Source organism: Mesitornis unicolor, unplaced genomic scaffold, assembly GCF_000695765.1.
Source record: "Mesitornis unicolor isolate BGI_N332 unplaced genomic scaffold, ASM69576v1 scaffold29136, whole genome shotgun sequence".
In the NCBI taxonomy this organism is placed as follows: Eukaryota; Metazoa; Chordata; class Aves; order Mesitornithiformes; family Mesitornithidae; genus Mesitornis; species Mesitornis unicolor.
This window is the reverse complement of record NW_010189449.1, coordinates 42,960-104,891: the sequence shown is the minus strand read 5'-3', so window position 1 is coordinate 104,891 and position 61,932 is coordinate 42,960. Positions and strand designations below refer to the sequence as shown.

The window sequence follows — 61,932 nt, the reverse complement described above, 5'->3', positions numbered from 1 at the left end:
GGGCCCGGCCTGCAGCCGCAGAGCGCGCCCCGCTGCCCCAGGCCTCGCCTCGCCTCACCCCAGGCAGCTGTGGGGATGGAGGCGGGACGTTCCCTTCCCGGCGCCCTGTCGAGGCTTTTCCCGCGTGTGCCGGGCAAAGCCGGTCCTTCGGTGTAGGGCGTTGAAGAGTGTTGGCTGAGACTGGCGGGGGCAAAGGAAGAGCATGGTTATGATTACCATCTTGCCTGTATTAATTAATTGTCAGGCTTTCTACTAACCAGCAATTTAAAAAGAACTTACATATATGTTCACATAGCTCCTGTCATGCGTTTTCCCAGGCATAAGAGAAAGATGAGAAGTTAATCCACTGCAAAAGCTTTAAAACAACGAAGTTGTGTGGTTGAGGCATTACCGTTACCAGTCAGTTACATCAGTGGCAGTACAAATATCAGTGTTTGCACTCTGGGAATGGTAGCAGATTTCTGCAATGAGGATGGGACATAGGTGATTCCCAGATGTAGAATGGCAGGTTGAAGCAGTTTCATGCACAGACCATGTTCACAGACCAAAGCAGAGAGCACCTGGAGATTGACAGGGAAGGACTAGCTGCTCTTCTTTTCATCTCTTTTTATAATGTTCTCAAATTTTATGATGGTTTAATAGTATGAAACATCAAGAATTTTTTTAATGCTGTCTCTCTAGTTTTTTAAGACACATGTTCCCTGGCATTGTTTTTTCATCTTATGGCCCCCTTTTTCAGGATTTTCTGAAAGCCAAGATTTAAACAACTGGCTTTCTATTTTAGGTTTCTAAATAAAATACCCTAAAAGACTAATTTTTCTTTGAAGGGCTGATTTTTGTCAAAGGAGTGGAGCCTGGTGTGCATTTTGAGTCGAGGGGCCAAGGGTCAAAATAATGAATTGTTCTGAAAAACTGGTAAGAGTATGTAAAATTGTGAACTTTAGTCCATAAAAATTTAAGATGTTTTCTGTACCTTCATTTGCACCTAGTTGTACAAATTTAAAAAAAAATAGATCTTGCATTTTTGTAAAATACACTTCAACCACAGTATAATTCTGTAAGTCTCTGATGGCAGTAAAATATGGTTCTGTTTTCAGATATTTCACACATTCATTTAAGTGAATGTTTGGGTAGGAAGATGCATTGCTTGTATGTGTCCATTTAGGAGTCAAACTGCAGAATAATGAATTAAAGTGACTGACATCATGACAACCGTAAGACAGAGAAGGGTTGCAAAAGGCACAGAAGCAGCTGAAGATCAGCCTTCAGAGGAGAAGAATGTGAAGCCTGATGGGAAAATTCTGTCTGGTGGGTAATGAAAAGGATTTTAACATTATGGTTTTTTAGCAGCGTTTAGCTTTTCGTATCTATCCTAAGCACAGGTTAGAACTAGGTATGTACCAAATACATTTTCATACTTGAATATCTGTCACCAAAGTTAATTGGATGAGACAGAGGGCATTCAGATTAGTGCAAGTAAATCTCGCTTCTATTTTTAAAATCCTAATTTAAATTGGTGAGAACAATTATTTTCAATTTAGTTGCAGTGGTACACTCTCAGATTTTGTATAGCCATCGTAGGTTCTTAAACAAATCCCAGTTCAGATCATTGGTAGCATAAAAGGATTTGAAGACCTCTGATGAGTTGTATTTGAATATAAGCCGATTGCACATGAAATCTGAATTTAACTGTGAACTCTTGCTTTTTGACTATAGGATGGACCAGCTAGGTAAATTTAAAAGAGAGACATTAAGTGTCTTAATTTGAAGATCTGTTTAAGTAATAAAATACTGACAACATTTTTGTTTGGCATTACAGCTTTGGACTTTGCAAAGTTTGTTGAGTTTGTTTTTTTAATTATTTTAAGGGATGTTTTGGTCTAAATTCCAAATGTTTCTGTATAGGCATTCTCAGTAAATGAAAGGAAAGTTACATTGTTGTTTCCACACAAGTACACTTAGACTAAATACAAAATGGGAAAGTGATCATAGTCCTCATCCAGCCCAGCCCTCGGTTCTGTTGAATTGCATATTTAGTACCTGTTATGTAGATGTCACACACGGTTTGAAACAACCATTTCAAAGCTATAATTCCAGATCATGAAGATCCATACTGAGCCTTATATCACTATTTTTAAAAAAGCAAAGACAACAAAAAACCCCAACCTTAAAAAATACAGGAACGTAAATGTACAATAAACTGACTGAGCTACCTAGAAACGCAGCCTTTCTTTCCTGTTGTTCCACTTACAGTCTTTTCCTGATGTCAACAGGAGGTCTTCTGCGATTCAAAGCACAACACCATTATCAAAGGCTGCTATGGCCACTGTTCTTTGTGGGTGTTTAGGGAGACTTCTGAACCTTGAGTGGTTTGGTTTTCTTACAAAACTCAAGCAAACCCCCCAAAAACAGGCAGCCATTTTAAGATGGTTGAAGAAGATTTTACTTTCTTACTTTGTGATCTAATAGTCATCCTGTATTCCCTTAATTACAAAAGATGGAGGATACTCCAATTTAGATTTACGAATTAGATATGATATTTACCTAGATCCTTATAGGATCATGATGTTCTTAAACTATAACTACATTTACCAGTTAAGGCACACTGTGCCTCACTGCCTATAAATAAAATCCTCTGAGTTTGCTATATGAGAAAATACAAAACACATATCCATAAAGACATCTTAAAACCAAGTGTCCTGTTACCTACAGAATGTAAACTGTACTAGCACAGGCAATGTATAAATGGATTTCCAGAACTCCTTCAAGTTTAATTACATGTTTCACAATTACAGAGTGAAATATTTTCCTTCCAAGATCATACAGGTGGAAAGCTGTGGAGCATACTCTCAGTAACTGTTGGTGGAATTGTTGCCATCTCTCTTGGACTCCTTACTTCTGTTTATGTTGCTACACTGCATGAAAATGACCTGTGGTTTTCCAATATTAAGGTAACAGTAATTCTTGTAGTTTCTTCAGTGCTTTCATAGAGCATTAATATGAGTGTTAGTTGAAATTTCATTTATTTATGTATTTGTCTTGTAGTTTCCTCAAAAACATAGAATATTTCATTTTTTAAAAAATTAACTTAAAAAAGCTGTGCTTTCCATCACTTCTTAAATACTTGGTCATTTCATTAAGTGCCTTTCCTCAGTTTTTCTCCAAAAGTGTTGCTACACAGCAACAGTGTTGCTACACAGTTCTTCCAACCATTGATCATTATCTAGAATTGAATTTCAATAGTTTACTCTGTATTGCTCTATAGTCATCTTTCTTTTATCCAAAGCAATACAAAACCAAACAATAAACAGTTAAAATAAACAATTTGCAAAATCCTGGCATACAGTTCTTTAATTGTATTTATACTGTGATCTTGTAATACAGTTTAGGCACAGTCTCTTACTGTTCAATACTGATTTTGTATGATGTTATCCTAAATATGCAAACCTCAAAACGTGTTTCAGACATTCACCGGTGTAAAACCACCATCTACACCGTAGGAGAATTTTCGTTCCCAAGATCCAAGACTGACTAGTTTTCCCCTAGAATAATTGCATGAAAAAATAATGCAGCTGTACACATATCTAAATTTAACCAAAGAAAAGAAACAGGTGAGTCATTTTCCTTTTAGATACCTAAAATATACTGTTACGTCTATATATTCCATTATTCAAAGAGTACATATATTTAATTTGAATACTTGCATTGCGATATATGTCTTTCCTTTACTACACACTTCTTCTGTACCAGAAGCATTTACATACCCATAATAAAAATAGTTGGCACTTACTTGCTGTTGTATTATACATATAATACTGCTTTGTACCCACTGTCATTTTTCTTTGAACATATAGATAGATTGCATATATATTGAAGGTACACAAATTTTCCCTCCAAAAACAAGTATTAATTCCACAAGTATCGTATATTTTGAAGTACGAACAAGCATGGACTTGTGACAATGTATGAACATAATAGATACAGCATTTCTGTCCTGTTGAACTGATAGTGAGGCACACAAAACTCACTGAGAGAAGCAAGTCTGTAGTTGTAATTAAGTTGCCCCTCGATGGATGAAATGCTCATTTTACTTGGTAACTGTTGCTGTCATTTTAAGTACACTAGGATGTCATTAGATAGCAAAACTGTAATGAAATGCTCTAGATATTTTTGGTCTGGATTCTGTTGTCTCTGTAGCTCTCATTTCGTCCTAAGCAGTTGATAACAATAACTAGTAACACTGGAACATGAGCAATTTCAGCCAATCTGATGGAAAGATTCTAAAAAGCATAAATTCATCTACCAGCAGTTTAAAGGAGAAAGAGATGCCCATGTTTACTGATCTCACATTATACCCTCTTCAGTACCATGTGAACTCCACCAGAGAATGTATGTGGTTACAGTGCTCATTTCAAAATTATAACAGTAGGAAAAGCTTTAATGAGATTTCATGTATTATTCGAGGTAAAATAACCAGTTGTAACACAGAGCCAAAAGTGATCAGGCTTCGTACATACTCCTGCTTTTTAGAGCTATGTGTTTAGTGAGTGTGTGTTTTGCATGTATATACCTTCAACTTACATTGTTTCTAGGAATATCTTCCCAAATAGAAGGCTATAGCTTTACATTTGTCTGATCAATCAAGTTAATTTCTTTTTTAAACACTTATGTCCCAAGTGAGTTTCAAAGGTACTTTAAAAGATTTGCTCTCAAATTATTTATTACAGCTTTAGACCAAACAGGTAGTGTCCCCTGCAGTTTATTTGCAGATACAAAGAGGGTTGGGGATGAGTCAAGACTGATCAAGTGTTCTGCAGTTGTCTGCCAAGTCAGCATCTGACTGTGCTTTCACTTTGATTAACACAAAGCTTTCTAAGGCTTTACTGTTAAGTATTGTCTAGACTTACTTTCTTGCCATGATCCATATCAGAGTGTTTTGTGGCCATAAGTGAGACTAGGAAGATAAGAAATCTAAGTTGTGTGTTTTGATACACTTTCTCTTTGCTCAGCAGAGAAGGAATACATTTGAATATATGTGGATGAGGTAAAGTTTAAACAAAATTCTGGTTTATGAGTAGTATGGGAAGACTACATGAAGAACCTGTGAAATTTCCTGCAATGCTGAGACAGGAAGACTCATCCTGACATCTGTAAAACAGTGTATATACATCTTTGAGCCTATACGTATGAGTGGACAATGTAGTATCTCTAGATATATGTTCATGTTTTCTGGCATTTCTGAATTGCCATACCATATACTAATAAAAGACAATAATAAAATACACTATGGAAAAATCTGAGATCCTCAAAAATTATGTTGAAAATTAATAGAAATTTTGCTTTTTTCCTCTAACATTTTATAGTTTAGCCAAAGCATATATTTTTGCATATATTAACTGAATTTTCTTAAAATGTTGAAAGACAGAGTTTTATTTTAATGCAGACCCTAGCCTGAATTCTCAGAAGGGAGGACTGTAGTCTAATCGTTGGCAGTCAATTATTGCCTGCCTTGCTTAATGAAGTGCAGAGGTTATTTTGTTGGTTTGGTTTGGTTTTGTTTATTACACATTACATATAGAATAAACGGATGCAACACTAATGCATGGTCAGTGTTTCATTAACCCCCATTTTCGTTCTGAAGACCCCATTGGTATATGAACATCATGACTCCATAGTTACAAAATTGTGCAGTTTGCCAGTTGTATTCAACCCTAAAAGCTGAAGGTAAAAAGAGTTCATTATGCGAAGTCATGATTCTTAAATTTTAAGTCATTAAGTCACAACTTGCACGTACACTTGTAGTGATTGCCTTTCTGTAATTTCAATTGCAATTCATAGAAAGCCAGTTCCGTTTTGGGTGTCTTCCAGCAGTGGTTTACCCAGCTAGAAAAACTGTTCTGCAGTTGTAATGCTATTTTGTTCTATTTTGAATATGGCTTGCAAGAGTTCATTGATTTCAGCTGCTGCAGTGTGTGTGAATCTTGTTCTTATTTGCTAATAATTATGCCTGCTATTATAAATTTGCCATGGTCATTGGAGAAAGATGTAATACTGTTTTCATATCAGAAAAACAAAATGCAGATCTCTAAGAGTGGTTTACACTATGAAAGAGGGACATGATTGGTATTCTTTTTGTTTTTAATCCCAAGATTAAAAAAAACAAAAGATCAAAAAACAAAAGAAAAGAAAAAAGAAACTGAATGAGAATGCAGAATACCACGTCACATAGTCAGAAGCTGTGTTTGTATACACTTTCAGCAGGGATCACAGAGGGTTATAATCACTTACTTTGGCCAAACAATTTTGAAGAAAAAAGTTTTAATCTCTTCTTATATACATTTAAACAATAAAGATTTCTGTTTATGATGGTGAAAGCCAAAACAGATTTCTTACCCAAAAGTCCTTTCTCGGTTTCTTGAAAACTTTCTGGCACTGCACATACAAAATGGCTGTTTTCAGTAATTTTCAGTATCAGCTTAGTGACTGCTCCTCAAGTATGGTATCTTTTGGGAACAGGATCTACTATGAAAATAGCAAAATGGGGTGCCATCACCTCTCCTGTCAGCTGTTGTATTGCTTTTTCAAATGCAAACTCTGAAGAAACTTTGAACAGGACTGAGCCAACGACACATAGCAGATTAATACTGTAACACTAACAGGTAAACTTCAGAGCTTTCATTTGTTCTTCATCCCTTCTGAGTGAGCATTTAGACTACCGTTATTGAATTTTCTTCTAATAAAATCGCTGCTCATAAGAAGCCAGGAGTAAAAATACCAAATTTTAAATCTTTCAGATGTGCAGGATAAGAATCCTGTGATTCCTTCTCTGAAGTGCTTATATTTTCCCTTTTTACACTTTGAATACAAAACAAAGATGAAAAAGCATAGTGTAGCCATGATAATTAGAACTCTGCAGAGTGAATGCATAAGCCATAAGGGGAGGCATCCATTACTTTGGTGGTAGTTTTCCAAAGAAGTACTTGTTGAGTCATTATTTTTATCTGGATCAAAAGTCCAATCCAAGTAGGAATCATGCCATTCTGACAGATGGGCATGAGGTTAACCAGCCAAGAGGCCGTGTACAAGGATTAAATACTTTTGCTGAAGGCATGACTCTTAACTGGAAATGTTGATAGCAGCTGTCTGTATTGAGTTTCCACTTGTATGGTTGAGACGATTTCAAATCTTTCTGATCTTAAATTGAACAACTAAAAATAATTTCAATTACAGAAATTGTGTTTTAGCTTTGTCAAAAAAAAAGTGATTGGAGCTTTGCTTATGCTCTTTATTTATAGGAAAGCGCAAATCAGACTTTGGCTGCTTGCTCAGTATCCTGAATGACTTGGTTGAGGAGTCTTAGGGAACCTAAGCAGTAGAATTTTGCACTGTGCTTGACAGAAAAAAATCATTTGTCTTCTGTTTTGAATGCTTAGTACTATTAGGATACAATTGCATAAATGGAAATCATGTGCCACTCTGTATGTATCCTGGAGGACAGTGTTCTTTTTTTCCTTGGAACAGTAAAAACTTCTTTGTTAAACACTCACAAGTTGAATATACAGAAAGATAAACATGTGCTCTTATAATGCTTACCCATAACTCTGTATGTTTTTATTGACATGGAATACTAGAAAAAGTATAAATTGCTGTAGAACTGAAAAAGTATTGTGAGTTAATAAAGCAGATGTTATCTTAGCATGAGACAGATGTAAAACTCACTAGTGTTTGTCTCATAAAGTATAGCATTTGGTTGAATACAGCTGGTGCCAGGATTACAAATTAATCATGTTTGAATGCATTTTTGCTAATTAGATCCCCCTCTGTGACTACGCTCTCCCCCTTAATAAAGTCCAAATGTTAACATTCCTTCTTTTTTCTTTTTTTTTATGAGCACTTAGAATCAGACGTTTTTTGGTATTAGAAAACTTTTCAGTACTGATGGAGTTGAAACTAGAGCTCGTTCAAAATCCAGCATTCCCATTTTGCTAAGTGTGTGGCTTTTAGTATTTAATGCCACAGTCAGTTTCTTCTGCTGGTATTATAATGATTTGTATGTTGTAGAGCAGCTGGAGACCTTAATTGTGAACTTATATTGAATCAGATGTGTTTTTATCTGTTGATTTTTCTCAGACCAGAACTAATACTGGTTTAGTTTGCCAACAGTTGACTTCAATAAAACACGTTTTGAGATAAGATTCTACGCTGGGCAGTAGAGGAGAGGAACATGATTTTTTATCTAGCTTTATGTTAACTCTGAAATAGTATTAATTCTGTTTGAGCAAAAGAGATGGGACTGTGTAAGAAAGATGAAAGACTTGGGATTTTATGCAAGTTTGCATCAGCCAGAATGACATTCATAAAAATCTCAGAAAACAGTAACAATCTGTTATTGTAATAATGTTCTTTTATAACGAAAGCTGAATTTAAAAGATTATCTTTAGAAATCTTACTTAAATTTCTTAATGACTTGCTTACACCACATACAAGAATCTCACTGGATTTTCAAATCTGGATATAAAACTTAAGTTTTATATCCAGAAATTGTAGTTATATCTAAGATATCTAAGTTAGTTATATAGATAACTACCTTAGATATAGTTATATCTAAGACATCTAAGATATAGTTATATCCAAGTTACTGCTTATGAGAGATGTTTGCTGGAGTGTTTTTCTATAAACTACTTACAAGATCACTAATAATAAAATAATTTTGTGTAAGATGCCTATTACTTCTCTTCAGATTGGTTGTTCATGCAGTCTCTTTTTGTTTAAATGTGGTTGTCCAAGGCTCTCAATTTGTTAAATTTCATTAGGTCTTCACAACTAATGAATTACCAAAAGGAGGTGAATTCCAAAGCAAAGATCCTGTACTGAGAGCAGTTTTCTCTAGGAGAGCTTTCATATTTCACTAGACTCCATCTGCTGCAGTATCAGCCAAGAAAGAGGCATGGTTTGAAGTGTACCTAGTTGAAATAATTTGAACATTTAAAAATTAAAAATAATATTTTTACCTACACCTAAAAACATGTAGAGAATTGCTTTTCCTTTGACCTAAAATTTAAGTATGAGATTGATGAACAGCTGGCTTCCAGCAAGAAACAGTATTTAACAAGTGGGCAGCAGCATACCCTGCCAGCTGAAACCTCGGAGTAGCATGATGCTACAGTCCCAAGTATAGCACACTGCCTTAATTGGCCCTTAAGGTGGCAAAGCCACGGAACACTGGGGGATATCTACATCTAGAAGAAAAGCTTGAATGCACGGGGCAAGCGTATGCAGTTTTAAAGTCCAGCTGTTGGCCACTGCACCCTTCTAAACATTGAATATTACAAATATTATAATAGTAAAAGATCAAAAATGTTTACAGACAGCATATCAGAATCACAAAAGACATGTACATTTCCCCAGTTAACAGAGGAATTGACACCTCAGCCATTTGCCTCTCACCTTAATTTGACCATGCATTTTACCATTATTGAACTCAGTTGCATTGAATGCATGAACCCAAAGATTCAAGCAACTCTATAGGTCCAGTTCCCTGGTGCAGCAGGGATCTGAGTTGAAGGAAGTATCATGTGATCATGAAAAGCAAATGAAAAGTGAATTTACTATTGTACTTTCACTTGCAGGAAGTCGAAAGAGAAATTTCCTTCAGAACTGAATGTGGACTTTATTATTCCTACTACAAACAGATGATTCAGGCTGCTTCCATCCAGCAAGGTATTGTAAACTGTAAAGTAAGTTTTAGTTCATGTTGCCAGCTGACTAGTTTTAATATTTTTTCAAGCATAGTTGAGAACTAGGAATACCATGACTGTGAAAGATTGTATAACAATTGTGCTGGAGACAGATATTCTCTTCATACACCACTAAGTTATGGACACAATAAATTTCACAATGATACATTGGGTTCTGTGCCATATCTTCACATTCTGATGAGGGCGGTCACTTTGACAGACAAATTTAATATCTGTTAACGTTTCAGCCTTGGTGGTTTATTCAGTATATTATTTTTATTCTTCTCTTGTTTAATTTGAATTGTGAGCTATCTGTGGGAAGGGGCTATTTTTGTCTGTATGCCTGGACAGTAAGTGACACAGTAAGCAGCTTTGAAGGATATCATATACAATGACAGGGTTTTCTGTGACAGTCTCATGTTTTCTAGATACTTAACTGTTGCTCCCCAGCAATTTTGTTTACACTACACATTTGTAGTGTATAACATCACCTGTGTTCAAGTTAGCAACAAGAATGGTTCTCAAGATCCAGTATGTACCACAGATTCTATGATAGGAATGTAAGTGTACAAATAAATGGTTTATACATTGCTAAATATATGGTACTTCAATTAGTGCTCTGAGTCACATTCAGAGTAGGGAAGCTGAAGACCTCAGAATGTCATGTTGATTCAGAGGTAATGTGATCTGAATCCTTGACTCAAAGTTTGCGGTTTTTTTATGAGATCCTAAAATACCTTTGAAAACATTATTCACTGTTCAAATGAAGGTGGAGGGGAAAAATGACAATCTCCTATTTCAATTTCTCTTTATCATTAAGGTTTACATGGTTTAGTATATGACAATAAAACTGAATCTGTGAGGACAATTAACATACTTGAAAGAATGAATATTTACCAGGAGGTGTTTCTCAGCATTCTGTATAGGATTCTTCCAATTCAGGTAGGCATTTATTTATGGCTTTAGATTGTAAGTGCATTACGAAGATTACACAGTGAATCATAGCTCCCCTTTTTAGTTATTTTCTAATTAGAAATATTCCTGATACCTTTTTAATTTGTAAAAGCAAAACCTAATTCATATTAAGTATAATTCCCCCATGAGTGTTTTATGTCAACATGACTATTCTTGTGTTTTACAGCAATACCTAGAGCCTGTTTATTTTTATATCTACACTTTGTTTGGACTTCAGGCAGTTTATGTCATTGCTCTGTATGTAACAAGCTGGCTTCTTAGTGGAACATGGCTTTCAGGGTTGTTGGCAGCTTGCTGGTATATTACAAACAGGTAAGTGAGATTAAACATTCAATCTTTCTATATTGTACCTCATGTCAAAGGTAAGGCATTAAATCTTCAAATACATTATTAATTGAAAAAAAAAGGATAACTATATGGCCTCTTCCCAGATTAGCCAGAAAATGAAAAAAACCCCATATTTAAACAATACAAAATAATTAGAAAATAATCACAAATGAGCTGACATTGCAGACTTACATTATAAGTTTCAAGAAGTTTGAGCAGACAATTTTGGCTTAAGTTGGTCTCTTGAAGTGGACTACATCTTTGAGATGTGCCTGGATTTCCAGATAATGTACCCTCTCTTCTCCAGCCTAGGATCCCTTAGATGTTAAAAACAATTGCATATATGCCCTTCAGGTCTCTTCTCATTGCTCCACACCCAACCTCCAGGGATTCATTCAACAACCTAAGATCATTAGAAGTTCAGCTTCTCTGTTCCCTTGTTCCTGCAGACATGTCCCACACTAAGACTCAGAGACAAAAAGATGGTAATTGAGCTGTTCTAGTGCTTTAGCACTTGAAAGAATCTCCATTTGGAGAGAAAAATTAGAGAACTGGCTTTAGGCCAGCAGTAAGCTGCTGGCATGAAGCTGAGACTGGTGACATAGGCTGTTACCTGTAACTTAATCAAGAAAAAAAAGTAAATTGTCAGTTCTGTCCAAACTGCTTGATATGTTAATCAGCAGCTGTGAAGAATTTTATCTACAAGTGTATCCACTGCAGAATAATTATAGCTATATAGCGGTAAAATGTTTTTTTCTCCTAAAATGAAAGTAAGTAAAAAATACATGCAGTGTGCAGTACTTCACATGCTTACTTCATGAGGTCATCTTTTCCATTTACAGAATATTTGGAGCAGATTTGTTTTTCCCATCTTTCTCATAATTCATGAACAACGGAATCTTGTTATCCTTTATGCAAATAGATAAGTACATGGAATTGATTTGGATAAAGACTTTCTATCCAGATGAAGTATATCTGAGGCTACTGAGTAACTCTGGTTCAGCCTTTTTTTTTTTCTCATTCAGCTAAGCAGATTTCAGTTGTGTTGCTTACTTCTCTTGTGAGCAAAGATTTTCTTCACACAAGAAAAAAGGCAATTTTTGTTTTTAACTTTTAATTCAGGTTTTGTAAATGACTGCCCTTTGGGGAACTTTTACCAATTTCCATCACATACTTTTTATGTTAGAACGTTCAAAAAATGACCAGAAGTTATTAACCAGTTTAGCTGTATTCAAATCCAATGCACTGGGATCACAGTGAAGAAATTGGTACCTATTTGTTCTTGGACGTGCTTTTTGCAAACCAAAAACTGAAGTAAAAATACCTGTGGCACAAGAACTCCACATGCTGGACTTTGGGAGTGTTTTTGTGTTGACGTCTGTGCATTTTTAAATTACCCAAGCTGTGCTTTGTAAGATGTAAACCATAGTTTAAATGAAGCTGGAGTACAACTTTCGACAGACAGAAACAATGATGACTTGTAGAACCATCATAATTGTTTCTTCAGAGCCAGGCATGTTGGAAGAACTAGTGTAGAGCCTCTGTTTTTATCATTAAGTAGTTAAAATACTGTCACTGCAACCTCTCTGTCACCAAGTTGGTGTTTTATTTGTTTTAAATTTGTGAAACTCTACTTGTTTTGTACAGAATGGATACTACAAGAGTAGAATTCACCATTCCTTTAAGAGAGAACTGGGCACTGCCATTCTTTGCTGTTCAGATAGCAGCCATCACGTACCTGCTCAGAACTCATTTACAGCCGATTCAAGAAGTGAGTATTCTTACAAATCTCACGGTAAAGTTAGTATCAGAAAACTGCCTGTAAAACTTAGGACAAATTACTTAGTAAGCACTTATAGCAGTAGATATGCACACACACAAATCACTGAAATGTTAATATTAATCAGATGGGCCGTGTGTTAACTTAGATGGAGTTGAAATACAAAGGAATACATATGCTCAGCACTAGAACAAAAATAAATGTAAGCCATAGAGTACAAGACAACAGTACTGTGTATTTAAGAAAACACGAGAGTGACACAAAGTGGGCAGCAGAAAAGGATTAAAGATTTTCTTGTGATTTCATTTGTTTTACAAATTTAGGAGCTTGTCGTGATCTGGAAGAGTAAAAGCAAATTGGTCATACAGTTTCTTATGCAAACAGTTCTTAAGTTATTGCTCCTTAATTTGTTCAACTGCTATTTATAGCATAGTAAAAGACATATTGCGTGTTAATCTGTGGGCTGAAACGATGAGATCTCACAGTCTTCCTGGAAGCGGTAATACAGTGATACAGGCATAAATACAAGAACGTATAACTCAAATAGATGTTCGTTATGCTCCAAGCAAATGTTGTAGTTAGAAAACTCATATTAATGTTTTAAAAACAGATTTAAAGTAAAACCAAATTAAGGTGGGGTTTGGTTGGGTTTTTTGTTGATTGGTTTTGTTTTGTTTTTTAATGAAGGAAACTATAAAGTTAAACAAAACTTCTTTCCCTCCATCCAGAGATTGATGCTTATGGCTGTATTCATAGCAACATTTCTCTTTAGCCTGACCTGGCAATTTAATCAGTTTATGATGCTGATACAAGCATTGGCATTATTTATACTGGACTGCTTTGACATGCTTCCCACAGCAACGGTAAGATATGTTTGGAAATAACAACATTTTTTTCTTTTCTATCACAAAGCTAACTTTTAGAGGTGTTTTACTAACCAGTGGCCTGGGTGCCCAAAGTAATACAAATTATACACTGTGCTGCTTTGTGCTTTTAATTTATCGCAGTGTATATGCTGCACATGTAAAAATTAATAATCAGATCCCCATTTCTGTTTTTTTCCAGTTGATTTTATTTCACTTTGTTATTCACTTCTATTGTTTAATTGTTGTCTGGTTTTGTTTAGACACTATTAAGGAATTGCTTTTAAACATCATCAGAGCAGTTCATCTAATACCACAGCTTTAGCATGTCCTCTGGAAGTGGCCAGGAAAAAAAAAACAATGTATGAATTTTCCCTCAAGTATTGTGCATCTTTGTTGAGAGTTCGGTGTAGGCACTGTATCACAAACAGAAGGAAGAGGACAGACCAGATTGCTCAAGGGAAACAGTTATCTTTTGTACACTGAAATTCATCACACAATAACAACATTGTCGCTGCCATGGAGCTGAACTGAATGAGCCAAAAAGTGAAACAAGTGTTACTAAGAAGGGATCATTTACAGTCAGTCTTAGGAAATATACTATGAAAGATTAAAACATTGTCTTAGAATTTAATGTCACTGAATTTCTACTGAGATTATTTTAGTCCTTGTATAAGCTTACCCTAGCTGAAAAAGGTTCAACTTTAAGGAAGGTTACAGTAGGATGAAGAGTAATTCATGTCAGTTTCATTCTAAATTTGAAGCAGACTTGAATATTAGTGATTGTATTTAACTGAAAGTTAGTATGGCAGCTGCATATAAAAATAAATGTGGATTATTTAGCAGTTTCTAAACTCCTCATTATATCTACAAATGTAAGCAGAAGTTAGCAATTAACTTGACTAATCAGCTACCTTAAAAGTTGACAAATTACCAGCTTCATCGTGAGTTATACTAAAATGGACTTACTGCAGCACTCTCACTCACACCATATTAATTTTCAAAAAAATGCTGCTTAGAACTGTTGGAGTTTGTTGGGCCGTTTGATACCGACTTATACCACTGTTGTATTACAAGACTGAACTCAGGATCTTTTGTGTCAGGCAAAATTTGTGTTTTGGTATCACTGTATCAGAAAATCAGCTGATTTTTAGTGTTTTCATTCACTTTAATATTTGTAAAAGTTTAGCATAGTTCAAAAAGGACTATATGAAACTATTATTAAAAAGTTAGATCAATCAGCTGATGTTTGGTTGCTAAACTGCATTGAACCATAACTCTTTAGTCATAAAGACATTAGAGATGCTACAGAAACAATTTATTGACTAAAGAAAATACAAAGCAGCTTCCAAATATTAAGTAATTAATATTTTCTTCACTCTGCAATTAATTTATCTGCTTTATTATAGCATAAAGCTTCCATAGGTATGAAGTAGGTATAAAATATTAACCTAACCAGTTCAGGACATAAATATATAAAGGATATAATAATGGCTCTAAGTGCAAGATTTAGTGCAAGATGATGCATTTTTTGGTAAAAATAATTGATGTTGAAATAAATTATAAAATATATTCTAAGAAAAGCAGCTATGACTGTAAAGTTTTGTAGGCATAACAATGTCATTATTGTTACAGGTTATGTGGCTGTATGTCATTCAGATGTCTGGATTACTGCTAGTCTGTGTCCTACAGTTCTTTAATTCTATGATTCTTGGATCATTACTTATAAGTTTTAATGCTTCTGTCTTGATAGCAAGAACAATCCAGGTAGGCGTTGAAATACTTTTGTAGTACTAAATAGAGTGTAATATATGTAGATAAATGAGTAATTTATATGCATTATAATCTTAAATTACTCATACTAATTAGAGGAATTACTATAGCATAGAGCAACAAAAACATTGCGTGATCAAATAGTGAATTCAGTTGCACTAACTACAGCATAACCAAGCACATCAGACACCATAATTCTGTGATTGATATTAACGTTTATGATTGTGTAAGCTGCAGTTTTGGATCCTGAAAAAAAATCACATAAACGGACTTTACACGTGTTTCAGTAGGACTTGTCTAGTATTTATGAATCTGCCTCCAACAAAATACTCTGAGAACTAGGCACATGTCAAATTCAGTTTACTGAAATCTATTGTTTCTTTCAAAGATTAGTATTTTTTTCCTATATTTACAGTTCTCTTTTTTCTGATACTGGCATTGACAAAAGCCTCTAACCAGGATATATGGACTTAAAGTCCTGCTGTCTCTCACTCGTGACCTTTTAAAATCGGGACTGTGGTTTTTAGAGTTAGACAATGTCTGAACTGATTTCAAGTTGCCTGTAAGCAGTCAAAAAACCATTCTCAGATGTGGAGCTTTGACCGGGAAAATCGCTCCGAATCCTATCAACTGACAGTTAGAGCCAGAAGACACCTATGCCACATTGGTGCAGAAGGTCTAATGAGCAGATATTTCAAAAGGGACACAATACTATTCAAATTAGGGGAATCTTGAAACACAACCGCAGTTGCACTGGGTGCCAGCAGTTGTAGAAATATTGTGAGGACATCTCTGGAGGAGGGTTGTTGTCTAGTTACAAAACTCTGCAAGACCAATATGCTGGGGCGTTTATAGGATACTGTCCTTTCAGTTTTGTGGGAGAAATATATCTTTATTCTGGATACTTGATTATGTGTACATTTTTGCTTACATGAACCTAATATAAATTTGATCCTGATCAAACCTAGCAGATTTTAAACAGTCTGTGTTGCTTTTGTTCCAAATACATACAAATATACTGAAATACTAATATTTTGTTCCAAATACATACAAAAAAGTACAGAAATAGCAATATTTTCTTCTTTCTAGAAAAACCTAAAAACGGGCGGCTTGCTTAACAGGCTTGGGAAACTTACCCTCCATGTACTATTAGTCTTGTGCTTGACTCTCTTAATAAATAAATTCATCAAGGTAAGCAAATAATTCTAATACAGAAGCCTGCAAAATATATTATGTTACAAGCTATTTGTTAATAATCAGCAGTAATATTAAGTAAAAATTGCAATGAGATTTCAGTGCATTTTAGGGACTGTGTTTTAGAAATGAAAGATCATGTTGCTAATCTTTTTGGCATATAGATTTTAAAACATATTCTTAAAACTTCATAGATTTATCAAACTCACCTGTAATTTTATAACAAGTGTAGCTTTATACTGCATTCTGATACTGCATTCTGATACTGCTGAGCACTTGCAAAGTTTTTAATTGGATTTACTGTTCAGTGAATGCAGTTAAAAATGAGTACTTGTTATAAAAATGTTGTAGGTTGCTTCTAGTGCACAGAGTTATCTACAGACATTAGTAACTAATACTTTTTCTGCTTTTCAGTTTTAGTCTCTTCAAGAGATCTGTATCGAAATATTAAAATTTAGTTCATGTGGAAATTAAAAGCATCACAGTAAGATACAATATTAAAAAATACAGCTAAACCACCTTGTCCTGGATAATCTTTATCTGTAAATAAGAAACTAACCCTAATAGATATTCTAAAAAGTAAGTAGCTTGCCCTTTGGACCGCAGGAGCATAGGTACAAACTGAATGCTTATTTGATTGCAAAGCACCCTATCTCAGTCAGCCTGTGTTCACAGTTTCATTTAAATTATGAGAAAACTGCCTGCTGTGTGAAGCTTATTTTTTTGATACTTAAAATATTATTTCCTTTCTTTTTCCCTCCATTGTAGAAAATTCTTAATCTTGAATCAGATGAACATATATTCAAATTCCTGAAAGCAAAATTTGGATTTGGGGCAACAAGGTACGATTTAGCCGCAGTCTTACTCTATGTTACTTCATTAAGTGAAGCCTGCAGACTGTTGCTTATTTAAAGCCTTGATGATAAATCATGGATTTTTAGCTTAAGTTTATGTCATACATTTTCCTTCATCATAATCTGCACAACTGTGGCTTTATAATTGCTTGGAAAAAAGGAAACTGTGGTCCTTTTTGACATCAAGTTATGAAATACATGATGATGATGATTATTCTCTTTTCTTTAGAGATTTTGATGCTAACCTGTATCTTTGTGAAGAAGCTTTTGGTTTACTACCATTAAATACTTTTTCAAGACTCTCGGATACATTACTTTTTTATGTCTACGTATTTGTTCTATTCCTTATGGCAGTAGCAGCTGTAATTGTTGCCTTTCGGAACCTCAGGTAAAATCTATTTTTAAAACAATTCACATTTTTATAACATTTCCTTTCTTCAACAGGCAGAGGAACTGACAGTTGAATATAGAAGCATACAGTATTACTTTCCACAAGTAGTAAGGAAACAGTAGGACATATAATAGAGAGATCAGGCGAAATAAGTAACATCCTGTGGAAGATAAAAATGTAAAGGATGTAATGACTAAACAAAGAAACTTTCTTCCCTAGATTTCTTCAAGATATTTTGCTTACTGTTGAAGTTTTGCAACGTGTGTAGGGTTGTTTGGTTGGGTTTTTTCAGGAGAGGGGACGCAGGGAAAGGGTGTCTTTATAGAAAAGAATTTTAATTTCTTCAGTTCATCCCATTTTCCCTGTGCAAAGCACTCCCAATCAAATATTTCCCTCATGGTATCCTCAAAACTGCCCAGAGGTGAGCTGGGATAGTCTGTGCTGAGCTTCCTGTGGTCTGTGTGGAGAAGCAGGAGTGGTAGACTGCAACTGTGCTTCACTGCTGCCATAGCTAATTGTAGGATTTTGAGGAATTTACAGAACACTAGAAGAAAAATAGTACTGAACTGCTATTAAAAGTAAACTGTTCATTACAGACCTCTCAGTTTTATGTTTACAACCTGGGAAAAAGTTAGAAGGGATGATATAAAAGTTGGCGAAGCAAAAATTCAAGGACTGTCACATAGCTAGTGCACTTACCATAGTTTTTATGGAAAACAGGATAAAAGAAAGGGGGGGGGGTAGAGGATCTAAGACATTCTGATTCTGAAACTATGTTTTGATAATTGTGAATTCAGTCATCTGTAAGGCATTTTGGTACTATTCAACCAGCCTATTAAAAAAAAATCTTACTGCATCAGTCTGTTTAAAAAACCAACAGAAGACTACAGCCCTTTTTTTCTGTAATCCTAAATGTAATTCCAAACATTACCCTAATTTTTAACACTGCCCAGTTGTTTTTTTTTTAATCAGCCCTCTACATGCATTCACAAGACTGGCCACGTCAAGCAGTAACCAGTCCTTTCAGCAATTCTTTTCTGTAGTCTTACTTTCCATCTACGGCTTTAGTAGCACCCAGATATACCAGCGCAGGCCCACAAAACACAGTTAAGTTCTTAACAGTCATCAAAAGCCTTGTGAACCCTGTGGGAGTAGGTACTTCAAGCAATAAACCAAGCATGCCTTTCTGTAAACAGTTTTATCTCATTCTAAGCTCATTTAAACCCATTGCATTTCTGGAAAACCAGACATGAAAATAAATACCTGATGCTGCATCAAGTTGGTGCTATCAGGCTTATAGATTGTGGACTGACAGCAGTAGTGTTGCTCTAGCATCAGAAGACTTAAATGCTTTTTAAAATACAGACAGCTATATGAAATGTGTTACTGAACTTATTATAACACTTTTCATTTCTTCTGTTTAATTAGTGATTCAAATCAAGTCCAGTTAATGGAAAAAATGGAAGAAAGCACAGTAACACTGAAGCCTGATGCTGCTTACAACTTAATCCACACAATTCTTTTTGGATGTCTGGCATTAAGCACAATGAGGTATATTTTAGATTTTACTACAGGCTTTTTAGACAATTGAGTATATTTTGATAAGAGTGTAAAATATGCTAACCGCAAACTGATAAGATCATGAACCTTCTTTCTCTCTGTGGTGCGTTTCTGCTTGTGTACCGATGCATTTCCCAGAATCCTGCTAAAAAGAATGTTTAGAATTTTGGGAGCAGAGATGTAGACAAGAACACATAGCAAAACACAACGTCAGTCATTTACTTAGTTATTACAGAGTCCTGAAAGTCCAAGAAAACTGTTCAGAATTTCTCATAACTGCTCTCATTAACACAGCTTAGTAGAGCTTCTGGTGTTCAGCAAAAACTTGTCTGTGTTCTTCCAGAATGAAGTATCTCTGGACATCCCACATGTGTGTATTTGCATCTTTTGGCCTGTGCAGTACGGAAGTATGGAAACTCACCCTGAAGTGTTTTCATCTCTACACATCACAGAGGGTTAGCGCTATACTTGCAGCATTTCATGAAATTTGGTTTTGCTCCATATCTAAACCAAATCAAGACTCAGAATTATAAGACATCTGAAATGAATATTGATTGTAGTCCTTTTAAACTGGATATCTCTGAAGTACATATGCATAAATTTAGTACAGAAAATGTATTTTCTAGTGGTTTCTACATTTAACAATTCCATTTGAATACACTAGATGGCAATATAGATGTGGCTATGAAAAATTACCATTTTACTAAAAAAGTCTCCGTCACCATATTAAGTCATCAGCGGTCTGAGAAGACCTTTACAGTCTGTTACACTATGATACAGTGTTTTCCACTTTATAGAAGATAGGATTTATATCTATATATTTAAATCATATTTGTGGTGGGTCTGCAATAAGGGCTTTACTTGAAAACAAAATCAGAATGTGGTCTTAAAAGTTAAACTTAGTAAATTCCACAACATTATAAAATGTTATATATCCATACATTAGAAATTAAGTCTATCCAAATAAACGTATCATCAGAATAAACCTTTTTCTGATTTCTCTTAGACACACGTGATTAAGTATTCTATACCAATAATTACATTGCTGTACATTGCATATAAGGTAAGAATTTTTTTTTTCCTCAATGTTTTGGCATTTTTTAGTTGCATAGAATATGCCTTTTCTCATAAAGGGATGTTGTTTTATAAATAATTATATACAAGATTTGTAGCTGAATTTTAAAAGTTGGGATAGACTGCTTGAAGTACAAGTACTTTATGCATACAAAATAGTACGTAAATGATCAGTTGGGCTCATCTGATCCAAAATAGTTGTTCATAGATACAAATATTTGTCTGGTTGTATATGAAAGTCACCAGGTGTGATTTACATGCATAATTTTATGGAAATGTAACTTGTCTAGTTTAGTTTTAACCAAGTTGCAGATAAGATTGAGATTGTTAAATTGTGTAATGATTCATTGTAGGAGCAGAAATAATCATAGTGCTGTCATAGCAGTGAGGTTTAGAACATTAATTTAATGGGAATACTGTTCTTTTAATCTGTGTTTAGAAAGACAAAAAATTCAGGTACTACTTTGATGGAGAAGTTATTCTGCAATACCTAATGTGAGAGTATTTCCGTTAAATAATTACCTTTAGAGAAACTCAAGGCAAATTTCATTATTAAAGTTAAAATTTAGTAGTAAAGCATAACAGTTAAGAAAGCTGCTAATAGAGTTCACTCTGGATGTCTGGTCCCCCTTTAAAGCAGTAAAATAAAACATCAGAAAAGACTGTAACACTGTTTAGTAAAGTTCCACAGATGTATTCCACTTAAATTTTCTTCTTATTCTGCTAGGAGATTTTTTAGGATTTATTTTTTTTCCATTGGTATGCTGGTTAGGGAAGTAATTCACCATTTTCACAATCTCTCAAAATGATAGAAATAATGCCATTTCTTTTGACATGGGTGATGCCAAGAGCGTGAGATTCTAATAGACAGTCTAATGTGACAGATCAACCAGGATACCTCCCACTCTTTGTGAGCAGATGTGAAGTTCCTGTCAGATTCAGTTCTGAAGTCAACAGAAAGTCACTGATTTTCAGAGGCTTTAGATCAGTCATTAGGTGTGCTCACTCTACCTGAGAAACCTCATTTTTGTATTTCTTCTAAATATGGGTAATAATTTTTATTGACATTAAAAAATACCATTTTTCAAAGTGCTCAGTGGGAATAAAGAAATACATCACCTCTCAGTATTTTTTGTCTTGTCAGTTCTTGCAGTTCAGCTGCCAGAGGAGTGGATATCGTGCACATGTGTGTGTGTTAGTGAAGCCTATCTGACGGACAGATAAAACCTGTCGCCAGATTCCCTGCCAGTGGTCAGAACAAAAATTCCTACAGAGATCCAGAAAGCATCCATTGCTTCTGTGAGAATGTGTTTATAAGTTTTCTCTCTAAAACATTTAGAAACAAACTGACAGTGCAAGTAGGTTTCCATAACAGGGACTACTTATCGTTCGTCTTTCCAGATAAGAATTTATCTGTTCATGCACTGTGACTGCTCAGATTGCATGAGCAACTTTCATATTCACCACAAAATTTAACTGGTCATCATGGCTAGGTTTTTTGAACTAGTAGTAGGGCAATTTTGTATTTCATTACTTATTATGGTTACGTTTGTCAGAAGGCCTATTCTTTAGTGCCATTCCTCAAAATAGGTGTTTTATGGGATTATTAACCTAATCCTGAATAAGCTAATGAAAGCCTCTTTTAAAGCATGTGGTTACTACAGTCCAAAAATATCATTTGAACAAGAATTTATTGAGATACAGATGTGGCTACAATGCTAGCTGTCTTTCAGGTTTCAGGTACAGTGTGTTTTGAGACCTGTAAGACATCTATATTTCTAATTACACAAGCATTCTTCATCAGTATAGTGCAAACATCTTTTAGAAAATGCTGAAGTATTTCCATGCATCCTTTAGCTGTGCTGCAGATAACACATGCGTATAATGCAGTACTAAATTTTATTTATGTTTCACTTCATACTTTTTATTGATAGATTTCAGCTGTATCTGTGTCCATTGCATTTAACTTCAGAACAGAATGATACCCGTAGATTTGTGGGGTTTTATGTCAGTCATTCCTAAATAAATTGTTGGTACTTAAAATTAGTTCCTGAGCTTCAGCAAGTCTATAGTTCCGAGGTTTGCCAGGTAATCTTGATTTTTCTTTGCTAGTAAACTATCTATTTATATAATGTCTCAAACTGCATTTTTATCTTCATCATGGCCAGGCCCTTTTGCTCCAAACACGTGCATTTATTGCAGCACATAGTACAACATATACCAATGATCTGAGCATTCTTCCATTGTACTGAAGAGCTCCCTGTATGTACTGTGTGCATAAATCCTTTAAACCTAAAGTTTGTAAGCTTGGCCGTCTGTAGAAGAAATGACAAAAGAAAATGTCATGTTTATTTCTATTTGTAATATCTAATCCTGTTTCTTTAAGAAGATTCTTAATTTTCATTCTTAGGCCAACAGTAACTATAAATAATGTAGCAGTGCCTGCCTTTCACATAGACTCAAAGGACAAAGAATTAATGCTTATACTTCCTGAACTGAAAATAAGTGTTCTTGTATTTGAGAAGTGCTGAACTCCCATAATCATCAGTGGACTGTTCAGCACCTCCAAGTCTGTGGTTAGCACAATTGCCTAACTCAGGACTTTCTAGCTAGAATGAAGAAGTTAGGTTGGTTGTGGGGGAAAGCTGCAAGCTTTTAAAAATCTCTGCGTTCTTATCATAGGCATAGAGTTAAAAATTGTCGGATGTATATCCTCATTGCAGGTATTTGGGGTTAGTAATTATTAATACATTAAAGCACACTGTAAGCCCAAGGCACACTGGACATTCAATAAGAAACTTTAACATTGTTATAATGGATGAAATCCATGATCATGAGCCAGAGGGATAACATGTGACAGAGAAAGCTGAAATCTTTCTACAATATAGAAAGTTGGGATAATGTTTTCACTGAGAAAAGATTTCATTTTACTCCTAGGAGTTAAAAATTGTCTTACACCTACCAAGGAGCTAAGATGAGGGAGCAAACACCAACATTATTACCTAAATCTCCTAATAACTCAGTTTCTTTCTATAGTCATGTAATCGAGCTCAGAGTTTATTATTTCATTTATTTTTGTAGATTCTAGGACTTAGTGATATTTTTCAATGAGTAATTACATACTTTAGGAAAAATATTCCCCATTATCACTTTAGAGTATGCCATCTTTCTATTTTCTTGGTCTTTTTGGTTTTTATGCAAGTCAGCAGTAACATTTCCTTTACAATTACCATTTCCTATGCAAGTGATTTTTAACTCTCTTTTGAAATTACAAGGCTTTAACATTTTTCCAGTCCAGGACAAAATCCCTGTGTTGCTAATATAAGGCACTTGACAACAGACTTCTTTTCCTGAAGGCTTTGACCTTAGAGACCAGCACGTTACAAGTTGGAAACCTCTTTTACATACATAAATAGTTCTGAACAGTTTGTTACATCCCCCTTTACTAATCTAAAGATCCTGATATGCTCCATCTTTTCTTTTTATCTGTTCCTTGTGTCACGATACACTTTTTCTCAATCTGCCATATACTTGATTTATAAGGTGAAGATGTTATTGGTCCCTATTTTTGTAGGCTTTACTCTTTTTTTTTTTAATTTGTCATTGTTACTCTGTTGTATTTGAAACTTCTGAAGCTCCTCAGTTTTCTCTTGGCTTGACTAAAATGTAATGTTACCTGAAAATTCTGCTTCCTCAGAATTCTCTTACTAAATTCAGTAATAGCAAGCCCCACTACCAAATCTTTCCTCCAGTGCAAACTGCATGTACTCACTCAGAAGTTGCATTAGCATGACATTGTAACTTGAAAAAAAACTGTATAGATTAGTTAGTGCCATATAATAGTCCCAGCATTCAGTAGATAGCACAGTGTCATTAGACTCTCAGTAGATTGCAGGGCAGCTTTGCAACATGATCCAGAAGCAAAGCAGAGCCCATTTCCTTCTGTCTCCAGCCCAAAAGGTTGTGATCTCCCAAAATATTTAGCTACCTAGGGTAATTTAGCAATGAAGAGAGGAACGGCTTCATTTATTTACTAAGCTCTCAAGAGATCTGAAGAGCAGAAATATGCCTATTATATTTTACTGTACTTCCCTAAACGCTAAGGTTGTGATACTGCCACAACTGTCTTTTAGATGTTTCTCAATCTACCAGCCAGTATTATTTTAACAAATACATCAAGTAAAGAGTTAAACTAATGAGTATCTTAACTGGCTCAATTATATTGCCTGCACCCAGTCCTCCTACATAATTACGGTTTTACTGAAAGAATGCACGTTTTTGCTAAGTAGCTCAGCAGCATCACATTCAAATTCTTTCTGAATTCTTGGGTGAATATTATCTAAATTGGATGATTTATGGCTTTTTAGATTATCAGGCAGGTTTTCTTATACTTTTTCCTGTGACATTTCACTTTGTAAGCCAGCAGTCCTTATTATCTAAAGAAAGCAGGTTTGGATTAGATTTCACTGCAACATCCTCTGTAGTAAAGACTGATGCAAAGCAATGTTAGTCATTAGCATTGTCATTATCTTTCTTAATTGCTCCCTTTTGCCCTTGAATATTCACTAGTTTAAACAAGAAACCTTAAATAAATCTTTGTTCTGTAAGCTTTTTTTGGGGAGGAGGTTAAGCTTTTCAGAATAAATTTCAATCCTAATTTCTCTCCTCCAAATTTGATTTATGTATTCTCGGTCTTCAGTAAATTTTGAAATGCTTTCCCCTGATGGTCTATTGGATGTTGCCATCCAGTCACACTTTTCTTTTTTTCTTCAGTGCTTCTCTTGTAATTCAGACATCTGAAATGCTATGAATGGCATCCACAGCATATCCAGTGATTTTGACTTCTGATAGAGAGTCCTGCCTTTTTTAAATTTAATTGTAGGTTGTCTTTCCAAACTTAATTTTAATTCCTGGGACCTTTCCTTCTCCTGTAATCATAGCCATTATTTAATGGCTTGGCTGTTAGGTGTTAATCTGTAACCTGATGCCTCTTTATCTTATTCCTTGTCTTAAAGCTTGATCTCTCCAAGAAATAATTTAACACATTAATGTCCATCCTATAGTCCAGAGAATTGAAAGGGTTTGCTTGTGAAGTAGATACAGTCACATTTGTTGTCAACTTTTAGTTTCCCATCAATTTTAAGATACAAATTGAACTTAACTAAGAGAGTTCTGGAAACTCCAGCGAGTCATGCATCTGAGAAAAGCTGTTCTGAGGCTCACCGCAACAGGTGATTCTGTTCTTCTGGTCACCTGGCAGGAGCTGCAGATCTCCAGCTCTGAAACGCTGTAGTCTTACTGCAATGACAGCCACCTGTCCTTCATGAGAAGGGTAGATATGCTTATGTCTCACAACTTATCCATAAGCTGGACATGATCACTTACCAGCTAAGAGGAAATAATACATTTCAACATCCAGAACTTGTTTTGTTCATTCTGCATTCAGTTTGTTTTATTTTGTTTTCGTTATAGTTCTGGCCAGGAATCATGGATGAACTGTCAGAGCTGAGAGAATTCTATGACCCAGACACTGTGGAGCTGATGAACTGGATTAAGTAAGAGGATTTTTTCTCTATTCAAGTTAAATGCTCTTTGTGTAGATCTAATGTTCTTAGTTATAGTGTTCTCCTTATTTGTCACAGCTCAGTGAACTCTGGTGACCCATGGAGATAGTAAAGGATGAATGGGCTATCAAGAGGTTAGGTATTAACGTATGCAAAGTCTACCAGACTGCTCTGCTCTGGTTCAGTGTCGTGCTGCTGTATTACCTGTGCATCAGGGAACCAGTTGATTCCATTTGTTCCCATAAGCACACACATAAGCTTTCCTAGCCAAAAGAGGCCAATTTGGTGGTGTCAAACTTCTTCTATCATGTTATTGCTATCTCTTTACATTAATAGATCTTTGCAGTGAAATAATTTTGTTTTTATTTCCCCTCCCAACCTGGTATCGTTCTCTTTTCAACTTCATAATTTTAAAAAGCTTGGATGTACAGTTGTAGGGCTGGAAAATCTGTATTCTACCATCTGTTTCTTGAACTTTAAAATAATTTAAATTGTTTACAGTTATCAGAATTAATCCCAATATGTATTCTAAACTGGAAACAAAATATTTGTAATTGAACTTGAACTTGCCACAGCTAAACATAGCTGCAAAGTCTCTCTTTCAGGAGTACGAGTTAATCACATCAACCTCACCTCATAACTTCTGCTTTTGTATAGAGCATAGGAAGGTATTTTTTAGGTGGAAATAGTTTAGAATAGTGCATGTAGAAGATCCTGAGAAAAAGGGCCAGATAGGATGTTCTCTGGAGGACTATGAATTCAAGGGCTATGTTCTCTATTAGCATAAAGTAACCACTAAAATCTTTCAGGTTAAGTTCTGAACAGAGATATTCCTGAGGCTTGTATTTATTTGGAAGTCTGACAAAGATTTTTTTTAAAAAAAAAGTTTCATGCTCTGGAGGAAAATGTTCTGAAAGTAAATCTGAATTTACTACATTTAGCATTGAACTATTTGAAGTATTTCCTTGGAGCGCTGTATTATGTTTTCATATACAATGAACTTCAATGAAACCAGTCGCCCAGCCTATTCTACACATAGCAACATATTTACACTCCATAATGTTGTATTTCTTTAATCCATAAACTAGGAGGAGTAATTTAGAAGTAAAATATATTACAAGCCTTCACTGATTTATTTTGAAAGCAGGCCATGTTTTTTTCCATCATTTAGAATCTTTGTGGCCATATTGACACATTTTTGTGACTAATGTTTACCAGCCAGTTCCATTTAGCACTACTGTTTTATTAAAAGATGGTAAATGTCTGATAGTTCAGGTCTCCTGTGTGCAATATATGGAGTTATATATAGATTTATACATAAAATATGCATGGGGAGTTATTCCCAGCCATGAACTGGATTTGACTGGATCCGATGAGAATAATTTTTCATATGTTCTTAGTGCTGAGAATGCTAAACTGGTGCTTGTCCTCTTTTCATTTTAAATCATGACAGACAATTACAGGGGGAAATTTTCTGCTTAGAATTTATTGTGTTTAGAAATATTATTCCTGTAAAGAAGAGATAATTATCTATGCTTTAAATACAAGTCAACAAAATTTATGGTAAGTTTCTCAAAGTGGGACAGATTTTCTTAAGTTTTGATGTGAAAATATTTTGCTTTACTAACACTTGATAGTTCTGCTAACTGATAGTTAATGATGTGTCAAGGTTGGTGTCAGGAACTAATCATTCATTATTAAAACTCAGTATGAGAAGCTCTAATTTGTCATGTATAGCTGTGAATTAGGAATAACTCATCTGTCTTGCAGTCTCTCCACAACAAGAAAACCCTTCTATCTGCTTACATTTAAATGCATATTAACTTGTCCAAATATACAATCTGAATAATAGCCAACTATTACTCTGTCTACTGTGAAGTGTCTGCAGATGTATTTTTTACTCTTCCCCTTATTAAAATCACCATAACATTTTCAGGAAGATATACTGGTTTATATCTTTACAATAAAGTTACTGCATAGTACTGGACTGCATCTATTGCAGAGTGCAGTTTTTTACATGACAATCTTGCGTATCCCAGTCTCTTGCTTTTTCCTACCCACCACCTCATTTCTTAGCTTTTTTTTAAAAAAAAAGAAGGTCCTGCTAATCACCCAGGGATAGTTCACAGCTGTGTTCCCAGATGGGAGGTACATTAAAATTCTTAGTTTTGGTCTTTCTCCCTAAGACAACAGGAACAACATGCTCATTTGTGAGATGGGGAAGAATATCAGTAGAATGAGCAAATCAATAGCGTGAACTTCCCTACTCTGTTTACTTCTGGTAAGTGTTTAAGAAGCAATGTCTTCTGCCTTTAAAGGGGAAACCTGTCTAGAATTGTGGAGTATTTCGTAAGAAGTTACCAAAAATCATAGAAAAACTTCTTCAAAATCTCAGACATCAGCCAAAACAGTGGAAAAGTTAACTGAGCCTGAGATTTGGCAGAGCATATTTGTTTGTCAACTGTGTTTGAATCAGGTGTGGGGGGCAAGTAGGCAAATTTTTATTAGTGGAAACCCCACAAATTTCCAAAAACCTCCTAAGGTTACAAAAAAGGAATACCCATGTTTCAATGGTGGTTCTTTCATTTAGTAATTTATATGAATGGCTAATTTTAATTTCAAGCCACCTATAAATTTTAACTCTTCACTCTTACATGCCTGCTTTTCAAAGGTAATCACACTGAAATCAACACATATTCCAGACTTTAAAGGCAATATTACACTTTTTTTCTTATTACTGTTCTTAAATTCTTGGGCTTATCCTTTGTCATTGACTCGTTTCTCAGTAAAATTCAGGCATGGATTTGACAGTGCCTGAGAACTAGGTTGATATCAACTGTGTAGGTGCACTCCTTTATGTGAACAAAATATGCATGCATAAAATTGAGGCTGGGACTAACAAAATGCATCTTGTTGCTCTTTCTCTGTGGCTGTCATTTTCCATTTTTGCAATTTTCAGTCTTTCCAAACCAGAGGGAAAAAAAAGAACCATGACAGTTTGACTGAATGTGCTTTACTGCCTATCATTTGCAGCTAAACCTGAAATATTTTAATATAGCATTCTGCAAATAAAAAGACTTTCTTTTAAAGGGAGGGGGGAATCTAACATGCCATATTTGAGAACCCCTTTTCAGAATCTCCTTTTCTCAAACCTCTTTGCTTTGTATCGCACCCAGGCGCTAGTAAAGGAATAATCTGAGATTTGTCAGATTTTATGGCTTTGAAAGCCAACTACAGAGTTCAACTCCAGAGGACTTTTGATGGAAATAGCCATTTTATTCCTAATGATGTAACCTATAATTACAGTGGTGACCATTTCTGTCGGGCCTCCTTTAAACCAACGCACAATAATTCTTTAGCAGCTTAATAAGGAAAGAATTACTACCACTTTTAGAGTCTGTGTAAGATAGACATAGACCTGTAGTTCCTGTAAAACACTTTTATTTTTAATGAGTTATTCTTTAGCATTTACATAGTTCTCTAAATTCTTAAGTGCAGGTAAAGAAAAGCTTCATACAATGTATTCTAGTGCTTAGCTTACCCATTAGTTCAGCTGTAATTAACTTGTTGAAAGCTTAGAGCTTCAAAAATAAATGAGATTATTTGTTCAAAATGCCATCAGGTCTGCTTGAAATGACATTTAAATTATATAATGTAAATCAGTTTGACCTGTAAGTCCTTGTCATTATTTAGTGACATTTCCTACAGAATAAATTGTTTGCAGGTTGGGCAGTGTGGTATGGATCTTGGCAGAAAGCTATAAAAACAAATTACCCTTTCATTTTATACATCATTTGTTCAGACATTTGTAAAAATTGCTTCGTTTTTCTATAGCAGAGAAGTGTCATTCAGTGGTTTGAAGCACTTTAGCTGCCTTGGATACAGAGCACAGCAGTTAGCATCTGACTCAAGTAGGAGTATTAGAGAAAGACGCTTGAATGAAATGTAGAAATCATCCTGTACCTGAAAAATAGGAGTTAGTTGTCCTGTCTCCCTCTGGTGGCTGCTTCAGAAGGTGAATGCTCAGTAACAGCCACCAGCTGAAGTTCTTTAAGATGGAGTTAAGGAGGGCCGACATTGTATGAAGCTCAGCATCACCTCCCAGCTTCCAAGTGTCTGTCCATAGCAGTGAAATCCAGTGCCAGGTTTGTGTTCTTGGCATTGCCAGAAAGGCATGAGGGAAGAGTGCCTCCAACAGCCCTGGTAGGAGCACACGTTGATCTGGGAGCTGTCTGAGCTGGCCCCAGTAAAATACAGACAGTGACATGTCTTAAGGCATGTAATTTTCTAGGACTTCAAACATGTAAATCTGAGTCTCGGGGAAACATCTGCCTTCACCTGGAATACCTGAATTTGAACTCCATCCGGGACCAAGGAACATAAGCCAGTTTTTTGAAAACCAAGCAAGCAAGGGTCACTGAATTGCTTTTAAGGTATAGAAAGAGGAGAAAGAGCTGGTAAAACTCAATACCTGATAAACAAAGAGTGCACTCAACTACATTTCACCCCTTCTGGGCAAGAGTGAAATGCTTTTAGAAAGCAAGGAGAAATTGAACCCTGCATCTTCTACATTTTTAACAAGCACGTTTGCCAGTAAGTCACGGAAAAAGGGCATTGTCACCATTTCCTCTAGCTTGCTTTTGTTAGCAGAGAGGCTACAGGCTGTTTCTTGGGGATGTTTTTGTTTGTTTGCTTGCTTGTTGGCTTTGCTTTTGGTACCTGTGGGGACTTTTTTAAGAAAGTTTGCTTCTGTGAGTTTGCATTATATTGGGCTCTTTAGGAATCAGAGGTGCAGCACTGACATAATAAGGCCAATTCAGGAGATAAGTACTGTAGGGCGTTACAAAATTTGAACTAAGCTTGAACAAATACGAAAACAGACTTTTCACACTAGAAATTTCGCAGCCTAAGCATAAACTCAGAAACATGTTGAAGGTGCTTTGAGGATTATCGTTTTCATTTAGGTATCTAAGCTCTACCAAGTCCCCCTGTGAATCTGGTCCATGTTCTTTTCAGCTTGGTCTAAAGAATCGCGCCTTCCTGCAGTTTCAGGGATGAGTCCTACCTGACAGCCTGTCAGGGCCTTCATATTTGCATAGTATTACTTCTAAGACGAATTAATTTCTTCTAATGAAAGAGTTACTTCATGACACTTGTGGCTTTGAATATTTTAAGTAAAAAATAAATTTTTTAAAGAGATTAAGTATTTTCAGACTTTGAAACGAAACTGGTTTTATAAACGACTGAAGAACTAGTCTATCAGCAAAGTTAAACTGGCCTTTAGAAATACTACCTGCGTCCTTCCTAGGTGAGATTAATGCGACAGTGCAAGAATTTTTAGGAAGGGTTTGTAACTACTAATTCATTTGCTAAGCATTATCTCTTGAAAGGTGATAGTAAAGTTTAGTACTTGTCTCTTTACATTCTTAAGCCGATCATGGAGCGTAAAGAAAACTTAATTCCTAGCTGCAGTTTCAAAAGGCTCCCTAAAGTGCATCCCAAAGTGTCACAGTTATTTGACTACTGTAGGTGCCATATGTGCGTGTGTGTGGGTGTTGGGCAACCATTCACATTCATTTCTAATTTCGTTTTACTTGAGTCCTTACTATGCTTCTTTCTGTTGTTTAGTCTTTATAGTAGTCCCTGTTGCCCAGCATTTTCACTTGTATTTTTTGCTATGCCTTTCTATTGTGTCTTTACATATATTTTAGATTGTAAACTTGTTGGGGAAAGGTGAGCAAAAAACATTTTTTCATTGTGGGTATTTAAACAATCCTGAGATACCAAGACTGTAATTTAGATAATTCTAGACATTGGCTTTGAATTCCAGGTGAGATGATGGTAATAATCAATAGCATTTCTATCTGAGATCTTTGGCATCCTCCCTTCCTTTGTCCCCCTGCCTGCTTTTTGCAACTGAGGTGGCTTTTTTTCTTAATTTCTCTCCCACAATTATCAGAGTAGGAGGATTGATGTCTCATGTGACAAAGTTTTCATTCCAAGTGCATGGTGAATGCCAGGACAGTAAGTTTTAGCATTCAGATTAAATAACCCATTTTATATAGAATAACTTGTATATCACACACAAAATCTAAGTCACAATAAGTTTCTTGAAATACTAAAAGAATTAGGATATAGAAACTTACAAATACTCAGAGGTTGTCTGAAACAAAAAAAAATGAAGTATGAAAGTATTTTGAAGTTTTAAGGATAATGTTTTCCCTAAATTTCCTTGGTGCTTAGTAAATTTTTATTTGCAGTTAGATAGTATTATTGTGATTTATCCACTTCATATTTGAAGAGAACACAGTTTCTTTAACAGTTTGCTCCCTGAACAAAGGAGAGGCAGAAAAATATTTTTTCAGTCTTTTTTTTCCTTCTGATCTGTAAACAAGCAATGCAAAAATGCCCCTGCAGAGACTTCCTCAGACTTATCAACATTTGTTTAGGTCAAACACTCCCAACACAGCAGTGTTTGCTGGGAGCATGCAGCTGTTAGCAGGAGTCAAACTGTGCACTGGACGGACCTTAACTAACCATCCCCATTATGAGGATAAGCATCTGAGAGAGAGGACAAAACAGGTAAGAGAATTCTGGTTGTTTAAGCTCATTCTTATCTCTAGCAGTGGCTCCATTCTGGAAAATACATGTGGTACCCAATGTCACATCGCACATGACATCACGTGCTTCACTCATTCAATTAACTTTTATCCGTTTTCAGATACAGTTCCAGAATTTAACTACTTCTGTGGAACTCGTAGTACTTTGAGCATCTGCTCACTCACTTCTGACAGCTGGTGTACGTCTCAGTAACTGTGCCTGGGTACTCAAGCGACTTCTGAGTGAACTGGTTTGAGTACTGTTGGCATTAACAGATGATGCTGCCCACTTGGGCTGTTAAACCCCCCTCGAGCATTTCCTGATTTGCCTGATACTCCCTTCAGTTCCCAGACTAGCACATAACATTTTATAAAGAAACCACCCTGAGAAACTCAGCACAAAGCTGAGGGGATTGTGTATACTATCCTTTCCTATAATTTAGACATTCTGAAAGTTTTACAGGCATCTATTAAGGCCTTTCTGCAGACAGGAGCACCATCCAGTGTTTCTGTAGTCAGCAGTACAGTGCATCATAGTAGCCACAACATAGAAACTCTAAGTGGCTACTGTATAAAACATTCATTATTTTGTTTTTAATTTAAATACTTCATTCAAATTACATGGATTATTGATCTCACTTCTTTTTCTGGTTTACAATAAAGGAATAACAAAAAAGTCAAACAAAGAAATAGTGGTAATGTGTCTTATAGCTTAGTTTTCTTGTTCTATAGATTTATCAGATCTATGCCAAGAGATCTCCTGAAGATGTTTACAGAATACTGCGATCCTTTGGCACAGACTATGTGATCCTAGAAGACAGCATTTGTTACGAAAGACGACACAGTAGAGGCTGTCGGTTACGTGACCTGCTTGATATAGCTAATGGCCATGTGAGTATTATATACAAGATTTATAAAGAAAATACATTCTGCTTAACTTGGTTTTGAAATACAATTACAATTTCAAGTATTTCCACTTCATCATGAGTGTGGGAAACAAAATCTAACGGAGCCTTTAGACATTATCAAAATTGCCAAATTGAGCACTGCTTGGAAACAAAGGAGGAATTCAGCCTGGGCAAAAGAAGTAATCACTTCCTGATGAGCTTCACGTTAGCGGTACACAATTAGTGTTCCCTTTCAGCATGTAAGTCACTTCAGAGCTTCAATACCCTCCGGACCTGTGGACAGTTGTATTACTTTACCATTTCAGGGGAGTTTGCAAGTAATTCTGGGGCTAACATGGAACCACAGCAGTCCACATAACCCAAAGCAGATGTGTACCTCTGACAAATTAGCTTTATCCTTAATAGAGATGATACTCTAAATCTTACTGTTATATTTTATTCCTCACACTTGTTTCATACAGTCCCTGTGAACAAATCTGGCCAGCCTGCCCCTCTGAATGTATTGTCAAGGTTGTTCTTAGCTTCTTGTTATTGACTGTAACTGTGAATTGGCTAAAGATATTTCACAACTCTGTTCAATTTCATTACAGATCATGGATGGTTTGGGAGAGAATGACCCCGATTTGAAACCTGCATTGTATCCTCGTTTCTGTGAGGAAGTTAAAAAAAACCTGCCTTCTTATACCATACACTTCAGTAGAGTGTTTCAAAACAAAACATTCCATGTTTACAGACTTGCTAAGCAGAAATAACATTTCCAACCATGACTTCACGTTCAGTATTTTAATGCTAGGACCCACATTAGAAAATGCAGAAGTTTACAAACATGTTACACCGGTAAGACATTTTACATTGATGGTTGTTTGTTTAATTACTGTGATTCTTATTTTTTTAGACAGTTTAGTTTTGATAACATTCTTGATGTCGCCAAAATTTTCATAGATTCACAATAAAAATGCTAGCAGGGACCATTTTGATTATAAAGCCTGACCTTCTGAGTACCTAGGGTATAATTGTTTTGCAGGTTTAACTAACTGAAAGACACACAGGATGAGCTGCCTGCATGATCTCTGCACAACAGCTAGCCTAGTTTTGCTCAGCAGTTTGGAGTTTTACTATAAAATGATAAAAATTCAATGAAAGCAGACCACACTACCCCTACACTAAGTATGCGTTATGTTTGTAAATCCTTAAAACAGTCACAAAAAATGGGTTTTGTCTTACAATCTGATCCCCTTTGACAGATCCTTGTGCTCTTTCAGTGCCTCTTTTTTGAATTCTTTGGGAGTGTGTGCGGATATGAGTTTCCAAGGTTGTGAGCGTGACTGCATTATCAGTGAGTGCTGAATCAGCAAACAAGTTTGAAGAGTAAAATTTTAGTCATTGTTCAGCATTTCTAGTGATACAGAAACATACTGTTTTGTAACGTTAAGCATTTAATGACGGAGTGTTATGTATTTCTAATGAGAATAAAGGTTGGAGCATGCCTGATACATGTTGCATGTTTGTATCCTCGTAAAATGCTCGGAACAAACAAAAAAACCAAATTTCTCAGCTTGGATTCTCACAGCACTATTTTTTGTATTTGCTTTCTGAACTACAGGGGATCCTTTTTCTCCCCATGCGAATTTCAGGAGTAGGATACCAAAACTGAGCACTGCCTACCTTACAAAAGAAAAATTAATCTCTAAATTCGGCTGGAAATTTAGGTATTTAAAATATGTTCAGGTATTGGAGCTTTGCTTTACTTATTTCAGACACAAAGCTATATATTTTAGCACAAAATCATTGCATCCTTGCTCTTTATCCGAAGAAACAGGCTACCGTTATTTTAAATTGACTTGGAAGATGAAGTGAAGACAGGCCCCAGTCCTGAGAATTTTGTGATTTGTTTGTACCCTCTGTCTTTTTACCGGCTAGGACTCTGTGAGATGTATTGACTTTCTCAATGCTATGTAGATAACACCTGACTTCTGCTGTGTTTTAGTGCTGCTTTGGTTTTATATTGAAATTAGAGATTAAGTCTCATTGAAAGCCTAACAGTACTCTCCAACTTTAATTAGACATCCACTAGGATCATTTGTTTCTTATGAAAAACAGAATTGTAATAATCAAGTGCCTCTAGGCCAATGTTGAATTAACATTTGAACACCTATAAGAGTGTTTGTGGCCTGTGCAAATAGCTCAGTTATAATAATTACCACTGCAATTAATTTCAGATGATGGGAAACTTAAAGTGCTACTGAGAGCAAACTCCACATTTAATTTAATCAAGATGTGTAATGAGATTAGCTTTCACAACTGAGCTGTGTTCCAATTCCAAATGATTTAAATGTTTTCCCTTTTCAGTTGTACTAGGGTAAATTACTGAAGAGATAGAGATGGTTATGTCACATGCTCAAACAATTTTATATTCAGTAAACACTCATTAAACAATGTTCAACATCTTTTTTTGTACTTTCCTGCTAACACAAAAGGAAAGTGTGCTTTAATCAAACTGCATTTAAATCAAACATTGACAGTACCTAGGCTGTTAAACTGAGCAACTGAAACTCCTGAGTAATTTCTAGCCTGTATCCCTTAATGAGGTTGGAGACCACTGCAGTTTAACATAATACAATAATAAAACATTTTAATCAGTATTAAAACTTTAATTAGGCCCGTAATGATGCATGCCTGTTCTTGCTGAAAGCATGGGTCAGTGAATTCCTCAGTGAGTGCCTTACAGTAATTGAAAACAAGCACACGTAAGGTGCACGTCTAGGCTGTATTGTCTTATTTTAAAGTGTGGTTGTATCTTCCTTTAAAGGTGCAGTAGTTTTCCTCTGGTTGAGGTGAGGGATGCCAGGACTCAGTGGTACCCTGTCATTTTTAGACTTTACTTGAAGGTAACAGCTGAGACTAAGAAGCCCTGACTGTAACAGTAGTTATCTTTGAATAGACTCTTTTCAAAAACACAGTCTCTAATGTTGCCAAAAGATAAACTTAACCTTTTTGTAGAAACTACCAAGTGCAAATTTGTTTTGTTTTTAAAACAAAATAGAACCCAAGCCACCACAGGTCTTGGGAAAGCATAAAAACCAATGGCTGTCATGATCCAGAACTAGAACAGTAACAGTTTCTCCTTGAAACACAAACAAGTAGCACACCAGAAATTTGAAGTATTAGATGCAAAGTATTTTGGAGACTGTTTCATCCTCTTTAAAGCATAGGTAGCTTGTGGTGCTTCTAAGCAATTCCAACAGGTCCTTCATCAGAGAGATTTCACACTAAAGGCAAGGGCACACTTCATTGACTGTGTAATACAACATTCAGAAGACCAGTCTCCTTAAAACAGTGAAACAGCAAATGCCGAGGAACAAAACCACTTACCAGCTCAGAGGAAAGCAACACACCCATCAACACAGCACTGGGAGAAAGGGAGCAGCTGCTTCTCCAACCTGGATTTGAAGGCCTGCCCACCTGAGCAGAGCGGGCTGGGCAGGGCTGGCTCAGGTGTGGGGCTGTGGGCACACAGGGCTCCGGTTCCCGTTCCTGGGGTATAGGAGTCTGTGATGTCTAGGAGGTAGGTGGTGTTTTAGTTGTCTGCTAATTATTTTCTCTACTTGCCATGTCTTGCCATGGTCTCTATTCACTGCATTAAAAGTATGCAATTTAAAAAAAAAAAGAAATAACCTCACCTGTTCCTGAACTCCATCATCCCAATGCACCTTATTGCCAAGTGGTCAGCGTCACTGTTTCATGGTGTTAAACACGATCCAGCCCAGGGACAGCCCTCGTGGCCATGCATTCCCTGAAATCTTACAAAAAACTCAGCACCATCGTGACCTCGTGTGTGTGTTACCTGTTGCCCACAGGGACTTTTAAGCTGCGCGTTATCAGTGGCGTGAATGACTTTTTTAGATCACAGAGACAAAATCTGGTCAAGTAGCTGGAGTGTTTTTAGGGGAGAAAAGCCTTTGAGATCCATTCGTGTATTTTCATTTCTTGTTTCAATGTTCTGCTGGTGAGATCTAACATAGTTATTTTATAATATGTTGTTGCAAAGAGGTGTAATGACTATTGTATACTAAATAAACTGTGCAATTTGAAAAATCACCTTTTTGGTTGGTTTTATGTTGGGATGGATTGAGAAAGGTGCAGTTAGAGGAGCAGCTCTGTCTCAGTCCATATGGAGGAAAGCAGAATGTTTCAGGAGGAGTTCTGACTTTTCTCAGGCTTGTTCCGTTGCGTGTGTCACTGACTTTGTGAATTATCTTTGTGTTTTAGCAGCTGCTGGACTGCCTTTCTCCATTACAAGTTAAAGGTGCCTCAGCCGTGATTTTTGCCTGTCATTACCCAGTACACTTTAACTTTAGCGAGGTCAGTAGACTGAGGTAGTTACTCCAGTTAAGTAAATATAATTTGCTTTGACAAATAGGGATTTGCTCATTTTAACATTGTAGCTCAAGCTGTGGTATTCTTACATGTTGAAAAGAAACGTTTTCTGCGGGAAAGACAAATTACCCGCATTAAGTGTTTCATCTGAATTAGAAAGTCCTGGTACTGGTAAGCTGTTACAAATCTGGGTGTGCTTGCAGCGAGAAGGGCGAAGTGAGATGTGCAGAGCTGTGCATATGCCTGTCCAGCATGGCTTGTTCTCAGCTGTGGTGCCTGAGTGCAGTCATAGCCTCACAGGTGGTGTACTGCTCTTAAAGTGAGGTTTTTGGGAAGTCTTGTCACCGTTAATTTTGTCTCTGTTAATTAGGTACAGACAGGACTTCTGTAAGATTTAATTAATGGTATTAAATTAACATGGTATGCTTGTAGAGAGGGGATTCTGGGTTCCAGAGAACCAGGTTTCTCAACATCTCATTCCTCAACAGTTACCAGTTGTGGGGTGCAATCTATTTATTTAAATCCCCAAGAAATGGCCATGGTTTTTAGCATTTCTATAATTAAGAAAATGCTCAACTTCCATGTTCCTAATCCTGCTCCTTCTGCAGCCACGATTTCCCTTCTAAGCCAGTAGGTCAGCCCTAAGGACAATCAGCTTTCATAGGCCTTGGCTACGCGTTTTATACTTGGAACATTATTTTAAAAGGAGAAAACCACAAAGATTAATGTAGTTGGCAGGCAGACAGATTAAATACTAATATCCACATGACTATTTAAATTTCAGACCTTTACGAATATCTTATACTAAATAAAATGTTCTTACTACATGGTTAAAGTCTGTAAAGAACATGGAAGAAGATTAATAAAAGTACCAGATTACTGAAAATCCCACTACCTAGGGACCCAGTGATTTTTTTTTTTATTCAATTTTTTTCTTCCCTCCACCCATTGCAAAGCTTCCTGTTGTCAAGCCAGCTGTCCCTGTTCTTGAGCCCTGTCAGTGCTATACCGTGATAAGCTTTTTTGTAGAGGTACCGAAATACTTGTATGTGTCCATATAAATGTGGAACAAGTGAAGATACGATTCCAGAAATTGCATGGTAATTAGAAAAGCAGCATGCGAATTAAAACAGATAAATTAAGTGAACTAATTAGTAATCCCTAGGAAGAGGAAAGGCAGGTTTTACTAGAGTGTGACAGCTGCAAATGAGTATGTCTTATTACTGAGAGTGTAGCTAGACAAGTTCCTATAGCAGTTTTAAAATATTTCCTGACCTTTTGTTTATTGAGTAAAATGTATTACTAACTGCAATTACACAAGCAGCTCTGAGGTTGGGGTGGTTGCTGTTACGTATATTAGTTTACAAATTAGTGCCATAGCTGTAACAGGGGAAGCAGCAGTAGTGGAGCAGCAGCTTCAGGTTGGCTTTCAAATTGCCTGTCTGGAGTGGTACAGCGTTGTTTGAGTGGAGGCAGCTCAACCTCAACACCTAAAGTCCCAGAACAGGGAAGAAGCACAACTTGAGCAGTTCTATTGAATGTAAAGTTAAGGATTTCCTCCTCCTTAGACTAAATCCTATATGGAAAAAGCACTTGGATATCTGAGAGATGTCCCAGTCTGTGGCCCCAGCCAGCTGCAGCACTTGGGAAAACTCAGAAATGGTGACACTTCTTTGGAGTGCGTGACCAGAGCCCAAGTCCACGCATCCTTCAGAAGCAACTGCTGCTTCCTCCAGCTTTGCAGACAGAACAGCATGTGTGGCACACGTCTGTGGAAATATCTGAGAAATAACTCAGTTGATTCCAAGCTTCAGTTAACCTTAAATATATGCAAGGAAGAGACATCATACAGAGAAGGGTTATTTATTATTTATGTGGTGCCTTAGATATGCATGACACTTCACAGGCAAATAAAGACAGCCCTTGTCCCAAGGAGCTTACAAGCTAAATTAAATTAAAACCAGCCAAAATGACAGCATATCCATAGTTATGGAAAGAACACAAGGTATGCAGACAAATTACTGCTGTTTGGGGAAGGAACAGATTTTTTGTGCATAATATATATTCACTTCATTTTTCATGTCCTGTTTGTGACTGCTACGATCATGAAGTACAGAAGCTGACATACCTGACTTGTAAACATTTCAAGATATTTTCGCCTATGTTTTCTCACAGGTAAATGTAGCAGTGAAATTAAAACCCACAGACTATGTCATCTGTGAGTCAGAATTATTAGGCATCGGTAGAACCGGCTTTTAGCTTTTCCAGATGAAAAGGCCCCGTTACCTGCAGTGTGTAACCATTGTGTCCTCAAAATTTTTCCAAAGTGTGTCACAGATGCATGCAAGAGCAAGATACTGTGTGACCATTTCTCCTTTGGAAAATGTGCAGGTTAATCTGGCCTACAGACTGCAATGACCTATTCATTTACGTTTGTGTAACATATAGCAAAATAAAAGACAGACCTCCCAAAACAAGCTACTGATACAACTGTAAGCAAGGCAGTTTTAATGTCTTTTAGAATACATTGTTTTATGCTTTGTTTTAATGAAGCAAATTATCTTAGAATCTATATGATATATTCCTATTATAAGTGATTATATATATAATTTACATATTATATAAAGAAACAGCACAAAATAAGATTTGAGTTCTTGCTGCACTTTACTGCATTTACATATACAAGTGTTCTCCATTTAAAAAAAATAATAATTTTATGGAGCCTTCTCTCTTGCAAATATTGTCAAGTTGGAAAAAAAAATCCAGAATACGAGCTGGGCACTAAACAGAGAGGAAAAGTCACCGATAATTCAGAGCAGACTATTCCATTCCCCCTGCAACTGGTGGTAGTTTTTCTCTGTGTTTCTCTCTCTTCAGTGGATTATTATTTTCTACTAAAATGTATCTGGGGAAAACCTGTATTATTACGCTCTAGCATTCATGGTTTTCAGAAAATTATAATCTCTGAGTTATTAGATTTTTGGCAGCGTTTTCTTTATCACAGCATTTTAGTTTTAGAACTCCCAGTGCTGGGTGAAGTTTGTGGTTTTTTTTGGATACAGGAAAGACCTTCAGTCTTCTGACATCCTACAGACACTTGGTATTTTAATGACATCCAAGGGATGCTGGATTTTTCCTTCGCTGAAAATGCTCCTGTATCCCCAGCCAGCTCTCCCTGGCGAGGCATTACCTGGCTACAACTGGAGCTGGTCAGTGCTTCTGTGAAAACAGTCACTCTGCAGCCTCTCAAACCTTGTTCTGGCAACGCTGCTGTGAAAGGAGGTTTAGCAAAGCACAAGCGACAGGTTTGTAGATGCAAATGACATGGTTCAGGCTGGTTCTTCGTTTAGGCTCAGTTTAGTACCCCACAGGGAAAGAGAGATTATGGTGACCAGTGGTGTTTGCTACTGAAATTCCCAACTAGTGACTTCAGAGCTAGTGTCTCAGAAAACCTGGCCTTTTAAGAGAAGCTTTTAGTTGCAAGCAGCTGACTTGGTGTGTTGTGCCTGAATTCAGTTTCTGCGTTTATACAACAGTATAAAGGGATTCCATTAACTTACAACCAAAGTTAAAGCTCACCATCCATGCAGCTCTGTTCCTTTACCTGGGTCTGTGGACTCTCACCTGCGCTGTGCTCTATGAGCAGGTGCTGTACCTGAGGCTCAGTCAGGGGAACAAGGTGGATATAACACAACGTGGACTTCATCTCCACAAGAAAAAGACAATGTGGGGGTTTTTTCCAAGTAACTGCTAAAGATCCTACTGCAACCAGTACACACAGCATGCTTGCTTCATGCTTTGAGCACCTTCTTAGCTTATGTACACAGGATCTCTCAAAGAGTCCTTTATTAACTTAGTGACATAAAAAACTTTCTTAAACACTGTATGTGAATGACTAAATACCCCAACTTCTCCCTGTAAGTTTATAACCCCAAATGGAAATGTCTAGAATGTCTCAGGATTAGCTGCTACTACTAAATTTTTCAGTTAGATGCAAATTGTGGCTCATTAGTGGGAATTTGACAGCCTCTCATAACAGGAATAAAAAAAAGGGGGGGGACAGGTAGTACATAGCAAGAGCATGAAAAACTATCTCAACCTTGCTCCCAGAACTTTGCAAATAGTAGACTTGGTAACCTACAGGTCTTCTGCATCTGTGTGTGAGTACAGTTCACTCAGTTTCTCAAACTTTGGTCCCCACTCTTTAATGTCATCATACACTGTACCCTCCTCCAGCCCAGAGTAGCTCAGGGCACTGAGGCTGCTGGCAACCGAGCCCTCTCCTTCAGTGCAAAACACCCGCAGCGAGTCCTGGGGCACAGCCTGGGGGTGGCGGTCAGCATCTCTGACAACATCTGACAAGTACTGGCCAAAGTCTCCACCAGGAAAGGAGGCTTCTGTAGTCGCTGACATTTTGGTCTGCTCCCGCATGCTGGGGGGCGCATCGCTAAAGAACCTGTTCAGTTTTGTTGGCTTTTGTCTCTTCTTGCAGAGGGAGTAGGCTGGGCTGGGTTGAATAGACACCTGCAATTCGGCCATGTTGTATCCGTCCTGGAGTGAGAAACCATTCACGTTAAATTCGTATTCTCTATAGGTCCCAAAATTTCATGTTCTAGTGCAAATAAAGAAGGAACAACCCCCAGGCAGCCCATTTGGTGTGAACGCATGAGAGATTGGCTTGTTCAACTCACTCTGCTGCCTACAATGTGCCTAAAAAGCCAAAACCCACCAAGCAGATGAGGATGCATGAGGAACACCTGTGCAGCCTGCAGTCAGGTTCAAAATTGAGTCTGATTTCATATTAGAAGTTAAATAAAAATTATAGAAATGCCCCAAATTTTGTTCCGAAAGTCAGATCTGAACATTTTATCATTATTAAACACTGATACCACCTCTGGCAACAAAGGTGAGAAAGGATATTCACAGAGAGCATGTTAAAAGAAATCTTTCTGCATTTGTAGTTCAGCAGTTTGGGATGGGACTGTAAGACTAAATCCTGTTAGTGATGAACAATGCGAGACCTGCAGTGCAGATGCCTCTCTCAGGCTTGTTCCAAGTGTAAGCTACCCTGTGATCCCACGAGGGGCAGTTTGTACCAGCATGGCTACCAGTGTAATCAATAAAACATGGCAGCTTTTAGTCATATGAGATTTTATGGGATATTGTCCAAATACAGACTTCAGGATCATCCCTTCAGTGAACTGGGCGATATTAAACTCATCCTTCACTACTACCCGCTGTTCATTACAATGACACGTTCCTGCTGTTTGTACCCCATTCTTAGTTGGCATTCTACAAACCCAAATCGATCCTTGCCTCTAGCTCCAGAGCTGGCTCTTAACAACATTTGGTGTTTAGCTGCATTAAGTGCACACATAACAGTGCACATCTACTACAATTTTTATGAACTCCTCTAATTTCTCTGAGGGGTAGTTTTACTTCAGGTGCAGAAACTCCTTCATGAGACAGCCTCTTGTCCCTATAGTCCTACCTTCCACTGACATTGCAAAGACAAAACTCTTGCCCAAGCACCCTCGCGAACCTTCTGTTAAGGTAACATTAGAATACAATTAACGTATTGTAGTTAACTGTAGTATTTTGGGTTTTTTTAAAAATCCAGACAAAGAATTATGTATTAAAAACAATACTGGAAAGTTGTAGCTGCAATCCCAGCAACTGTAAAATTGGAGTCATTTAGGAACAGTATACAGAACCCCCAGAGGCTCCTCTCCGAGCAGCATTTCTTCAAGACAGTCTCAGATGAAGATCATCAAGTCACTAATTTCCTTCAGTGTTTAAATAAGGAGTGTATTTTAAGAACTCTCCAAAAGTAATTAAACATGTCATACAGTAACTGTGGATCTCAGTCTACAGAGGTGGGTGTAAAATTGCAAAGTGTTGCAGAGGAAGATAATCTTATTAGGGAAAACAGGATTTATGCATATAGCTGTCTATGTTACCACATGGAAAATATCCCTGTATTTATGATGTTCACACTAATTCATCAAGAAATTAAGGATACTCCACAATTAGAATGTAAAACACTCTGTATTTTTGTAACAGAACAATTCTTGAAGATATTTGGAATTTGGGGACAGGTCACATTTCAATTTTGTATTTTAATCACTGGCTTTGTTCATCCATCACATCAGTGCCCTGACTATTACTACCTCTGCAGAGTCACACCACCTTTCGAATCCATGAAATGAACACTTTCAAAGGTGGCAATGAAGTTCCTTACATTTTTTTAAACATGGCAAACATCTATGGGTCAGCAAATAATCTATTTAAATTACCCATCTATAATATCTGCACTTTTCTTTCAAAGTTCTGGCTTAAACTAACATGTAGAAATCCTTAAAACAGCTAGCAGAAATTACAATATTATCTGGTTTGGGTATAATCTGGTCTACTGTAAGTATAAACTCGGCTTGTGTTTACTAGTGTATTTCTCCCACAAGCAGAACAATGCAGAAAGGTTCTTCCACAACCCCCATGTGCTGCAGGGTTTAAGGGGAACAAATGCAGCACCTCAGTTTCTTACCAAGTCTGAATCACTGCTGTTATGAGCAGACTGCCCATAAGAGCAGTTCATGTCAGGCTCTCCAAGCCCGCAGTGATACAGCAGTAATTACCACTGAGAACCTCAGCACCTCCTGAGCCACGAAACCAGAAACATCAGTTCTGAGTCCTTTACTGCTAAACTTACGCTACAAACATTTTTAAATCTATATTCTCACAGGACCACTTGCTTTAAGACAAATTAAAAATTGATAGGCACTTATCTCCACTTAAGAAACATGCACCCTTGTGTACATAACCTTGCAAATAATTCATCTGCCAATTGCAGTAATGAATCAGCAGAACAAAGGCTAAGGGCCTCAGTTATATAGGAAAAGCCTAAAATACATTTTCATTAGTGTGGTGAGCCACCAGTCCCCTCTTAATTGTAGCGTAATACAATGATCCTTACTTGGTCCTGTTCCCCACCCCCTTCTTCATTGTAGTTGAGGATATTTTCTCTGATGTCCTCCAGATCCTCATGATGCGGAGATACGTGGTGAACTCCTCTGGTCAGACCTTTGTGACTCTTCCAGTGAGCCCACAAGAATACAGCACTGAACAGAGCTGTGTAAACACACAGGAGCAAAACAGAACAGCATTCAGCAACACACAAAACATTTATCTAGAAGTGCCGCAGGGTGGCTGGGGCAGCAGCCGTTCTGTGTGAGCGCTGCAGCACCGGTCTGCAGCCAGGGCCAGCAAGGCTGCAGTTCTGTTTCTCAGCAAATGTGTGATTTTTGCATTCTTCAATGTAGTAAGTGAACATCAAAGACTGAAGAAAAGGCCTTTAAAGAGCATTTTAAAATATCCTTTAAAGTACAACAATGAAGTTGTTTTAAGCACAACTAATTGAAGAACTTAATGACGCAAGTAGTGTTCAGAGAACTATCTAATGTTAAACTTTAGAACAGAAAACGTATACTAAAGAATAGCACTTAGGTAGCAGTGTGTTGACAGTAACAGATACACAGAAATTAAGCACAAGAAGACATGAGACAAAAGAGGAAATTACTTTTACACACTTTACTAGAAAAAAAATCAGGCACATTTTGCCTTAGCATCAATGGATTTATACATTTTTCTTAAATGCTTAGGTGTATTTTACACACTGGCAGTTGTAAAGCTTCAACATCAGATACTGAACATTATGTAAATAGAAACTTCTGTACCACTGTGGTACCAACTCTACAAAAATTGATAAAAGCTCACAGTAAGACCTCAAACCACTGGATACCGTTAACTAACAATACAGTGAATTGAAGAGACTCAAATCTCTTACAGAGTATCTGCACGGCAGTGCAGTTCTGTGGAGCAGCGTCTAGATGAGCCTGGGTCTGACACTGGTGCCCATGGAGGTCTATGCCCTCACTGTGCCATGTAGCTACCCCCTATGAGCTGAGTCAGTGCATTTGAGGTGTACTTACCTCGTCCTCCTTGCCCCTCCCTATTAACAGAACGTGTCATACAGATTTGCACACATGTAATAACTTTTTGACAGTCATTTTTTAGCTGAGCTGACTTTGAGATCATCTTTTAATGTTCTACGTCTGTCCTGGTCTTTTACAGTGACCATTAGTAGAAAGTCAACACTTAAGATTAACATAGCCAAGTTCCAAGAGTGTAACAAGAGTCTGAACCAGAAGTACCTCCACTGAAGACAGCATCTCCTCCATACAGATACCTGATTTTCTGCTGAGGATCACAAGATCCTGGCATTACACAGTGCTGTCGTTAAAAGCACTCTCTGAAGTTTATTGTTTCTTTGAGCCATAGTGTTAGCATTAGGGCAGCTGCAAGCTCTGAATCAGTGTCTTTAACTGAACAAAAGGAGCTGAAGTCTCCTCCTGACAGGGAGGGGTGGGGAAGGCTCAGTGATATCCAACCAACATGAAGCCACCCTTGTATTGATTTACCTACAGAACAGTTCCATATTTGAATTTAAAAGATGTAATCAGATGTCAGAAAAGCAGCTTTTCTAGTCTGTTGGAAACTTATAAACTTTAAAAGTTGCATAAATTAATAACTTCTAAGTGCATTACCACTTTCTGGAAGTTGTCTAAGAGAAAGGGCATCTGAAATTTTGAGAAGAAGGAATTTTATTAAAAATTCTCCTAAAAAAGTTACAGTTGTGTGATAATACAATTGTTAACTACATCTACTAAAATGTTCACAGTAGTGCACACCACTTGGTTAAAAAACACTGTTTCTGACTCATAATTTAGACCTGAAAGCTTAGGAGGATTGTTAGGTAGAAGATCTTGTTGCGTTTCTTCAGTCAAGTTCAGTCAAGCACAGGCAGCAACACAAAGTCAGCTCACAGTAAAACTGCTCTGACACAGCAAAACCCCCTCCTTTAACATCATCATCTCTGATCAGCTTCACCTAACTGGCATTCCAAAAGCTGTGAAACCAGTTAGCTGCCCACCTTATTTGCTGTTTGTATTTCCATGGCAAGTAGAGTATCTAGCAGCGTTGGGGAAAATGATGGCGTTTCAGGTGGCTACAGATAGATTCAAAATAGTCCACAATACAGTTTCATACTCTTACTATGACTTCTGAATGAAGCTTAATTAACACTGCAAGCCATGAGAAAAATCCTATGTCCCTACTCAGGCAAACTTTCCTGAAATTTGAATAACGAAGGAAGACTCAAAGATGTGATCCTTCCTCACTGGTGAGATCCGTCTTTGTCTTTCCTCTTCTTTTTGAGACCCATTGCCTAAGCCTGAAAATGGTTGGGAAAGCCAAAAGCAGCTGTTAGGGACTGTGACACAACTGGCAAGACACAAGAGGCTGCTCCCATCTGACCAAGGGTATTCCTATTGGGCACTGCATTTCTCCTAGACTGAAACATCTGTTTCATGCTCAGTAGTGTTTCACACAATGCTTATGTGGTAGTAATTTCCACTCTTGCTGTTCAATTGAATTTGCTTCCAATTATGCATCTGAACAGTTCCTTAGCAATGAAGTAAAAATGTGCAGAAAATAAAACTGCAAGAGCTTTCCATAGCTCTCAAATGTTGATTCATTTAGCAATACATGGACACAGGGATGAAAATAAATTACTGATGGAGCTGAGACCATGGCAAAGAAATGAAGGCAGAGTCATGTCTCCATTAGGAAACTGAGTTTGTCAGCAGGAGAATGAGATGATGAATAGTCAGGACAAGATGGATAAACGAGTTCACCAAAGGTAATACAAGATGTAGTTGCCATAACTACCTAACAATGCCAAAAAGCAAATGCAGATGGCAAACATGGAACTAAAGCTCAGGCCTGTATCCTTGTGAAAGATAGCCAGTGTGATTTCACAGTGACGTCCAGTGTAGCCATCAGGGCAGTGACATCGGAACTTGGTTGGTGACTGTGAGATGCAAGTGCCATAGTTACAGGGCCTCTGAGCACACGCAGTGTAGACACACTGTCTGCCCGTGGCATTCTCCATAATCATGTGTCCCGGAGGGCAACTGGAAAGATGGAAGGCAAAATGAAACCATTAAACTTTGAGAAAAGTAGGCATGAAAGACAGCATTTAAGACTTTAAAACAGTCTTTGGGGACACTCTGTATACAGTTTCTGAAGTAGCTAGAAGAAGTTACTTAGAATAATTACAGGATTGCAGTCTTTTCTGAAGCAGTCATAAAACAATGAGCTCCATGGCTTTAAACCCTTACACCTGGGGCTTCCAGCACTCCATAGTTCTGCTGGCTTCTGCAAGGTTACCCACATGAAAACAGAACTAGCTGGATTAGGGTCTGCAGTGCTGTCTAGGCAGCACAAGCTATGCTATGTTCTTTGTGTTTCCATCACAGTGAATTTCCAGGAAAAAAAAAAATCTCTAGAAAACTCCATTTGTGTGGACAGTGGCCATCAGTAACGCTTAAAGTGTCCATCTCCAGAGCACAACTTGAATTAGTATTGCTCTGAACTCAGCCCCAGCCACACACAAGAACTCTGTGCTTAATTCAAGTCGAGTGGCCCATAAGGGAACCGAGGTGACAGCTCAAGACTGTATAAGAAGTCAGGCACTAACAAAAGAAAGGATGGCTACGTTGCACAGCACGAGCTTCACCAGACAGCTGGCCGTGCCAGCGTTGCACTCCAACTAACAGACCCTCTTTTCCTGGTTTTAAGGGTTTACAAACATTTGTATTTGCTGCTATTCTTGAACATTTTCAGTTAAGACAGGCAGCTGACATTGTTACCAAATCAACGGAGATACAGTAATTACATCAGCTGAGGGTAGTACCTAAAAGCAGTGTTCTCTGAGTAACCTGGTGCCTATGCAGGCATCTAGCTTAGTGTTTCACTGCTGTTCAACCGATTTGGTAAGATTCCCAGCAGCAGCCTTCAAGTTGCACTCCTCTTCAGCATCCACCCTTTCCCACCTGAATCTGGAGGATTTTGTGCTTTTATTTCCACCAATTACCTGCATTCATGCATCATCCATAAATCAATACAAATGAATTCCTGGTTACAAGGGTTATTCCTACAAGCCTCTGAAGAACAGCCTTCTTTGACGCCTTGGGCACTTAGTACTGACACCAGCTCCTTCACGTGAGTATCCAGAGGGATCCTGTAGTTATTAAATCTGACATCTTTCATACAACCTGGGGCAAGGCACAAAGGGACTGTTTTAAAAGCCATTCAGCAAGAATCATTTGAATCAGCTGTAAGATCTGGCAGTTTATGTTTAACAAAGGATCCACGCTACCAAAGTTTAAATCTAGGACTGAATTTAGCTAAACTTTCATTGCATTCTTCATTTTTTGACTGGATCTGTTACAGTTTTCATCCAAATTCCCAGTGTTTCTCACAGGAACCAAGTGCTGCTGCAGGCCCCTATCTGCTTGTGTTTGAGACAGCAGAACGCATACCCCTTCACTACGTTTTCAATAGAGAAGTCCACATACTGTGGAAAATCTGTTACATACAGAAAATCTGTTGTATTCTTCAATGTGTACCAGTATAAATTGTGTTTGGTTGATTTTTAATTGTAGTTTACAGCTTGACTTTATAGAAGAACAAACCACAAATAATGCTGAAATATCCTTGGGTCACTGATAGAAATTTTGTACTGAAGACCTGTGACAATTTTGTGTGCACAAGATGCTTCAGCATAAAAGCATATAACTTGAAGTACATTTCATAATTAAGTATATTTTATAATTTCAAAGCCTCTAAAGTTTCAGCTGCTTAACAGTAACTTTAATTGTCCTAATTAAAATTATCTTCATTGACCATTTGACCTTTTAAATCTATTTACTTAAAAACAAATACTACTACTCCCATAAATAAAATTTCGAAATATGGTCCCTCATTCTCAGCATAAGCTTTAGTTATTGGAATATTTCTGGTGAAGCAATAGCAAACAATCTTTTTCTAAATCATTCATGAGACAGTTATGTTTTAAGTTGTTATTCTATTTAATGCATATACATTTTATACATTTTCTCCTTGCACTTTTGTGTTACTCACTGTAATACTTTTATCTGGTGAAAACATCACCACCTTGTTTCAAATGGATTTACTAGAACCTGGTTAAAGAGGTGAAAGGCACGGGAGAGGGAGGTGATAAAGATACCAGGCACATTCAACCAACTAATGGTGTACATCTTCTTTGTCAGCTGAAAAGATGTGCAGCGTAACTGTGGATTACTGACACTGTGATTTTAGGTGAGAGGTGAGTTGCCAGCTGAGGACAGAGTAAAAAGCTGTATAGATGTCTTAACCTTACATTTCTCTCTATTTCTCCTTCATGTAACTATTCAGTTTCCAGGCTGAAAACTGATTAGTTTGTTTTAAACAGATATCATGACTTTGTCCACTCAGTTGCTAAGAGTATAAATTGTTAGCTCTAACTCAATAAACCATTTCTAATTTTAGTTAATGCTTCAACTGAGTGACTGTAAAATCCAGTAATAGAAAGGTAGTGCATAAAGGTAATAAACCAGGATTTGTTGTGTGCTGTGTAATGCACGTAAAAAATAGAGACATTCCTTTCAGCGCAGGGACAGTTGTATTTAGTAGTGAGGGACAGCTGCAGAATGGACCAGATAGACCCACGTAACAAACCAGCACTGTGTGTCTATTGCAGTGAGCCGTTCACAGTACACCTGGGAGAAGCTTGTGGATCTCCAGTTACAAATACTCCACACACACTTGTGTGAAGAGGTTTCCATCTTTGTTCCAAGTCCAGCAGCTAACAGTATTTGCACATAATTCTCTGCTGTACCTTTTTCGTAGTCAGAACAGTTCATTTGTCCCTTTTGCAAAGTGTCATGCAAGAAATCTGTTTACTCTGGGCTCTACATAAACATGAAAGCTTCTCACAATATGCCCATGTAGTACTAATAAACCTTCATTTTCACACATCCATATTCTCAACAGTGAGATCAAGAATTCCTCACCTTGAAAACTCTTGTTTTGATTGAATGAGTAGGTGTTTCCAAGGACCAAGCTGCTGGGGTCAATCACAATCTCTTTGTATATTCCTGCTGCTTTCAGAACTTCTCTTTTCCCACCTCCTTCATAAAGGCGAAGAGTAAACTCATTTTCCTTTCTCTCCAGTGTGATATGATGCCATTCACCATTATCAATGTGGTAGGAGGGAAGGCTTACAGAATAGTCTCCATCACCCAGATTATATGAGACCACTAAGAATCCCTGAACAACCTTGTGGATAAGTAACAAAGTAATAAGAAAAGAAAAGTCATCACGACATTTTGTACTGACCTGTAACTGTCACATTACTTGAACTAAGGCTTGTGTGTAATCGTTAACCTTAAAGAATTTGTTTAAAATTAGGCTATATTTACACCGCATACACAAAGATAATTCAGGTGCTACTGAACTAGACAACCTAAATACTGGTAGCAGTGTACTCACAGTAGTGTGTAATTCACAATTGGACAAATCTATGGGGTTCTGCAAATAGTTGAAAATCTGAGCTGTCAGTGTAGAAGTGACAGCTCAAACAAACTTAGTTGAAGAGGTGACTCATCCAGTGGTATGTAAAAATTAACAGGTTGCCATTTTAGGAGTGACATAACTAGAAGAGCTGCAGGCACCTTTCTTGGCAGGGTCTGAACTATGGAAAACCAGCCACTTGTGAGCACAGCTGAATAGGACACCTGGGCAGGCACTACTCATCCTATTCTCTATAGCAAACTACACTTCACTGTTACTGGCAACAAATTCATTTGAAATCCAATAGGATAGCACAGTTGTTCAGTCAATATCTCAAGTGAAGGATCAGACCTGTGACTGTCCATTTAAAAAATTCCAAAGTTTTTGTGCTTAGCATAATGTTTTCGGTTCTACTTTGAACTCTCAAGCCAATGTTTCTCTGGGCTAACTATTCACTGGCATTGATTTCACTTTATGCTATTACTGTCTGGGATGCCTTGCTCACCTGTAGGGTGATGTGTTCATCCTTATTTCGAGACAACATGCTTGTGATGACACTGTCAGGCTGCCGTGTCCTAATCATGGCTTCAAACAGCGTCCTACGGGCAGGCACGCTGATGGGAAGCTGGTAGCGAATGTGACTTCCTGGCCCAAACGTATATTCTTTGGCAACTAAAAAGACATGAGAAAGACCTTTCTACAAAATGGTTTAGAGAGGGAAATATTTTGTTCCCATTATTTTCATAGTAAGAGTTGAAAGTTAAAGACAAAATTGTAATGTACAGCATGGATCCATGAGACATAACTTGTCTTTTGGGACACGTCCCTTTATCTATTTACACAAATTCCCCAGTCACTCTCCCACTTCATCTCCCTCTGTAAAGGTGATTGCCCTCCAGACTTCATCCTGCTAATGCTCCTCCTTCCAGTGCTCACACAGGATGACAGCAGGAAAGCAGCAGCTCTGACTGAGACAAAAGAAGAGACTGCAGACAAAATATTAAGCACAACAACCACTTTTCACTACCTATTATTTTATAGTTGTCTTTGCTGCAAAATTTGACTCCAAGAAGGCTAAAGAAGGGATCCTACCATACCAAAAGCACAGATCCTTAAGCCAATAGTCTCTTCCAGACATCAGCAGAGCAGTAATTTCCAGTTTCTGTTTTACAGTTCTAGTTCTACACAATAAGTGGTACTGGTGCACTCACATTTAAGTTTTAGGTTATTAGAGATTTCTGAAAGTGTTAACAGATGCACATTCAAAAAATTGTGATGAGAACACATAATTTTGTTCACAATTCTTTTGTCATACAGTCCCCATTATACAGTTATTGCACAAACACCCTCAGGACTAAAGAAATTATCTGATATTGAGAAAGTAATTTCTCAAAGGGAATTAGAAAAGAAATTGAAAGAATTGCAGGCAACTACACTGAAACACAATGCAAACATCAGAAACTGCCTCAGCAATCATTACATGCAAACATTTTAAGTTTTCTGTATTGTAAAATTGTAACAGAAAAACAGACTTCACCTTTATCACATCGATAGCCATAGTAACCTGGCAAACAGTGACAAGTAAAAGAGCCCCAGTCTCCAAGACACCTCCCATGAATACCACAGGAAGATGACCCCATGGTCTCACAGCTCCCATCCGTAAGTGTGCATCCAGGGAAGCTGTTCAGGGACTCTGCAGGAGACTGAAGGTCATATATCTTCAAGAGAAAATTGTGTGACACAAAAGACTATGTAAGAAACACTTATACTTCGTTCTTAAACCGAAATAAATACACCACATAACAGTCTGCTCTTCATCAGCATTGTTTAAGATGCTAAATTTGCTTTTTGACATTCAGGTTTCAACTTATCAAGACCATATTTTGCCTTTGAATAAATTCAACTGACTATGAAAGCAAAAAAACCTCTAATATGTCCTAACAAAGCAGACAGCTGGCATAAATACACCATTACACAACTGCCATTCAGAAGTTCCCTGAATGGGCAAAGAAGCTTAGAAGACAGCTGTATGAAGTAGGACACAGTTTCTGGCTCACAAATATATCTGTTTCTAATTGAGAAATAACTTTTCAAGGTGGTTATTCCAATTATGACAGAAAAATCCAGAATTTTCTTGTATTTTACACTGATGCACATGGGCATTGAAAGGCTTAACGGAAGCAAAAGTTTCATATATAATACAAATCTCCCAAAAATTTAATAAAGATGTTTACTCCTTTGCTAAAGCAAAATGTTGCACTTGTCTTACCTGAGTATCCAAGATGAAATTGCGCAAACAACCAGAAAAGTGTTTGTGTAGCAACTGTGGGTAGGAATATGGTAGTGATTCTTTTACACCACCCAGCTGTAGAACATGGTTCACATTCAAATACCTTTAAAAATTATATGAATAATAAAAATAGATGTGAATTTACCTCCAAACATAGGCATTATATAATAAGACAGATAAACATCTACACTGCATTTCCAAATAGTAAAAGCTTTATGAAGAAACGAAAGTGCAACTGCTTTATCTACTTCTTTCTCTGAAATACAGTCAGTCAATGAGCAGAAGCCAGCCCTTGTCATTCGTTATTTAAACATGACAGTGGAGTTTATTGGGAGTTAAGCTGTGGGACACTATTACAGTCCAGGTATGTTTGTGTTCAAGCCTGGAATAGCTGTTGTATTCTAGACACCGTGTTCTTCAAGTGCTTCTGTGTGCGCATGTTCATCCTATACTGTAGGAATACTACAATAAAGACTGTTTATGGTAAATGTTAGTAATGGTAAATGGTAAAAGACTGTATGTTTATGAAAGTTGGGTCAATGTGGTCTAAAAGGTACAGTACACATGTTCAGGCTCTGCAATGTCTCCCATTCATCTCTCTGAGGCAAAGAATTCCACATATTTTGGTCCTCACAGAGTTTCTTTTTCCCTGAGTTATCAAGCCAATTTTTTGTTTTAATTTCTTCTTATATTTTTCCCTTTGTAGTATGTTCCTTTCATGACCAGGAGGGCTTCATACATCTGCTGACAAGGCTTAATCAGCACACTTGCTGGGACTATCTATTCCATAGCTCAAGTATCTTTATTAGTACAAAGGTTTCCCTAAAATAAAACGTGAATATTTTTCACTGTAATGTAAGGCTCTGTACAAAAGAGATTGTCTAAATCCTCTTTGTTGTACTTTTTATATACACTGAGACTTACGTATCTCTCCTCAGTATTCCTTTCTCTCATTTAAGTGACCTCAATTCCTTCATTCTTTATAGGTCTCATTCTCAAGGCAAGCTGATTATAGTCATCGCTCTTCTCTGGACTATATCCAGTTCGTATCCATCCTGCGCTGTGGTGAACCAACTGGACCCAGGACTCCAGCTGATGCCCAACAGTGCTAACCAGAGTGGAGGAATTACTTTCCATGTCACAGAGATCAACACATGTTGAGGTATTACTGTGTAGTGCTTGCCTTTTTCACATTAACGTGGTATTGTTGACAGACTTTCTGACTACCATCCCTACCTTTTACTGCTTCTTAGCAGTTGTTCCCTTCTCTGTATTTGTGAGGCTGGTTACTTCTGCTTACATGCATTTCCCTTTGTTGAAGAGGAAAAATAGAGTGTATTTCAAGGTCCTATTTTCAGTTTGCTGAGAAAATTTTTCATCCCAAGCCATGCCCTCCAACATACTGGTCATTTCTCCCAGCTTCGTGTTATCAGCAAGAGCAATAACCATCAGTCTAAAGGACTGAAGCATACTGAAACCAAACCCTTGCAGAACGCAACTGAACATCTCCTTCTGCTTTGAATGTAACAACTGCTTTCTGAATAAGACTTTCCAACTTCTTCAATTGTAAGTGAGGCTAAGGGCTGACTCAACAGTACAAGCAATTTAAACCACCAGAGTCATTATCACACCTTGGCTGTAGTACTTTGCTGGAAATCAAAACATAGATGGATTGTATGACTCATCAGGAGATTCTGCAGCCCCACGACCAGGCACACCAGCAGCAGCCTACTTTAATCAGCAGTTTATACAAGTACAGCTGGCCGTGAAGCGAAGAGCTGAGGTACAGATAGATGTGCACTTCCTCTGACTCTGCTGCTATGAAGGCACTAACCTTGGATCAGCCAGAGACCCTGATGTGTCAGTCTGCCTTAACACGTTCGCCAAAGGTTGTCAGTAGGAGTCCTCAGACTTATTCCAATCAGACAGTAACATTGGTTGAGGCTCCAGAGTTATTGCCATTAAAAAGTCAACTGGCTTACTTTCATAAGATTTTCAAGAACAACCTTACAGTGACTTGATAAATCAAGTGAGATAGGTCTTGTAGGTAAGGGATGGTACACAGTACCCAGAAGAGCTCCAGCCACATGGTGTTCTGGGGTTGTCATTCACTACTGCAACACTACTCAAAGACTGGTTGCCTAACATTTGTTTAGTGCTTTAAGGTCCAGACTTGGCCCAGAAGGTCCTGGAGAAAAGAAAATGCTTTTATGCTCCTAGTCACTAATAACTTTGATTTAATTTGATAGGTAAAATATTCAAAGGCCTTAGAATGATCTGCCTTTCAGTGAATCTCCAGAAACGTACCTTGTTTTTCGTGGAACAGTCCCAAAGACTTCACAATTTGTACGATCTTCAGTGGACAGCCATTTGCCTACTCCTTCTATCTCCGAAACAACAGCTGCACTGCAATGATCCAAAGTGAATCGAACTTCCTAGGTCAAAAAACACAGGATTACTGAATTTCTGTAAGGATTTCTGTAAAATTCAATAAACAAGTTATATAAAATAATTTTGGTTTTTTGCATACCATCAAGCAACAAGAGTTGGTTTCTTTTTGTGTTCTGTTTTCCACCTTGCAATAAGCAGTAAAGCAAAATGGAAGCACTTAACAAAATAAGGCACTGAATTTATGCTCCTGAGTAGTTTAACCCCTTTCACAAAAGCTGTAACTGCATTTGCAAATAAATACTTGCTTTTTGTGCATAGGTAATTGATTTAAGTGTCCAAAGTGTACACTGAATGTGCAAATCACAACTAAGCCTTTACACACATTCCACATATGCTGCAGAGCTTAAAAAAACAAGAAAAAATATTTGACTGATGCTGGAATATCGGTTATAACACAAGTACGTTGGGAATTGACAATGCTGTCCTCCCAAAATTCCTATTATTCATCAAATCTGCAAGCACGATTAAAATAACACATATCATTATCCAGTTTGTTTTTTCTACTCTCCTGTTTGTTTCTGTACAGGCAAATACTACTGGAAATATCTCGATGTGGAAAAAATCAAATAACCGACCTGACCATTGGTTCGGACTTCCAGTTGATGCCATTTTTTGTCTGCTACATTCAGGTGACTTGGAAACTGCAGCACCACAAAACCTGAGCCATGGCTCATCTTCAGCACTGGAATACCCCCAGAGAGTTCTAGTTCAACACATGAAATAAATTAAATTCAGCTATGAGAATCTATCCATTTTGGATATTTTAGCAGTTAGTGAATGTACTGATTTAAAGGCTATTGCTAGTCACATAAAGTGGGGTTCACTATAGAAATAACTACAAGTAACTAGAATTATATTCTATCACTTCTATGATGCAGAAATATTCAATACAGTATTTATTTCTATACTCTAGATTGTGTCATTTCTTTGTCAAAACACTGAAACTAATTCCTGATAAGCAATCTACAGTTATATAATGCTCTAAAACAATTAATACATGCAGGTTTTACTCCCTCCCATCTTCTACCCAAATTTACAAGTAACTGCAAAACAAAGCAAAAAAGAGGTTAATGATTAACAATATCCAACAACACTACCTTTCCATTCATTAGGAAAATATGAAACATAAACCACACTGTGTGCATTTTGTATATTAAGTCTTAAAAAATAAGCAGTCATAACCTTTTAAATATGTGTCAACATAAAGCAACAAGTTCTACTTGTGTATAGTTTTTCCTGCAGTGGCACACTGGGGCTGGATTCATCCATCAAATCATTGCCTGTTTAAAAAAGAAAGTGCAAAAATGCCCCGAGACTGAAAGCACTTTAAGTGGATTTGTTTTCACACCAGACTAAGTAAGAATGACATGCAACTAAGACTGTATTAATCATGTAATACCTATCTTCAAAGTACCTAAATTCCTTTATAGCACTACAGTTTTCCTAGGGGGATTATTTTTTTTAATATATCAAACTGTCTATTTTGGTTTCCCCTTGATTCCTACAACCTGGACCTAAAGCCACAGGTTTAGGCTACAAAAATAAACATGAAAGAAGAAAGACCTATTAGGAAATGTTTCAAAATATTTTCAGACCAGAAAATAAATAATCTCAATAGATGGAAAGACAAGAATTCATACTCTGACTACTACACTGTTCACAGGCAACCCATTCCCAAAAGACATTTAATCTTTTTCACACACTTTTGCAGAAGTACCTATTGCAATGAAGTTTGCTGTACTCCCAGGTTCTGGATTGGCTAAAGGACCACTATACAGTAAAAGTCCATCTGGAACCACAGTAATAAACTCTAGAGAGAGTGAGCTTTCAAAACAAGGCCTGATGGGACGAAACCATGCATAACCATTTCCATGGAAACTGTGCTTAGTCTGCTGGCAGTCTGGTCCATGAAACGAAGCAGGACAAAGACATCTGAAAGAGCACAAGCAGAAAAAACAGTCAAAATTCCCCAATTTTCAACTTCTGTTTGGTTTTATTTGCAACAAATGTAGCACTTAAATCACAGTAAAAAAACTGCAGTGAAATAATACAGATTTCAGCAGTCTCAGGGGTGCTTGGCATTTATTATAACAAAGGCTATTTATCCTACATACTATCTCGGGGGCGGGGGGGATGGAGTATTTTTGAGGCCCTGTTTTTGAAAACAACGAATCCTTTCACTAAATAAGTAACATAGAGGACTAAACATCAATTAGTCAATCATTTATTACAGAGAAAACTCATGGAGGTTAATTCCTAGCTAGAATAAACCAGTTTAATTTCACTAAAAGAATACTGCTGTGTGCCAGCTGATGCTATAACAAAGCAAGTTTCCTATCTAATGTTTTCTAAACTCCTTATTACCCACTTTTTAAACTACATTTCACTCCTCCTATATCCTGCTGCTGCCACTGATATTCAACTTTATTATTACTCTTCTGGAAGTGAAAAAGAAAAAAAAGCAGAGCACACTTCCCATTCCTTCATATTGAATTAGGTGCTCTGAAAAAATGACACCTTAATTATATCACTGTTTTTTCCCCAGGTTTTTATTTCTTACTCACACACTACTTCCACCACTTTCAGGACTACAGCACCATTACTAGGTCATTAGTAAAGACCTTGTTGTCATCACGGTTACACTCCAGTGCACTTGTGGGTCAGAAGAACATTTATAATTTTTTTGGACCTGTATCTTGTAATCACTTGACACATTAAAAATAGAAAAAAAAAAGTAAGAGAATCTGCAATACAAGTTTCCTCACCTGTAACCATTCAAAGTGTCAATACACATCCCACCATTGAGGCAAGGGCTTTGAGGGTAGGAGGAACAAGACTGATGCACTCGGTCCCTAGCAGAGCAGGTGCAGACCGCACTGATGGTGGTCGTTACCGAGACGAACGACACGCTTCCAGTATCCATCAGTGTTGGGATGTCACTCACAGTGAGGTAGTTCGTACAACCATTGCCCTCACTACAATTTGTACTCCTACATTCATCTACATCGATCTGTGAAACGTTCAATTGTAAAGCTGACTGGATCTACGAGAAAATAGAGTAACACATCATCAGTCTCTTCCTACTGAATGCTTTTACTTACTCCTTAATTTCTGAAAAATCTAAGCCATCACGGACTTATTGGAATGCTTTAGTTTCTTGAGTATTAATTAGTAACATCCCTGACTATACAGGCAAGCAAAATTATTTCACAAATACAGGAAAATTTTCAAAAACTTTACAGTAGCAGTATTTCCTAAAAACTTCATCACTGACACAACTGACTGTGAACATGTTAAATCTGTCCTGGCCTACACATTGTTTCCAAGGACCAAAGTTCTGAGAGCAGTGATACTCCCAACTTCAGACCTCTTGCACTTCAGCCAGTAGCCTACACATTGGGCTAAGTTATCACTAAGTTGGTTCCTTGGCACAACAGATTTCTTTCTACCTGTTTGGAGATTTTACACAGGTGCTTAGAGAGCTTCAGAATTTGATTTGTATTTGGTAATTCTATTACATTAAAATGACATGTATTTAGTGCCCAAACCTGAATACAAGAGATATTACTCACAAGGGTACACATTGAGGTATACAAATGTAAAACTAACAACATGAGATCAGACTTAGACTCTCTTTAGTTATACATTTAGTATGTATTTTTCAAATGCTAAAATGCATGACAAATATTTTTAAATATGCTTTGAAAAGACCAAAACAAATACTAAAGCACTTCCATTTTTTTAACTTGTGCAATCACCTCAATTTACCACTGCAAGAACTTTGACCTTTATAATCAATTGTCAGTATATCCTCAAATATCATAACATGTATCAAAAAATATGTCCCCAAAGGCATAAAATATACTTCATAATGACATGATACATCCAGTCAATGCAGTTTCGTGTCCACGGCCCACACCTATCATCATTAGTGGAGAATCTATAATGCACATTTAGATACCGATGTAACACTGTTACAGAAAAACGTAGTGTATATAAACAACCTTGGCTCCTTTACAGTATTAGGATGGATTATTTTTCTGCTAAATTAAATAGTTGCTGTAAAGCTATATCCCAAGGAGGTAACACAAATAAATTTATTTAGCAATTCAATGAATAATGCCAGTGCTAATTACTTATTTTCTATATTTATAGTTAAACACATGTACAAAACCTATTGGATAAATTCTCCAGCCTTGATTGGTTTTCTCTAAACTATTGGTGATTACTCACTATTCATTAAATATTGAAAGGTGACATATAATTAATACAAACATATTTTTTCATTAAAATATGTGAAGAAATCCCCTTGTTACCACTTTGATTAATTCACCTGCCATACATTATGGCACAGAACATTTGAAATCTATGCAATTTTCTATATTATTGTTGCAGTAATTCAATAAATATGCAAAAGAAGCAGTCATTACACTTCATGAATACTATCCATCTCTGGTATTTCCTACTCGGTCACTCTAGAGAGTCTCATAATCCACACGACTATTTAAGATACAGTAAGACGTAGGCAGGGGGTTAAGTTATTACTGTTTGGTTCGCAGAATCTGGCAGACCCTACCATATTCACACAACTGGAAAGTGCTGTTTTCTCTTCAGGAAAAGTCCTCCATAAGATGTACCATGTATTAAACTCAAATATGCTTCTATAGCCACAGCTGTCAGGAAGTACTGCCTCGTCCAGGGCAAGTTACAAGCCCAGAAATGGCATCTTGCCTTTGCGCAAGGCAGCAGCTTTACTGCCTATTCAGCAGCATCTACAGGACTTCAGCAAAGCCAAAATCTGGAGAAAATAAAAGTGAGGCCAAGACAGACCATCTTAGAGGGCACGCAGGATCTGGTAAGAAAGTAGGACAGTCAGGGAACATCAGAAAGGGGAAGAAAACATCTTATATTCAAAAACTATTTTCCCTTTATAATAGTAAAAACAGTTGGGAAAGGGTGTCATTTTGTATTTAAAGTTGTTCTCTGGTGAATTAAATACAATCATAAATTGGTTGTCTCTATCTTACTTATCTATTGTAACTGTTGTTCTAACCTGCATACTCCTTTCAGCGGGATTTTTGCTACAGACTGTAATCTCTTTGTACAGTAGAATTTCCATGTGGGTGGCATCAAACCTCTACTATAAGTGTCTAACCACAAGCTGATGATTTGGGTATTTCCATCAACATCTGCAACGCCCAAAAAGGCACTTTTTCGTCACTTGCAAGGCATCCTCTGCACCACCTTGGCTTCTAAGGATTCTTCTGATTTCATATTCAAGAGTCTGATAGATTACACAATGAAGCACTGACTGGAAAAAACACAGGCAAATGTACCATGATGGGAATAGAGGATCATCTTTCTGTAGCTAAAAAGTGGTCATATTTATTGAACCAGAAGTTAGTACAACCATACAATAACTGTATGTATGGGACTAAGGAGAAGGGAGAAAGCTTGTATTAAGCACTTGCTTGACAAGTGAAGCAAAAAAGCCTCACCTGTAGATCTAATGTATTCTCCCACTGAGGTTTGGGATACATACCTTGAAAACTCAGTATTTGGGTGAATTACATAGATGTACGATAACTCTAGAAAATATACCTCATTTTTAAAAGCTGCCATCTCAGCATGCAGTTTCTCGGGTCTGTAATATGCTGAGCCATCACGGACTGCAAATCTTACATCTGTCTGTTTTCCATCATTGTTCATCACACTGAAGACAATGATATCGCTAAGTTTAGC

The 61,932-nt window shown here is 37.1% G+C and overlaps 2 protein-coding genes across 2 annotated transcripts in view; one reads left to right on the top strand and one right to left on the bottom strand.

The window, feature by feature from the left end:
• Positions 1–1,205: 1,205 nt before the first annotated feature.
• On the top strand, positions 1,206–34,512 carry DPY19L3 (dpy-19-like 3 (C. elegans)). The gene is made up of 18 exons (XM_010186087.1): positions 1,206–1,308; positions 2,818–2,951; positions 9,630–9,720; positions 10,558–10,679; positions 10,879–11,024; positions 12,687–12,810; positions 13,548–13,682; positions 15,318–15,449; positions 16,545–16,646; positions 17,418–17,491; positions 17,733–17,891; positions 19,323–19,445; positions 19,798–19,909; positions 20,461–20,517; positions 26,001–26,083; positions 32,542–32,674; positions 33,424–33,582; positions 34,190–34,512. Exons 1-18 carry the CDS (start codon positions 1,206–1,208, stop codon positions 34,349–34,351), a joined length of 2,151 nt encoding a protein of 716 aa, XP_010184389.1. The 3' UTR covers positions 34,352–34,512.
• A 7,601-nt stretch (positions 34,513–42,113) lies between these two features.
• The window catches only part of LOC104541923 (neural-cadherin-like), a 47,290-nt gene continuing 27,471 nt past the window's right edge, over positions 42,114–61,932 (bottom strand). The window contains exons 20-32 of the mRNA XM_010186088.1: positions 61,792–61,932; positions 58,956–59,233; positions 57,908–58,122; positions 56,766–56,893; positions 56,047–56,174; positions 53,719–53,842; positions 52,987–53,167; positions 51,955–52,121; positions 50,951–51,215; positions 48,970–49,150; positions 47,763–48,007; positions 44,950–45,104; positions 42,114–42,527 (exon numbers count right to left, since the gene is read on the bottom strand). The exon at positions 61,792–61,932 is cut by the window's right edge and continues 89 nt beyond it. Of these exons, the coding sequence (XP_010184390.1) occupies positions 42,114–42,527; positions 44,950–45,104; positions 47,763–48,007; positions 48,970–49,150; positions 50,951–51,215; positions 51,955–52,121; positions 52,987–53,167; positions 53,719–53,842; positions 56,047–56,174; positions 56,766–56,893; positions 57,908–58,122; positions 58,956–59,233; positions 61,792–61,932 (2,622 nt within the window). The remainder of the gene's footprint in view (positions 42,528–44,949; positions 45,105–47,762; positions 48,008–48,969; positions 49,151–50,950; positions 51,216–51,954; positions 52,122–52,986; positions 53,168–53,718; positions 53,843–56,046; positions 56,175–56,765; positions 56,894–57,907; positions 58,123–58,955; positions 59,234–61,791) is intronic.

Excerpts from the sequence above, each read along its gene's own strand:
- DPY19L3 (XM_010186087.1), top strand. The coding sequence starts at position 1,206 with ATGACAACCGTAAGACAGAGAAGGGTTGCAAAAGGCACAGAAGCAGCT. Across the intron at positions 15,450-16,544 it reads TGATAGCAAGAACAATCCAG|AAAAACCTAAAAACGGGCGG; the intron begins GTAGGCGTTGAA and ends TCTTCTTTCTAG. Across the intron at positions 20,518-26,000 it reads TGCTGTACATTGCATATAAG|TTCTGGCCAGGAATCATGGA; the intron begins GTAAGAATTTTT and ends TTTTCGTTATAG.